The sequence below is a fragment of the Camelus dromedarius genome, chromosome 3 (assembly GCF_036321535.1).
Source record: "Camelus dromedarius isolate mCamDro1 chromosome 3, mCamDro1.pat, whole genome shotgun sequence".
NCBI lineage: Eukaryota > Metazoa > Chordata > Mammalia > Artiodactyla > Camelidae > Camelus > Camelus dromedarius.
The window spans coordinates 118974780-119046868 of record NC_087438.1 but is presented as its reverse complement, the minus strand read 5'-3'; the positions used below and the strand labels follow the sequence as shown (position 1 = coordinate 119046868).

The window sequence follows — 72089 nt, the reverse complement described above, 5'->3', positions numbered from 1 at the left end:
AGCAGAGGAACACGATTCAAAACAGTTTACCAAAGCAAAGTAATTTTTTTGAAACCATCATTTCACAGTAAACATAAAAGGCAGAGTGAGATGTACAAACACGTTCTCTGATTTCTCAGTATGTTTCTTAAACCCGGTTTCAAGTAAAAGCGGTTTGCAGTGAAAAACTGAGTTCGTGCTAGTACATCCCCATATATATGAAAGCAGCGAAGTTTACCTTGGACTGAAAATCTGGGTTTCCAACAAGCTAGGTGAAATGCGGGTTCCACACTCCTACATTCCTGAAAATTGAGCATGTGGAGAGGCGTTCCTTCAGCATAAAAGGCAGAGGGACTTCTAGACACACATTCTCTGATTTCTGACCGTGTTTTTACGCCGGTTTCAATGTAAAAGTGGTTTGATCTGGAAAACGAAGTTGGAGCGAGAGCCCCCCCTTACATATGTAAGTAGCATAGTTCCTCTATACAAGAAACTCAGGGGTTCCAACAAGTTAGGTGAAGGACTGCTCCACTAGAAATTCAGATGTCAAAAGTGAGCTTGTGGAGAGGCTTCTTTCATCAAGCCTTGAAGGTTAAGTTACATACAGAAACAAGTACTCTGATTTCTCAGCATGTTTCTCAAAGCCGTTTTCAAGTAAAAGCGGTTTGCAGTGAAAAAAATCGAGTTCGTGCTAGTACATCCCCATATATTGGAAAGCAGCGTAGTTTACCTTGGACTGAAACACTGAGTTTCCAAAAAGCTAGGTGAAGAACGGCTTTCACACTCATACAGATCTGATAATTGATTATGTTGAGACGCGTTCCTTCATGCAGCATAAAAGGCAGAGGTATTCGAGACACAAATTCTCTGATTTCTAAACATGTTTCCTAACGCCTTTTTCAATGTAAATCCAGTTTGCTGTGGAAAACCACTTAGGAGCGAGTGCCTCCCCTTAGATATGTAAGTAGCGTAGTTCCCCTATACCAGAAACTCTGGGTTTCCAACAAGTTAGCTGAAGGACGGCTCCAACACAAACTCAGATGTCAGAAGTGAGCTTGTGGGGAGGCTTTCTTTCATCCAGCATGGAAGGTTATGTGACAGAAATAATTACTCTGATTTCTCAGCATGTTCCTCAAAGTCGGTTTGAAATAAAAGTGGTTTACTGTGAAAAACCTTGTTGGTGCCAGTACGTCCCCATATATATTAAAGCAGCGTAGTTTACCTTGGACTGAAACTCTGGGTTTCCAACAAGCTAGGTGAAGTACGGCTTCCATACTCATACAGCTCTGAAATTTGAGCATGTGGAGAGACGTTCTTTCATGCAGCATAAAATGCAGAGGTATTCTTCACACACACTGTTATCTCAGCAGGTTTCCTACCTCCGTTTTCAATGTAAAACCGGTTTGCTGTGGAAAACCAAGTTGGAGCAAGTGCCTCCCCTTAGATATGTAAGCAGCTTAATTCCTCTATACCACAAACTCTGCGTTTCCAACAAGTTAGTTGAAGAATGGCTCCAAGACACATTCAGATATCCGAAGTGAGCTTGTGGAGTGGCGTTCCTTCATCCAGCATTGAAGGTTAAGGGACATACAGAAAGAAATACTCTGATTTCTATGCATGTTTCTCATAGCCGGTTTCAAGTAAAGGCGGTTTGCACTGTAAAATCGAGTTCGTACTAGTACGTCCCGATATATATGGAAGGAGCGTAGTTTACCTTGGACTGGAACTCTGGGTTTCCAACAAGCTGGGTGAAATACGGTTTCCACACTCATAAAGTTATGAAAATTGAGCATGTTAAGAGGAGTTCCTTCATGCAGCATAAAATGCAGAGGTATTATAGACACACATTCTCTAAAATTTCAGCATGTTTCCTAACACCGTTTTCAATGTAAAAGCGATTTAGTGTGGAAAACCACGTTGGAGCAAGTGCCTCCCCTTAGATATGTAAGTTGCGTAGTTCCCCTATACCAGAAAATCTGGTTTTCCAAAAAGATAGGTGTAGGACGTCTCCAAAACAAATTCAGATGTCAGAAGTAAGCCTGTGGAGAGGCGTTTTTTCATCCAGCATTGAAGGTTAAGTGATATACAGAAACACATTTTCTGAGTTGTCAGCATGTTTCTCAAAGCCGGTTTCAAATAAAAGCGGTTTGCAGTGTAAAACCGAGTCCGTGCTAGAAAGTCCTCATATATATGAAAGAAGGGTAGTTTCCATTGGACTGAAACTCCGGGTTTCCAACAAGGTAGTTGAAGGATGGCTTCAACACTCATTCAGTTCTGAATATTGAGAATGTGGAGAGACATTCATTTGTGTATAATAAAGGGAATGGTTTGCAGTAGAAACACCTACACTGGATTCTCAGTAAGCTTCCTAGTGCTGGTTTGAATTTCATACAGTTTTCATTGTAAATCCCAGTTGGAACTAGTACCTTCACATTTACACAAATGTAGTGAATTTACCCACTCATAAGAAACTGTGTTCCCAACAAGCTAGCTGATTGAAGACTTTCACACAACTTAACTCTCAGAATTGTGCAAGTGGAGAGACGTTCATTCATCTAGCATGAAATAATGGGTTGCAGTCGAAACACTTGCTCTGGTTTCTCAGTATGTTTTCCTAGTGCCGGTTGGAGATTCATGCAGTTCTCACTGAAAAACCGAGTTGGAGCTTGTACCTCCCAAAATATATTTATTTAGCTTAATTTTCCACACAAAAGAAACTGTGTGTTCCCAACAAGCTACGTGATTGACGGCTTTCATACTCATTTAAAAGTCAGAATTGAAAATGTGAATAGACGTTCGATAATCTAGCATAAAGGGAATGGGTTTGTAGAAACACGTACTCGGGTTTCTCAGTATGTATTCTACTGCCGGTTTGATGTTCATGATGTTTTCACGATAAAACCGAGTTTGAGCTAGTACATCCATATACATATATAAGAAGTGTAGTCCCCACATAAAAGAAACTGTGTGTTCCCAACAAGCAAGGAGATTGATGGCTTCACAATTAAATCTCATAAATGAGCATGTGGAGAGAAGTTCGTTCATCTAGCTTAAATGGAATGGTTTCTACTAGAAAGACTTCTACTGGGTTTTCAGTATGTTTTCCTCTTGCCAGATTGAAGTTCATGAAGTTTTCACTGTAACACCGAATTGGAGATAGTACTTCCCATTATATATGTAAGCAGTGAATTTCCCGGCTCTAACGAAACTGTGTGATCCCAACAAGCTAGGTGATTGAAGGTTTCCCACACACTTAACTTTCAGAATTGAGCAAGTGGAGAGACATTCGTTCATCTACACAAAGGTAAAGGGTTGAAATAGAAACACTTACCCTGGACTCACATTATGTTTCCTAGTGCCGCTTGGAAATTAATGCAGTTTTCACTGTAAAACGGAGTTGGAGCTATACCTCCACACATGTTTTCATGTAGTGTAGTTACCCACTGAAAACAAAATGTGTTTCAAACAAGTAAGGTTTAGGATGGCTTGCAAAATCATTTATCTCTCAGAATAGAGCATGTGGTGAGACGATGTTTCATCTAGCAAAAATGGAACTGATTGGGGTAGAAAAAATTTCACTGGTTTCTCAGAATCTTTGCCTAGTGCCCTTTAGAAATTCATGAAGTTTACTCTGTAAAGTCGAGTTGGAGCTAGTAATTCCACATATATATGTATGCAGTGTAGTTACCCACTGAAAAGAAAATGTGTTCCAAACAAGATAGAAGATAGAAGAATTCCCACACACTTAACACTCAGGATTAAACATATAGACAGACGTTCGTTCATTTAGCTTAAAGGGAGTGGTTTCTAGTAAAAGAAATATTCTGGTTTCTCAGTCTGTCTCCTAGTGCCTGTTTGAAGTTCATGCGGTTTTCAATGTAAAATCTAGTTCGGGCTAGTACCTCCCCATATATATGTATCGAGTATAGTTTGCAACTGAAAACAATCTTTGTGTTTCCAACAAGCTAGGGGAAGGACTGCTTTCATACACCATTATCTGAGAAGTGAGCATGTGGAGAGAAGTTTTTCATCTAGAAAAAAGGGGACGAATTGCAGGAGAAACACCTACTCTGGTTTCTCAGACTGTTCCTAGTGCCGGATTGAAGTTCCTGCAGATTTCACTGTAAATCCGAGTATGAGCTATTAAATACCCTTATAGAGGTATGTAGTGTAGTTTCCAACTGAAAAGAACCTTTGTGTTACCGACAAGCTAGGTGAAGAACGGCTTTCACACACACTTATCTCTCAGATCTGAGCATGTGGAGAGACGTTCGTTCATTTAGCACACAGGGAACGTTTACAAGAAAATCACTTACTCAGTTTTCGCACTCTGTTTCCTTGTGTCTGCTTGAAGTGCCTGCAGTTTTCAATCTAAAACCGAGTTGAAGATAGTACCTCCCTATATATACGTACGTACTGTAGTTTCAAACTGAACAGATTATTTGTGGTCCCAACAAACCTTGTGAAGTTCGGTTTTCACACACAATTATCTCTCAGAACTGAGCTTGTGGAGAGACGGTCGTTCAACTAGCACAAATGGAATGGCCGCAGGGAAAACACTTAATCTCGGTTCTCAGTCTGTTCCCTAGTGCCGGTTTGAAGTTCCTGCAGTTTTCACTTTAAAACCGTAATGGAGCTATTATCTCCCGAAATATATGTAAGAAGTGCAGTATACAAATGTAAAGAAACTTTATGTTCCTAACAAGCTAGGTGAAGTAAGGTTTTTACACATACTTATCTCTCCGAAAAAAGCACGTGGAGAGACGTTCGTTCATTTAGCACAAAGGGAACGGGTTGCAGGGAAATCACTTACTCTGTTTTCTCATAGTGTTTCCTAGTGCCTGATTGAAATGGCTGCAGTTTTCCCTGTAAAACCGAGTTGGAGCTTGAACCCACCAATATATATGTATGAAGAGTAGATTCCAACTGAAAAGATATTTGCGTTCCCAACATGCAATCTGAAGGACGGCTTTCACACACACTATTCTCTCATAACAGAGCATGTGGAGAGACATTCGTTCATCTAGCACAAGGGGAAGTTTTTGCAGGATAAACAATTACTCTCGTTTCTCAGTCTGTTTCCTAGTGCAGGTTTCAATATCCTGCCCTTTTCCCTGTCAAACTGCGTTGGAACTTGTGCCTCCCTGTATATATTTATGTTTGGTAGTTTCCAAAGGGAAAGAAATTTGTGTTCCCGAAAGTTTGTTGAAGGACTGATTCCACACACAATTACCTCTCAGAAATGAGCATGTGGATCTACTTTCGTTCATCTAGAACAAAGGGAACGGGTTGCTGGGAAACAATTACTGTGATTTCTCAGTCTGTTTCCTTGTGTCTGTTTGAAGTGCCTGCAGTTTTCACTGTAAAATCGAGTTGGAGCTAGTACCTCCTCATATATATGTTTGTAGTGTAGATTCCAACTGAAAAGAAACTTTGTGTTCCCATCAAGCTAGCTGCAGGACGGCATTCACACACAATTAATACTCCGAAATGAGCATGTGGATAGACGTTCGTTCATCTAGCAAAAAGGGAACGGTTTTCAGGGGAAACATTTACTCTGTTCTATCACCCTGTTTCCTAGGGCTTGTTTAAAGTTCATGCAGTTTTCCCTCTATAACAGAGTTGGAGCTAGTACCACCCCATATATATGTATGAAGTGTAGTTTCCAAATGAAAACAAACTTTGCTTTCACAAAAAGTTTGCTGAAGGACGGATTCACACACAGATAGCCCTCAGAACTGAGTAAGTGGAGAGAAGTTCGTTCAACTTGCACAAAGAGAACGGGTTGCAGGAGAAACACTTACTCTGTTTTCTCAGTCTGTTTGCTAGTGCCGATTTGAAGCTCCTGCAGTTGTCACAGTAATGAATACTTGGAACAAGTACATCTACATATACATGTATGTAGTGTAGTTTCCAAAGGAAATGAATCTTTGCGTTCCCAACAAGCTTGGTGAAGGCGGCTTCCACAAAAAATTAACTCTCAGAACTGAGCATGTGGATAGACTTTCGTTCATCCAGCACAAAGGGAACGGGTTGCAGGGAAAATACTTTCTCTTGTTTCTTAGTCTGTTTCCTTGTGCCTGTGTGAAGTTTATGAAGTTTTCAAACTTAAAACGTGTTGGAACTTCTACCTCTCCATATATATGTAGATAATGTTTTTTCATCTGAAAAAAATTTGTGTTCTCAACAAGATATATGAAAGACGGCTTTCTAAGAAACATCTCTCAGAACACAGCATGTTGACAGACGTTCGTTCATCTAGCACAAAGGAAACGGTTTGCAGTGGAAACTTTTTTCTGCTTTCTCAGTTTGTTTCCTAGTGCCCGTTTGATGTTCCAGCAGTTTTCATTGTAAAACTTTATTGGAGCTAGTACCTCAATATATATATCCATATAGTGTTCTTTCTAACTGATAAAAAATTTTATGTTCCCAGCAAGCTAGTTGAAGGACGTCTTTCACAAAAAATTTTTTCTCAACTGAGCATGTGGAGAGACGTTCCTTCATGTAGTCCAAAGGGAACTGGTTGTAGGAGAAACATTTACTTTGTTTTCTCAGTCTGTTTCCTAGTTCTGGTTAGAAATTCCTGCAGTTTTCAATGAAAAAATGAGTGGGAGTTTGTACCTCCCTTTATACATTTATGCAGTGTAATTTGAACTAAAAATAAACCTTGTGTTCCCAAACAGCTAGGTGAAAGGTGGCTTTCCCACACACGTAGCTCTCAGAACTGAGCAAGTGGAGGAATTTCATTCATCAAGCTCTAACGGAAAGTGTAATAGTAGAAACAGTTACACTGGATTTTCAGTCAGTTTCCCAGTTCCCGTTTCAAGTTCCTGCAATTTTCACTGAAAACAGAGTTGGACCTAGAACCTCCCCAAATATACATGTATGTAGTAAAATTTCTAACTGTAAAGAATCTTTGTCTTCCCAACAATTAAGGTAAAGTACGCATTTCACACATACATATTTCTCAGACTGGGCATTTTGAGAGATATTCGTTCCTCTAGCACGAAGGGAACGTGATAAAGGAGAAACATTTTGCTTTCAAAGTGTTTTTCTTTCTGTCGGTTTGAAGTTCCTACAGTTTTCAGTGTAAAACCGAGCTGGAACTTGTACCTCCCCATATATGTGTAAGTATTGTAGTTTCCAAATGAAAAGAAAATTTGTGTTGCCAACAAGATATGTGAAGGGCTGCTTTCACACGCACTTCTCTCTCCGAAAAGACCATGTGGAGAGACGTTCGTTCATCTAGCACGAAGGGAACAGTTTGCAGGAGAAACACATAGTCTGGTTTCTCATTCTGTTTCCTAGTGCCGGTTTTAAATTCCTGCCCTTTTCACTGTAAAACTGAGTTGGATTTAGTACCTAGCCATATATATGTATGAAGTGTATATACCAAATTAAAAGAAACTTTGTGTTCCCAACAAGCTAGGTGAAGGACGGCTTTCACACACACTTAACTCTCAGAAGTGAGCGTGTGGAGAGACGTTCGTTTATTTAGCACAAAAGGAACGGTTTGCAGGAGAACACTTACTCTGGTTTCTCATGCTTTTTCCTAGTACCGGTTTCATATTCCTGCCGTTTTCACTGTAAAGACGAGTTGGAGCTAGTGACTCCCCATATATATGTATGTAGTGTAGTTTCCAACTGAAAAGAATCTTGTGTTCCCAACAAGCTTGTTGAAGGACGGTTTCCACACAAAAGTATCCCTCAGTATTCAGCATGTTGAGAGTCGTTCGTTCACCTATTCGAAAGGGAACGGGTTGCAGGGAAAATATTTTTCTCTGATTTCTCAGTCTGTTTCCTAGGTTCTGTTTGAAGTCCCTGCTGTTTTCACTGAAAAACCGTATTGGCGCTTGTACCTCCCCATATATATGTATATATTGCAGTTTCCAACTTAAAAGAAACTTTGTGTACCCAGCACGCTAGGTGAAGGACGGCTTTCACACACACATATATCTCAGATCTGAGCATGTTGAGAGACGTTTGTTCATCTAGCACAAAAGTTAAGTTTTCAGGAGAAACACTTACTCTTTTTTCTCACTCTGCTTCCTAGTTCCTGTTTCAAATTCCTGCCGATTTCACTGTAAAACCAAGCGGGAGATAGTAACCCCCCAGATATATGTATATAGTGTAATTTCTAAGTGAAAAGAAACTTTATGTTCCCAACAAGCTAGGTGAAGTACGGCTTTCACACACAATTAACTCTCAGAACTGAGCATGTGGAGAGACGTTCGTTCATCCAGCACAAAAGGAACGGGTTGCAGGGGAAACTCTTATACTGGTTTCTCAGTCTGTTTCCTACTGCCGGTTTGATGTTCCTGCAATTTTCACTGTAAACCCGTGTTGGAGCTAATACCACAACACATATATGTATATTATGTTGTTTCTTCCTGAAATAAACTTTATGTTCCCAACAAGATAGTTGAAGGACGGCTTTCACACACACTTATCTCTCAGAACTGAGCATGTGGAGAGACGTTCGCTCATGTAGTAGAAAGGGAACTGTTTGAAAGATAAACAATTACTCTCTTTTCTCCGTCTGTTTCCTAGTGCTGGTAAGAAATTCCTGCAGTTTTCAATGAAAAACCGAGTTGAAGTTTGTACCTCCCCGTATATATTTATGCATTGTAGTTTCCAACTAAAAAGAAACTTTGTGTTCTCAACAAGCTAGGTGATAGTCGGCTTCCCCACACAATTATCTCTCAGAACTGAGTATGTTGAGAGACTTTCTTTCATCTAGCACAATGGGAACGGGTTGCAGGTGAAACAATTACTCTGTTTTTTCTGTCTCTTTCCTAGTGCCGATTTGATATTCCTGTATTTTTCACTGTAAAACCTATTTGGAGCTAGTACCTCCCTATATATATCCATGTTGTTTTGTTTCTAAGTGAAAGGAAACTTTGTGTTCCCAACAATCTATGTGAAGTTCGGCTTTCACACACACTTATCTCTCAGAACTGAGCTTGTTTAAAGACGTTCGTTCATCTAGCACAGAGGGAACGGCTTGAAGGTGAGACACTTACTCTGGTTAGTCAGTCTTTTTCCTATTTCAGGTTTGAACTTTAAGTTTTTCACTGTAATACCGTGTTGGAGCTAGAAACTCCCCATATATATGTATGGAGTGTAATTTCCAACATAAAAAGAGCTGTATGTTCCCTATAGTCTAGGTGAAGTTAGGCTTTCACACAAATTTATCTTTCGGAACTGAGCCTGTGGAGAGACGTTCTATAATTTAGCAGAAACGGAAGGAGTTGCCGTAGAAACACTTACTGTGGTTTCTCAGTATGTTTCCTAGTGCTGGTTTGGAATTAATTCAGTTTTCACCTTAAAAACCTGTTGGAGCTTGTACCTCCCCACATATATATATTTTCTGTTTTTTCCAACTGAAAATAACTTTTTTTCCATCCAACTATGTGAATGTCGTTTTTCACACACATTTATCTCTGAGAACTGATCATGTGGCGAGACGTTCGTTCATCTAGCACAAAGGAAATGGGTTGCTGTAAAAACACTTACTCTGGTTTCTCAGTATTTTTCCTAGTACCGTTTTGAAGTTCATGCAATTTTCAGTGTAAAACCGAGTTGGAGCTTGTACCTACCCTTATATATGTATGTCGTGTTGCTTCCAAATTAGAGAAACTTTATGTTCCCTACAAGCTAGATGATTGACGGCCACACACACACGTATACCTGAGAACTGAGCATTTGGAGAGATGTTCTTTCATGTAGCACAAACGGAATTGGATGCTGTAGGATCACTTACTCTGGTTTCTCATTCTGTTTCGAAATGCCAGGTTTTAATTCATGCAGTTTTCACTGTAAACCCGAGTTCGAGGAAGTAACAATAAATATATATTTATGTAGTGTAGAATCCAACTGAAAAAAAAATTGTTTTCCTAACGAGCTAAGTGAATGTCTTCTTTCACTCACACTTATATCTCAGACCATAGCATGTGGAGAGATATTCGTTCATCTAGCTCAAATGTAGTGAGTTTCAGTAGAATCACTTACTCTGGTTTCAGTATGTTTCCTAGTGCCTGTTGAAAGTTCATGCAGTTTTTACTGTAAAACAGATTTGGAGCTAGAACCTCCCCATATATATGTATGTAGTGTAGTTTCCCACTGAAAAGAAGCTGTGTTCCCAACAATCTACGTGATTGACTTTTTCACTCACACTTATATCTCAGAATTGATCATGTGGAAAGACATTCGTTCATCTAGCTTAAGGGAAATGGTTTGCAGTTAAAACACTTACTCTGGATTCTCAGGATGTTTCCTCTGCCGATTTTAAGTTCCTGCAGTTTTCACTTTAATTCCCAGTTGGAACTTGTTCCTCCCCATATGTATGTATGTAGTGTTGTTTCCCACTTAAATGAAACTGTGTTTTCTCAATAAGGTAGGTGACTGACGGGTTTCACACACACTTAACTCTCAGAATTGAGCATGTGGGGAGACGTTCGTTCATCTAGTATAAATGGAATTTGAAAGTGATGATCATGACCTGTGCTTGTAAAAAAACAGTTAAGGGAGCATTAATTTAGAGCCTTTATAGTTATGGCCATGAGACATTACAGAATTTCGTTTTCAGCAGTTGATTTCTTTTTTTTAAACTTCAGAAAACTTAAGTCTTTCCTGTAACTGGATATAGATAGTGAATATCTTAAAATCTTGAGCGACCGCTTCAAAGTAGATTAGTTACTTTGCTTTTGGTCTTTAACCTAAAGGAATATCCAGAAGTCCAGTGGCAGTTCGTAAGCAAGGGCATTATCCTTGCCTTTTCATTTTTTATGTGGAATAGGTATAACTGTATACTAGGTTACTGTGTTTATCTGAAGAGCTTCTTGAATATGTATATGTAAGTTATATTTTCAAAAATTATAATATTATGAAAATCAATTAACCTTGGAGATATATTTCATATATTTTATTCTTTAATAATATAGATTTAGATAGCCCTGTTTTATGTAATACTTATGAAAATAAGTTGGCTTTATATAAACCCTTTTTCGATAAATCATTTAAAAATTGGTTTTTTTATCATTTGCTTCTTAAAAATAAGATATTAATTGCACAATATGTATTTTCCTTCAAGTTCATCCTTTTTTCTCTATACTATCTTGAGTTGCTTAGATAATTTTTCCCGCAGTATTATTTATTTTAAACACTCAGTATGTGCTTCTGTCTGTTGCTTTATTAGAGAGCAAGAATTCATTATTATTTTTAATAAAATATACTTTCAGGAAACTATACTGGGATTCTTTCATTCACACAGTTAAGCAATGATACCTGTTTTGTTATATCAATTGTCTAAGCCTCTCAACTTCCAAAAGATTACATGGACAAAGTTTAAAACGTCATAAATGATTGACTAACCAAGTTTATTGTGTTCCTTGATTAAAAGTACAAATATGAGTCAGTCTTAAATTCGGATGTAAACGTCTTATAAATTACATGAGTCTTCTCCAAAATTCTTTAATTTGGGCTTTAAATCCTCCAGTAAAAAACTGGTTTGAAGAAGAAGAAAGTCGAGAATAGATTCAATCCAAATTCTATGGGAATAAACAAAGCTAAATGTTTCAGTCATTTTTTTGAAGCAGAATAGGTATGTTTTGTGCACCATATGATTTTAATAGTATTCATCTGAACATACGGTTTTGACACCATGAGACCACAAGCCAGCAAACAAGATCTCAGGCAAAGCAAGAAAAACAACTGAGGGGATTTTCTGCTGCAAAATTTCCCCTAACTAAAACTGTAATTGAGAACAAATCTGACGCCATATTGGATCTGTTCCTTCAGTTTGAAGCACTGTGCCCTGTTTTCCAGGCTTAATCTTGCTGGCTTTGCACCTTTTGTAAAACAACGTTGCCTTTAGCCTAAAACCTACAGGAAAGCCTATTCTCGGGGCTCTGACCTTTAAGGATGTTAGCACTTCTGCACTTATGCAGAGATGGCAAGTTGCAAAATAGAGAATAACCTTTGTTTTGTTGGAGGCTTACAGGGACACAATAGCCTGAGCCACATGGATGGCTGCAAGAACAAAGAATCCCGGCAGCAAGAAGTTTGCACAACCAACCACACCCCCTCCCCTTTTTAGTTCAAAAGGAGCCTTAATTCTGACTTGGGAAAGATGATTCTCCAGGACATTAGTCCCCCATCTTCTTGGTCTGCCAGCTTTCTGAATAAAGTTACTATTCCTTGCCCCAAAACCTTGTCTCCTGATTTATTTATTTATCACTGTTGTGCAGTGAGCAGAACAAGTTTGGCCTCAGTAACAGAACCAGCTTTGTCATTCCCTCTGATGTGAAATCTCTCTGGGTGTACAAGTGCTTGCCTGGTGGTGGTGGTGGCGGTGGTGGTGGTAGGCAAAAATATTTCACATCTCCTGATTTCAATAGGCTAAAATTTACTGCTATTTAAGTCAACTCTAGACTTTTACAGAATCACCTGCAGATGTGCTTCTGGGAGCTACAAAAATTCCAACAATGAAAATAATTCTATTGTCTCCAGACAAGATAATTTTCCTCAAAATTGAGCAGCTCTGAAACACACTTCAGGAGTACAGATAGATGCAGTGTTCTTCATTTCCCATGCTGTTCTGACACAATTTTCCACTTATATCAAAGTAAATTAAAATCAGTCTTCAATAGCAGATGCTCTGCCATGATACAACAATGTCAATTCCACTTATTTATTGAGCCAGAGCAGCTTTAGAATAAATGACTTTATACCAAACTCCTGCTTGATATCCTGTCTTCTCCATGGTGGCTAATTCCTTCTTCTTACTTCCTAAAAGTTCTCCTGTTATGGGAAGTTAGCCTTTACTGTACACATTCAATTGGGAAGGCACAAATTAAATATGTGAGGGGATGACATACATATTTAATTCTTACTTATACATAAATACAAGCACACAGGACCTGTGTCTTGGAAGATGTCACTTTCTAATGTGGGCAAAAGGATGGTCTATAGTTCAATCAATGATCTAAAAGCAGTTTTCTAGGATATAATAAAGCAGTGCTTGAGTTATAAGACAGAACAACTCCTGGATATGAAACAGTGGCACCAATCAGCGGGTGCACATGTGTGCATACACACGCCTATGCACACGGAGCAGCCTTGGAGACACTCCATCTGTGCTGATGGAGCAAAGCCATGCTGGGGAGATGAGGAAAAAGTGCCTAATACAATCAAACCAGGACACCTGAGTAATGGGTAATAGGAGTCAATTGAATTTTCTGGTTAGCTGAAGGCCAAACAAAAACACTTTTAGTTTCAAACGTCATTGTTAAAAACTTTCTTAAAGCACAGAAGCCTGTTTTCCTGCTTTGCTTAGTGTCACATGGCATATTAAACATGACAGATTCTTAGTTCTCTGACTGTGGAACGGGAAAGGCCTTGCTGTCATATTTCTGAACATTAGTCTATGTTTTGCAGCACAGTGGATACTAAAAATTGGGCAATTTGAGTGAATGGGAATGGAAATAACCTAGCAGTCATTGACTGTGTGTGATTTGCCAACTTTCTCCAAAAAGTAGGGGTAGCAAGCAAATCAGATAAATTGAGGGATCCTGGGGTGGGGAGTCAGGTGGGCTGACAGCTGGTGGTCCCAGGTAGCTTGTTTTACTGTGTAAAATTGTGACTATGATCCAGACAGTAACACACTGTCAAATTCTTGTGCCTGTAGCTTTGATACCTGGCCAAGTCTGTGAGCCAATTTTATCGATGGTGCATAATGAAGATAACTAACATTCCCTGAGGACCAGGTTGTGTGACTTCCATGCATTGACTCACTGAATTCCCTAAGAACCCTTTGTGGTACATAACAGTCTTAAAATCTGCAGCAGGGGATTATTCTTTTTGCAGATGATAAAATGAAACTCTGAACTGTTGAAGCCTGGCCCGAAATAATGCAGATGGGAAGACGCCGTGTTGGGAGCTAAGCTCGGGCCAGGCTACAGAACCTGAAGCTCCCAGCAAGTCCCCTCACCCAGGAACCTGGCCCACAGCCACTGCCTGGCCCTGTTCTATTTCTATGAGTGCTCATAGGAAAAAGCCAGGTACTCAGGGTCAATGCGACTTGATTAAGAAATTCAAACTGGGATAGCCTTTAGATGGGGACTGTAACCTGGGAGTGAAACTGGCAGTGAAGTAAGGGAGGAAACATCTCTGGTTGTAAGAATATTTCTAGGGAAGAAGGTTCCCTGATGGGCTGGCATGGGAATCGCTGTGGTTGTGAGCCCCGTGTTGCACTGTTGGGTTGTGGGCAGGGAAGGAGAGAGGCTGTTCATACTGGTCATAGTCAATACAGTTTGTAAACAGCTGAGTTCTGTTCCCTCACAGCTCAGACACATGCAGGACATGAGGATGCTTAGCTAATGACCAACAGTTGGTATCAAAGGCCAAGAGTGGGGTGGGGAGGAGAGATGGGGCCACCTTCTGGAAGAACCGCTGCCCCAGGGGACCAGGAAGGTAGTGAATGATTGGGGATGCACAAAGGGTTTCTATGGCCTCATCAGGTATTTCCTATTTTAAACTGATAGTCTGGAATATATGGTCAAATGCGGTGGAATGTCTGCTCTTATTTTAAGTTCTACAAACACTTAAACGGATAGATTTCTATCTCCATTATACATGCACTGCCGGGTGACCTTTATAGTCAATGTGAGGATCAAAAGAGTGAGTACTTATTAATGCTATTACCATGCTTCTACTGAATTAACACTTCAGCAACAGTATAACGGCCACGCTCCTTAACAACTGCCTCTGTAAGGGTCTTGTAAGTCACAAATAATAATTATAAAGAAAATATATTAAAAATAATAACAATTACAGTTACAACAACTATGTTGTTTATAACGATGATAGTGTTAGCATCTCCCTCTCATATTAAACATTACCCAACACTAGATTCCTTAGGAAACAACGCCAATGCATTTTTGGACTTTTCTAAGTCTTCACCCAATGAAGCCTTTTTATTCACATTGGTCCACCAAAGCCAGAATTGCTGTTCCTTGCATGGTGGGCTGCCATGCTGCGATGTTCTGGGCTTTTTCTGGCACAATGTGTCTATACTGGGTAGTCAAGGTTCCACGTACCCACTCTGATTTCCAATATATTGTTCTCCAGAGCCAACAGAGGGGCCACTGGAAAGAGGCCACATATACTGTGGTGAACCCAAACTGAATACCTGTTGAAGGAATGGACACAAAACATGGAGTGGTGGATGGATGGAAGGACAACATAAATTCTTTTACTCCTGTAAAGAGAGAGGGGAAAATGGTGAACTAAATCCCAAAGAGAAAAGACATTCATGGTAATAATAATGTACAACAGTGAAAGAATCCAAACAAAAGGCAAATATAAAATCTCTGGAAAGAAGACTCATTACAACCTGTTTCTTTCACATATATACCCTTAGTAGAAATAACATACTTAAAAATCTTCAACCAAACATAATTATTTGCTCATAATAAACTTGGGAATCTTGAAGCAAATTATTCACTCTCAGTGTTGAAATAATACAATCTTGGAAGATGATTTGTATTTGAGGATTAAAAAAAGAATATTGTGGATGTATCTAACAATTTAAATAGAAATAAGAAATGTACCTTTGGGAAAGCTATGCATAGAGAATGTTGGAGGAAATACACTGAATATAGGCAAGTGAGCAAGCTCCCTTGAGTCTGGGAAAGTGAGTGCAGCACATTCAGAGAGTCTATGAAGTTATTACAAGTCACAGAAAGGTATGCAATTAAAGTGTCTTCCTAAGCAAAATATTCTTCTTCAGGAATTTTTATCTTGATATTTCTATGGTCTGTGTGGTCACAGGAAGTCAAAGTTATGGTGGTGGCTTAGAAGTTCTTTTCTCTCTGTGTGTAATTTACAGGGCAATGCTACAAATGGGGCAGCAGAGATCTGTGGTAAGCTGTTCCATAGGGTGGGGGAGCGGTTAGAAATGATAAGGTCAGAGATCTAAAAGACTTTTAGACCCTCCCCTCCTAACTGGCAGACCTTTAAAGTAAACTAGCACAGGTATGTAACTAAGACAGTGGATGAGAGGCAAATTTATAGTCCCTTTAGTGTTACTGCTCAGTCAAGGGGTAGGGACCACTCTGGCCAGGAACGGCAAGACCGTGAATGGGGTGGATGGGTAGGAGGAGCTGACATTTGCTTCTGACCTGAGAGGCAGGCGTGTGTTGCAGAAAAGCCGACAGTGCTGGAAAGATGCAGTAGGTCCACAGCCCAAAAGGAGCTGTCATATTCAGGGAGGTCAGAGAGAAAGAACCAGAGTTAGTGACACCACAGGGTCAGCAGCGTGGCAGCATTGATGTCAGTATCTGTGTCCATAACCCACCTAACCCTACATGAGCTCATCTGCCTACGGGGGCAGGTAAGTAGCAGAAATGCTTGGAGTGGGTGCAGCCACTGGCAAATTGGCAAGTGGACATCCTAAGGAAACGCAATGCTCACCATCACCATATTGGAAATAGGGCCTCACAGTGTCAGATCTCCTTCTTATTCAAGAGAAGCCAGAAATTAAGAGTTTATTAGCAATCAACCCAGATCAAAACCCAGAAAAGATATCATTTTATAATGACAAAGCAGGCACATACTATTCAGAAATAAATTAATGAAAAATATTAAGAAGATTCTGATAAATGATTTAAAAAAAGAAAAAAAAAAGATGATTGAATGAACAGTAGAATGCACCACCCTCTTCAGTGGGCAGACTCAAATTTGGGGGACATAGAACATTTTTTCTCCAAAATAAATTTAGTATCTGAATGCAAATTTAGTTAATATTCCCAAATGGATTTAAGAAAAAAATCTGAAAAGTGATCCTAAATGTATTCCAGAAATATACCTATATATACAAATAAAGTAATGAGGAGGGATGTTTGAATTTGTAGTATTAGGGATATTCTGGAAAAGGATAAAACAGGACCAACTCTAGGAGGTATTAATCTATGTTCATGGAAACAGTATAGAAATAGTGCACTGAGAGTATGAATGAAATACATTACATTTCAAGAATAGACGTGGATATTTATGAGATTTTAGTAATATTATAAAACTGACACTTCAAATCAGTGGATTCAAGTTCTGCAGTAATTAGCTAAATCATTGGAAGGCCTGGTAGACTGTCCTCATTTATGACATTAAAATAAATTCCAGATAATTTTTTAATTAAAAAATAAAACACCAGAAATAACCCAACATGATTAAATGTGTTCAGATTTTCAAGCGAGAAGAACTTTCTAAAAAGCTTTTGGAACAAAGACCAAAAAGAGCAAAGGCCTAGCAACTCAGCAAGGCGAGAAACGCCCACTGTAAAACAAAACGAACCCTGGCCCAACCCTCTCTCACGGCCCTGTATTGCTCTCTGATATGTTCTACACTTTCTTCTTCCCTTTAAAGTCCAGTTTCTTGGAGAAGTACCTGCGCTGAAGACTCCTCAGGGCTCAGAGCCCTGCATCCCCCACGGCCCTCATCGCAGCACTGAGACAGGAGTTGTACTGCCGGTGGCTGCGTGTTTCAAACTAGTCAGCATTTTCAGCTCGTGTTTATTTGATTACCAGTTAGCTTTTGCCGTGGACAAATATTTTCCTCTCAGGGGGATGTTTTCCCCCCTTAATTTTTGTTTTATTAAATAAACTTAAAAAGCCCAGACAGAAAAGTTTGTGTGCACATATGCACACACACAGATACACACAGATCTGTTTTTTAAAGTCTACCTAAGTATAGTCCTCCTCCTCCTTTTCCCCAGGCTTGGCAATTAAAGGTGGGCTTTAGCTCTTTCTTTATTGCCCCACACACCCCCCCCCCTTTCTCACTATGCTCCTTTTAGTCAGTGTTCAAATCCCTCTTAAGCCAGGTTACAGCCTTCTCTGTGTTGCCTCAACTAGTTTCTCCCAACAGCTCTGCTATTCTTCTTTCTCTTGGTGGATTTCTCTTCTCCCATGTGCCATGTACATGGCCCTTTTCCCCAGGGCCTCGTCCTCAATCCTCCACTTGGCAGGAATGAATCGCCCCCACGGCCTCACCCACAGCTCCTCTGAGCTCCTGACTGTTGAATCCAGCTTAACAACGGGCATCACTCCTCAGATGTCTCATAGACATTTTGCAATCAAAATGCCACACACAGAACCATCTCCTCGAATGCATCTCCTCCCCTTACACTCCCACTGCAGATCCACTCTCCAGATGGGTCACTGGAAAGTCACCTCAGCAGCTCTGCAGCCCGCCGCCCCGGCCCTGTAGTCCCCTCTGCAGCAGTCACCACTTCTGCCACCCACGACTCTCTCCCTCTGCCCAGGGCCTCTCTGCAGGGGTGTGCCACTTGTCTGGATTACCTGGGGTGGCCCCCGAAATATCCTTTCCCCCCAAAATATGGGCCTCCCCCCAAAAATGTTATTATCCATTCTGCTGCCAGTATAACCAGATCTACTTTAACATAATCATTATACAATTCTCTTGCTTACATATATTCCAATATAGCCCTGTTTCTTTAAGGATACATTCAAGTCTAATCACACAAGACCCATCGTGACAGTGGCCTTGTGCACCTGATATTCCCACCTGTGGATACTTTGTTCTAACCCTACTTGTTGTTCTTCAGTCTGGCCAAGCCGCTTCATGCCGTGTACCCTTATATGTCTCTACCTCTCTGCATGAAGTGTCCACTCCCTCTACCACACATTAGAGAGCTAACTTCCTTTCACCTTTCAAAATTCAGTTCAAATATTCCCAGCTCTATGAAGTCCAATGTGTGTTCACCTGCTTAGGAATCCATCAACTACTCGCCAAGTCTCGCCTGCCCTGCGGAGTGCAGACACCAAGTCTTACCTGTCTTGGTCTCCTCAGCAGTTGATACAGTGTTTGGCATAGCAGGTGCTCAGTGTTTGTTGGATAGATAAATGAATGAATCAGTAAAGAGAGGAGAGGTCTACAATCCCCCCCAGTTACTCAGCTGCCATTTTGGAAAGTTCATTCTGTGGAGTTAAGGAAATGTCAGTGCAGGTGGTGGGCAGACAGAACAGAGGTGAGGGTGTGGGGGAGAAAGGCCTGGTCCTGGAGAGCGCAGGAGAGGCGTGGGTGGGAGAGCACTGGAGAGAGAGGGAATGGAGGGGGCGGGTGCAAGGAGATGTTGAAGAACAACTGATATTAACTGCAGTAAATTAAATGGAGAACATAATATATGAAGGGAAGATCAAGTTAACACAGCAAGGGTGGAAAAGGCAGTACCAGAGACGAAGAGCTCTCACTTCATCACTCACTGCATTTCACTTACGGCACCCGCCCTCTGGGAAGGCAGCGCCAAGTTCTTGAGAGACTGGTGTTTGTGCTGTGGGTGCTCTAAGTACAAAACGGTATCTTATGGCTTCCAGATTTTAAGACTGATAGATTATTTCTCTTATGTCCCGTGTCTGAGTTCTCAAACAGCAGGATCTTTTGCTTCTGGGGGTGAGCTATTGTGGTTAATAACTCAGGGTTACTCCAATAATCTCAAAGGACAGTGGGGAAATCACTAGAACAAATAAAAGAGAAATTTCACTCAGAAAAAAACATATGCCCTATAGAAACTTGTGGGGGCCTTGGGGACAATGTTACCGCCAACTCATCTAACAGTTGTATGTGAGTGCCTTGAAACTCCAAGCTCAAGTCACTTAAACACGTATGAGAACCAGGGTCCAGGCTGTGGTGCTTCAGACATGCACGGGAAGATGAAAAGCCTGACTATTGCCTCCGACAGGATCAGTCCAGCCGGGGAGCGCAATGGACACAGACATGATCACGCACCATCAAGACAAGAATCAACTGCAATTCATGCTTAGAGAGGAGAGCAGAAAATCTCTAAAAAGTTGAGGGTTTGCTGCCAAGGCTTGGCAAGAGCCCTTCCAGGCAGAAAAGCAGAGAAAGATACTTCTGGCGAAGGAGACTAGGGATGGTGGCAGGGTGCGAGGCCTAAAGAAGCAAGGGTGGAGGGCTCCAGGGTCATCTGTCAGAAGCTGTTCCCCTTCAGCGGCTAAGAGGCCTAACTAAAAAGGCAGGTGTGGTGTCATTAATGATCATGGGGAAAACTGGGAGGAGGAAACTGAGGTCAGGAGATCACCACCAAAGGCACTTTATTTGAGAGGAACAAAAATAATTCAAAAAGCACTTGGAAATCCTATCTCCCATGAACGAAAAGAACACAAAATAAGTTTCACTCCAGCGTTGAATACAGAATAACAGACTGCCTACTCTCAGAAATGGATTGAATTTTCTAATTCGTTAGGGATTATTTAGAGAATAGGAAAACGAATAAATCTGAACAATCTCTCTACAATAGCTGTTACTCCATCCTGTTATGTAGGGTAGAGTTAGGCTGAATTATTTAATTAGTATTTTAATGAGACTATAAATTTCTAAAAGTCCTATCAATTTCTCCCAAAAGCGTACAACTTTTCCTTTCAATGACCTTTATTTGACTTATCTAGAACAATAACTATTTTCCAAGGCTTTTTTCGTGTGTGTTAAAATACCAAATGATATGCTGCCCTCAGAATGTTGTTGTTATTATTAATGCTGATAATAGCCCCAATAAGAAATATTTACAATTATGACTCATTTTGGAATAACAGGTCATTGGATTAAAGTCCTTTTGAAAATAAGCAGAAAAAACGAACATAATTTCTACACCAGGGACAGGAGCTGCACCCTTAATCGAACCTGGTCACTAAGCACAACAAAAGCAAAGATGAAACTCAAATCAGACACCAGGCCACAAAGCATAGCTAACTGAAGATGACACAAAATGACCTTTCATTCACCGAGGGAATCAGATGCGTTTCTATGTATATTATATATTTTAAAAGCAATTATTATATATATAGCATGTAATTTAGGAAAAAGAAAACTCCCTCTTTCTGTAGACTTATAAACAAGAAGCCCAATGGGGTGTCTTGCAGACATGAACCGGCATGCATAAATGCAAAGCCTATTGACAAAAATACTTTCCTGTCTCCTAAGCTTAAAAAGAAAAAAGTAATTCAAGGCAGTGGTGAGCTCAAAGTTCTCAGATACAAAACGTGCACATCATCAGCCTTCTAGTAGATAAAAGTGCGCCATGCATAATAGAAAAGATGAAGTTTCCTATGGAAATCTATTTTGAGATGCAACAATTTAAAGGCAACCGAGAGCTCAAAACCAAGTTCAAACAAAGAGAAACAAAGGCCAAGCAAATTTACAGAAATGGACAAAGACATTGGAGAAGGAGGGGATCTGTGTTCTACCAATACTCCAGATCAGCAAATTCATCCTGATTTCAAGCCAGTGATGTGCCATGAGGTGACTCAAGGAACCAGGCTGAAACCATCGGCCAGAAGAAATAGGAAAAATGTCAAAGGCAGGTGTGAGGTGTGGAAGGCGTGACCCTGTGACCCTTGCTGCCATGAGGCAGGATGCTCTTGCGGGCTTTCTGCACAGGCTGGCGGGCTCACATGACTCTGTTTAGAAGGATATCAGCCAACAGCTGTGCCACACGGGCTGCAGCCCGTGCTGAGTCACATCTAGTAACGGTTCTGAGTTCATCCTTAGACGACATGACCAGAAGGATCTGAGAATCAATGATGGAGAATTACCTGAATGAGTATTCCATTTCATTCCTTGGCAGTAAACCTTCAGCTTTGTACAACATAAATATTGACAAAGATATACACAGGCAACCTATTTGAAATCCTGACTGCATAATTGCATCTAATTGAGAAAAGCGGGATCCGTTTCGGTATGCTAGGTCTTTGTTTGGCTCGGTAACCGATGCTTCTGAGACCCAAAGCATATTCTAGTATAACCGACAGCACAGAAATCCCCACTGATGACTTACTCATTTCAGGGTATTCATAAAATAACCCCAGTTTGCCCGTTGGATACAGATGGTTGTCCCATTCCCATCATGGGGTGGTCTGTTCTGCTCCCAAAACTGTGGCATCATTAGATTCATGACCCATCTGTCAAACAGATCAAATTATAAAGCAAGATATTATCAGACCAAGGTCATAAAAGTATTACTGACATTTCAAGCTGAACACATCATCTTCCCAAGAATTTAATTTCTTGTTTTCAGGATAAATTTCTTTTTATTGCTGCCTACCTACACTCAAGTATTGTGAAAACTAGTCCTGACTACGTACCTTGTGTTTACCAAAATTGTAACGACTACTACTACTTTATCTCCTACCTCCTTTTCAGGTGGGCACTTTAGCTTTTAGAAGATACCTACCCTCATTTGTTTTTTCCCCCATTTCTCTGCTATTATCCACCATGGCATTTCCAGTTTGTAAATTGTCAGAGAAAATAAGTAAAAGAAAGAAATACAGGGTCGGTGAGCTGGTGATAAGTGCTGCAGAGGAAAATAAAGGAGGTTGAGGAATGTGTGGTAGGGAGGAGTGTGGATGGGGCAAGTGACCTTTGAATAAGGCAAAGACGGAGGCAAAGGTGTGGGCAGAGGGAACAGTGATCACAGGCCTTGAGGTCCCTCACGCTGGACAGACAGCATGGAGGCTGGTGTGGGCCAGAGTGAATAGGAAATAAGTGGTGGTTTTGGGGGGTGGAGCCTTAGAGGCTGCCGTGAGGATGTTCATTTTTCCCTCTGAAGGAATTGTGGAACCATGGAGGATCACTGAGCAGAAAAGTGATACTCTACCATTGGATCGAACAGGTCCAAGACCCTAATTTCAGCTGAACAAATCAAGGGCCAAAGAAGTGACATGCCACCTCAAATTCAGTGCAGAGCTTGAAAGAAACAGCCTCGACTCGCAGCCCAGTGCTCTGCACCCTTCTGGATGTTGTCCCACAGAGCTGTCTCTAAGGTTAAATTTTTTCCTCACTCAGAGGCTTGTGGGACAACTGAATGCTTCCCCCTTTTTCAAATGGCAATTTGTCCTGAAAGGAATTCGGAGTTGGCAGTGAAACAAGGCATGGACCTGTAGACTACAGAGCTGTTGTTCCTGAAAGCAACAGCTGGCGCGTGGTTTACTCGTGGAGTTCAGCAGAAGAGACAGAGCAACAACAGACAACTTAGCATCTGGCGGAGCTTCGGCTGACTGCACTGCACGTTTGGATGGATTTCAAATTTGGACAGTGAGGCGTCTTCACACGTAAGGCAGGTGTATACATCATACATGCCCACACCTCTGTATGCACACACACGTGGACACACACAGAGTATATGATGTGACTTGTAAAGAGCTTCCCCTGCTAGGTTTCCCACTGCCTCTGATCTCAGCGTTAACCTTTCCCTGGCCATGCTCCCAGGGTTGCTACGAGATTTCTTTGCAATGGAACATGCCCTTCGCTTCACAAACTTTCCCCAATTCTTTCAATGACATTAGGGGAAGAGCAGGGAGCTCTGTGAAGTGGTGGGGATATGGACTCGAGATACCCCTGAATCTGAATCCACACTTCATGGCTTATTTGTTATTTAACTTTATTTACATTCAAAATGCAATTGTTGCAGATCTCAGAAGTTGATTTACACTCACTGCTGTGGCAGAATGTTGCGGTCAGTAGACCCACCACTGGATCCTCTTATTCAACACGTCCTTCCAATAATTCAGATATTACTGTATCACAAAATGCCCATTTCTATATTTTGATACCTGCTTTTCAGTATAATTATCTTCCTTCTTTATTCTCTAAATCTTATGATTTTTAAACATTTTTCTGAGAAGTGTTCTACAGGCACTTTACATATGATAAGTTGATAAAGAGATCCTGGAGCTCAAAACCACATTTAAATCCTGAGATAAACTCAACTGTGCCGTATACATGGATAGGTTTAGTCTGCTTCCTTTGTTACTTTGTTTAGTAATTTTTGTTTCAAACAAGATCCTACTGTATAGCACAGGGAACTACATTCAATAACTTTTAATAGCCTATAGTGGAAAAGTATATGACAAGGAATATATATATATATATATATGTATGTATATGTGAATCACTATGCTGTATACCAAGAATTAACACAATATTTTACACCAACTATACTTTCAACAAAAAATGTTGAAATAAAATTGGGAGGTGAAACTTCGACTGCCCAGGCTGCTGTCAAGATGAAACGATTCAAAGCAGGCCAGGTATTAGCAAACCCCCTAACACATCAAAACCCCATATGGGATCTTCTTTTTGAGCAACACAGGCTAACCAGCTGCGGTCACCTGTAAATAAGGTTGAAGTCACTTAGACCCTTGGCTTGGGAACGCCGTGGCCACCGGGGTGGCGGTCACTGCAGCACCTACGAGAATGACGGGGACAGCCTGCTCCTGACGCCGCTCCCCAGGCCGCAGCCCGGAGCACTGCAGTCAGGTCTGAGGTCTGGCCGGGAGCGCACAGCTCCACAGCCACTCGGAGCCCTGCGGTGCGGGTGGAGCTGGGACCGCGCTCGTCCATCACCTTTCCAGGCACCCAGACTCGGGATTCCCCTGGGGGAATTTTTCTCTGCCTCATAATTCCTGTCTCAGCCTCTTGTGGAATGCGGTCCATGCCCAACGGAAGCAGGGCTTTAACCCTCCGGGACCCAAATCCATCACGGTTTGGATCCAGGGTGTAACTTCCATGTTAACTCACCTGGTGCTCCCTTCTTGTGCTGAACTGCCCTCCCCCGTCGATGACATTAGGTCATATTAGAAGTCCCGACTTGCTTGTCCTTAGCTAAGACTCTGAGCCTCTTGCTCAGTCTTCCTGACTGGAACCACTCTTCTGTGGCAGAAAAGCTTGGGCTGTCGGCAACCTATCATTGTCCTCGGTCTTTTGGGTTTTCTGTTGGTTTATGGTTCTCATGCAGGGATACCAATTTGCACATGAGAAACACCTGTAGACATTTTAAAAAATACAGACACTGGATCCTCCCCACTCTCCAGCCAAGGCTGGAAGCTTTCTCCCTCTAGCAGGGGTTACACAATAATTTGCTTGGGAATTGACCACACATATTGGCATAATCATGGTAAATTGCCCTTTACTCAGTGCTTCCCACGTGGCATTTTCTACTTCATGTTGTCTTTGTACGTTCATTATCACATTTAATCCCTGAATTATAGATAATCACCTTTTCTTTTGAGGACACTCCTACTTGCTAATCTTGAATACAAGTATCTTTGATTCTCTTAATCTATTTCATTCCTGAGTTTCCTGTTCCTGGATTTAAAGAGTGAATTATGGACACATGTATTTAAGATTCTCTTAATATATCTATCTGACTCATCCTCTAACCAAATCATATCTGGAGAAGAGAGATTTTCTCTTTTAAATATTTGCATTGTCTTACTATATAGTAGTGCGTACACACGGTGGAAAATGTAGAAAGCATATAAAGTAAGAAAATTACAGCCATATATTATCTAAACACCAAAGGACAGTGCTATGTCATGTTGGGCATTTAAACATTTTTCTTAATATTTTATCATAAAATTTCCCTAGGGCAAGTTACTTAACCCTGGAATTGTACTAGACTTTTGTCAAGTACAGAATAACATTCCCAGAAATGACCCCAACATCAAAATAGTACGTGAGGCTGGGAAGGCCATAGGGCACTCAGCTTATTCTCTGAGTCCTACAAAGAATGCTGTTAATTCACTGATGTTACTCATTCGATGCCTGTGAGTCACTCACTCACTCAGCTGGCTCGGACTGAGACCTACTTTATACCAAGTGCCGATCCAAGTGCTGGGGAGACCCCAGAGAGAGCCTGGATCACGGCATCACTGTCCTTCTTCATTTGCTCCCAGAATCCTACTCAACAAACCCACATGGGATTGGGGGGTGGAGGCAGGTGAGATATGGTAAAATTCATTTCATTATGTTCCTTTAGACATATTTAAATAGCATGAAAATAGTCACTAACTTTGATAAGTTTTCTTTTCCCTTCCTATGTATTTTTGAGGATGGGTATAGTTTTGGGGCAGCAAGAGTAATTGATAGATCTTTAGTATGTTAGGATTTTATATGAAAAATTAAGAAGGAAACTGGCACCTTATACAAAGAGAAGAGGCAGTGAGGAAAACACAAGCCACCCTCAAACTTGGCTACAATTCAGAATTTCTGGTATTCAAAAAAGGGAAACATAATTCAAAATATTTTCCCTAAATATTTTAGCCCAGAGTAGAAATACATGTAGGCAAAGTTCAGCTCACTGGAACCTACAACAATGTGCTTACTTAAGCGAAGGTATAAACAGACCACAGATACTATAATGCATCCTTTACTTTAAACTAGTTAATGTGAGCAAGTTTCATTTCACATGAATTGCTCAGTACCAATTTAGGAAATATATCCTTCTTGATTGGTAAAAATAGCTCACTGATAACCAGATTCAACAAAATTTAGTGTTAAATAATTAACCTATTTCCTTCAGGAAATGCTTTTGAGTAATCTGAGTTAAGTATTTCCTCTATCTGATCTATTTCTTTTCACAGAGAAAAGTAGTATTATTTGCACATGAGCTACTTTTACTCCTCTGGAGAAATCTGACTGTGAGCTCAGGGTAAGAGTTGTCTACTGCACAGTAGGGAAAAAAAAGATTCATTTCACAGCAAAGATCAGAATCTTTTTTTTGAGGGGCATGGTGAGCTGGGGGACAAGGGAAATGCCTTTGTTTAGAGACAGACCACAGTAATCCATCCTGAAGCTGAAAGATGAAGACCTTGTGAAGAAATGTGGAAGGACACACTGACACACAAATGTGTTCACTCTGCAAAAACAGAAAGAAGGAAAGAAAAAATAATTTAACTGCCCTATAAAGAGAATGGACAGAAAATTGGTAATAAGGGAGAGTGAAGGAAAGTTAGGGAAGGGAGGAGAAACAGTGAAAGGGAACTTGGATGCGGTGGGCAGAGTAGCAGGTTTCTGGAGCTTACAATGAAGGATGATAAGAAAAAAAGTAAAGTTTTAAAAAAGTTACAAAGTTTAAAATAGTTTAAAATTAAAAAATGAAGTTAAAAAATAAGTTTTTTATAGTGACATGGAAGATTGTAAAATGATGGAGGTTTTTATTTCAAAATTCAAGTTGTTTGAGTTTCTCCTCCATGCTCCAAACAACAGTAAGAATTGCTTGTGTAATTGGTTTTGGGGGACACCACAGAGAGTGGTGAGCAATGCAGTTAGGTTGGCCAGGAGCAGAATGATTTTGTGGAAGGCAAGACAGAAGAGAGATCAACAGTTTCATGAGGACAGAAACTCAAAGCCAGAAATTATCTTAAAAAGCTTAGTGTGGTGGGCAGAAAAATGTTCCCCCCCAATATGTCTATGTCCTTATCACCAGAAAATAGGAAGAGGTCAGTTTCCCTTGCAAAGGGGGTCTATGATTTCAGATGCGGTTAACGTTGCTAACCAGCCTTCTCTAAGAGAGACGAGCTGGATTATAGAGGTGAGCCCATTGTAATCACCAGGGTCATTAAAGTAGGAAGAGGGAGACAGAAGAGGGGAGAGAGGAGAGGAGATTTGACCACAGGATCAGAGTCAGAGGCAAACAACCATGCTGACCTTGAGAGAAGGAAAAGAGGTCACAGGCCAAGAGACGTAGGTGGCCTCTGGAAGCCAGAAAAGTCAAAGATACAGTTTCCCCTGAGGCCTTCAGAAACAGCCGTGCCAATATTTTGACTTCAGCAGGCTCCTGCGTTCAAGAACCCTACAAGGTTAAATTTGTATTATTTAGTGGAGACTATTTCTTTTTTCTTCCTACTACCATGTCATTTGGGGATACTTGTTACAACAGAAAGTGAATACACTAAGCTCCTTGAAATGTTCAGAAATTGCAGATAACACTGGAATGTCCACTTTGATATGGGATAGGGCTTATGTGAAAATCCAAAGGACAGTGTGACCTTTGCTAACATCTGCTTTTCTCATTTTTAGGAAGAGAACAGTAAGTCAAAACCTCTGTAGTTATTATTTTAGACAAGTGTCTCTTAAAACATTATGTAGCCCTGTGCCTTAGGACACCAAGAGAGTCTCTGTTCTTAGAAGAACATGAATTCCATGAGATAGGGTCTTACATCTGAGTCCCACAGTGGTCTCTTATTGGCAATGAGAACTTGGGCAAATCATTTACCTTCTTTAAGCCACAGGATCTTCATTTGAAAAGGAAGATAAGAATAAGGATTTTTTGGGTGATTAAATTGTACACACACACACACATATATGTACAACATTTAATACAGTGACTAACACATACTAGGCACTCAACAAATTCCTGTTATGGATTTTTAAATGCATGTATAAAAGGAGGAGAAAGTTGCGGGAAGTTGTGGGAAAACTTAGTTCATGGCCCCAAAAAGGGCCATCTCTCAACGGGCTCTGATCAGTCAGTCCCCAGTGATGGGCTAATAAGCAGAAACTATAGCACTTGAGGATTTAATTTAAACATAAAAAGGAAGGAATTTAAACATAATTATTAAACAGGAGGTATGTTTACACTGTTGGCTGGATCATCTTATCTGGAGAGCTTTAATAAGCAGAGAGTCTCCCCTGTTTTAGAGATGTTCATGCAGGAAAATTACTTGGATGGGTGGGCCGTTCTCACCCCAAGATCACATGACTTAGTACTCACGGAAGTAACACCTCTGTATGTTATTCCAGATGGACTGTCCTCCCATGATTATTGTCAGCTGCATCATCAGTTCAAGGAGACAGCCACCTGGGTCACACTGGAATATTAGAAAGAAAATCTCATTTAAATTTTAGATAGCTCTAACATGAAATAAAGTCATTATTTTATGCCTAAAAAAATCTAAGGAACAGAGAGTAAAGACACTCTTCATTGGGCAACTAAGAGAAAACATGAAACAGGTTAGACTGTCCGAACACAAAGCTGTATTCACACGTCTTCATTTCTGTATTTTCACAGCCAATACACCAGATCTCCAGGATAAGTCACAAATCTGCCCTTAAAGAATGTGATGTAGAAACACGAGGAGTAGTATTTGACAAACTGGAAGAAGAACACCTTCATGGCTAGGTTGTTCCCACAGTCAGTCTGGTCCTTGGGATCTCTGCAGCTAGAATAAAGAAAAGTTAAGTCTGTAAAACTGTGAACAGCTTTGAGACCATAATCAAAGCCACGGACACATGAGTTAACAAGCTAAATATGTATATATATATATATACACAATTCACACTTTTTTCATATAAGCTGTTTTGAATTCCTTAAAATAGCTACTATGTTAATTCCAACTGTACACACTGTTGTAAGAGTTTCTCCCACTATGAATGCAATATCACACAAGGCAAAAAAAAAACAAAATCACCCGTTCCTTAAAATTTATAAGCACAACAGTTTCCAATGGGCAAGAACTGTCCTCTGTCAGGTGTAAGTTGAAAGAAAGCTACTTCTAAACATCCTGCTAAGAGAAATTCTCTTGTCTCCCTGAACGGCAGGAAGGTAGGACTATTGAAGAAAACAAACAAAACACGGGGCAACTTGCTAGAAGCATTTGGGGAACATAAAACATCCTCCTAGTTCAAAATTTGAATTGGTCTTAGTGTTTTCAGAAGATGACCACTGAGCAGACAACTGGGAGAACGACCCAGGCACATGCAGTGTGTGGGAAGCAGTTAACTAGGGCCCCTAAGCCGCTGGCTGGGATACAAGCCAGAGAGAAGAAACATTTGTTATAGAAGCCACAGCTGATGAGAATGGAGCTACACTAACAGGAACAGCATGGGGGGAGGACACATGACAGTGTGATTACTTGTCCTCTCCGTAACGCACAAGCAAATCTGCCACTGGAACCACGACCATCTTCCACTTATTTGCAATAGAGAGACTATTTACTTTCAACAATAGGGTACATGATCTAATGTAATTGAAATTATTATTAAGCACTGACATATTTACACAGAGCTTGGACATTCTAAAGCTTTCTTTGTCCCTTTTACTAATGCATAGCTGCAGCTAATTCACTTCTCATAAAAGCTAGAGAAAATACGTTTACACTTGAAGTTTTCTAAAGACTGTAATGTACTGGAATTGAAGTGCCTAAAAGATAAAGTCTCTGTTTTGACCTGGTTCTAAAACTGGTGTAGAAATGACCTCAGCTGCAGAAGGAGCTTAACAGACTCAGTCATCTTGATTGCCACTTTCTCATATATGGCGTTCAGGGTCACGATGATGTTAAAACTGATGAGGGAAGCAGTGATGGGCGTGGCCCACCTGCAGTCAGGTACTTCTGGATTGGGTCTCTTCCATTCAGGTTCTTGGGAAGTTCTGCTGAAAATACAATGAACACTGAAAGTCCGTAGACAATGATCCCAATAACTGAAGCAATGGTCAACAGGACCTGACAACCCAAAAGCCCAGCAGCATAAGGCTCACTAATGATCATATTTTTACACAGAAAACTTGCCCCCAATCTACGCTTAAACAGACAACATGCACGTGCTGTAAACCTCACATAAACCTGAGAAGTGATGTAAATCGCATGTAAATGCCACAAGAGACGTGAATATCCGGCATGTTAAAATTTAGGGGAGGAGGAATGAAGGATGTCAAAAAGAATGAGTGCATCCACTAATGTAACATGCTGACAGCAGGAGCAGCTGTGTGCAGGGCATAAGGAATATATGGGAACTCCACTTTCTGTGAATTTTTCTGTAAACCTAAAACTGCACTAAAGAAGGAAGCCTGTTAAGTATATCTTTAAATGGCTGAAAATGGAGTAACTGGTGGCATGTTCTTTTGGAGACAAGTCTGTGATAGCAGAACCAATGAAAGTATCCCTTCTACATCTATAGAATTATTTAGGTTATGAACTAGTTGTAACCCATGAAGGGGATATGCTTCCTTTCAAGGGAGAACCTATCACTGATTCAGGGGTCAGCAGGTGCTAGCTGTCATCTTCATTCTTAATAGGACAAGTGAAGCTGTGGACATGCCCTGAGGGAAATAGTGGAAGTGACTGCAGGTCTCTGCTGATGAAAGCTTCACATGCTTTTCATACTCCTTGAGATCTTAAAATGGCAGGTACTCCTACTCCCTGCATTTGCACAAGATTCATGTCCCTGATCCATTGTAGTTCTGACTGTGTGGACTCAAGGGCAACGGGAGTGTCTGAAGCATAATTTGCACGTGGCTGGTAAGGCTTCAGTTCCTCACTAGGCAGGTATTTTTCTGCCCACTGAAGAATGCACATTAAAGGTACCATTTTTAAACTGTTTTCCTTCCATCTACCTTCTTGGTCATAGTCCAGAAGCATGTACTCAGGGTCCCTGGCTGCTCCTGATGGCTGCCCCAGAGAGAAAGCTACAAAGAATGTGAATTTCAAGACTAGGTGAACCACATCATGTTATTTACAGTAACAGCGGGAGGCTGGCTTGCACCTGCAGGGGAGAGCAGATGGAGTGTTTACAAGCCCCTCCTGGAGCCACACTCCTGCATCTGGATCCCAGCTCCGATGCTACCTGTGGGGCCTTGTGCAAATTTCTTAACTTCTAGGGGCTTCAATCTCCTCACCCATATAATGGGGGGATAATAATAGCAATTTATAGGACTATTGTGATGAGTCAATGATTTACTAATTGTGAAAACAATTAGAACATTAACCACAGGCATGTGAAAAACTATACCTAAGTATTAGCTATGAATATGGTGACCAAAGTCTTAAAAAGGTGTTTTTCTTAGTTTTTAAGCCATCACTTTGTAGAGAAAGCATTTTATTTTCTCCTCTACTCTCTTTCATCATCCTTTTCTTCACAGTAAGTCTTCATGATTGTGAAAGGAATAACTTTTTGGTGTGTGTGTGATTAAATGTGAAAATTAGTTAAGGCTGTGAAAAATGTATTATACAAGGTATATTAAGCCTTCCTCTCTTGTACAGCACATATAGGCTATTTAAATACTATGCATTTTTAAAAAGTCTGCATAATAATTTTTTAATTATGTATTAAGTAAACTTAATAGTTAAGATTCTTTAAATGCTTACTATTGCTTCAGCACACATCTATTTTTCTAAATCCTCACAATCACCCTGTTGGGAAGGTAATATTATATCTCTTTTACAGATGAGGAAATAGAGCCACATGGAGATGATGCAATTTGCCCCAAATGAAGCAACTATTAAGTGAAAGAACTGAAATACTCAAAGAGCCCAAAGACACACTAACTGTAGAGCACTGTCTACTACATGGTCTGTGAAATTAATTGTAATTCATTTCAGAACTTTTACAAACTTGACACATTTCCATTTTTCTTCCAAGCACTTAATGGGTTCAATATTTCTTATGAAACAGGAAAGCTTTCCATTCTCCTTCCTCAAGTTTCTTCTTATTTATCATCTTTTCTGATCATAATTTTAACATTTGCTCATTAAAGATAATTTGAAAGTACTCAGTACTGGACAGAACTGTTGTCCTGGATCTGTCCCCAGTCTTAGAAGAGGGCCCAGAATTTGCTTTAGGATAAATAACCTCCCTTTTGTTTTTAGTCCTGTGATTTAAGCTCGATTAACCAACTCTTTCTGAAGCACCAGAGGTAGATCTCAGTTGGTTTAAGACAAATAATACCCCTCATTGTATTGGCCTCACACATGATTGGAGAATTGGCAAATAACCCAGTAAGAGCCACTATTATGTGAGGAGATACGTGCTTGTGCCCATGTGAATGATAAGCTTCCTCTATCAAGAGAGGAAGCTGCCAAAGAGACCTCTCTTGGTTTGGATGGATGATCTGGGATGCTGAGTGCCTAGAAGCAGCATGCTGAGACATCATTGGACACAGAATGAAGACAGGACAAGACCAGCCCTTGACATCATCTGGGCTAGAGTATCTCTCCTTGACTGAAGCCAGACCTCAGATCTGAGGTTTTCATTTACAGGAACCAATAAATCCCATGCATCCCCAATTTTGGGTGTTGTTTAAACACATTGGAAATTGATTTTGTCACCTACAATGAAAGGACTCCAACTCTGAAAATGAATAAAAAATAAAATAAGGAAAATGCTTCTACCTATAGACATAATTCCTTCAGAAGTGTACATTGTTTGTATATTACAAATCATTTTATATATTAATTTTATTCTCAAGCCTATCGTAAGTGTAACACTTTGACATGTCATAAAATATTTTCATGGACACACTTTTTCATGGCTGCAAACTATTCTACTTTGTGAACGTTTGGAAGAATATTTTGGCTGAGATTTTATATATATATATATATATATATATATACATATAAAAATATGTCTGTGACTTGCATCCGTACTTACTTTTCCCTGCCATTTTGAAATACTTCCTGATTAAAAGTTTTTCGAAGCTGAATTAGTTGATTAAAACATAGGAATATTTTTGACTCTTGATATCAACTGCCAGACTGCTTTCTAAGAAAGCTTTAGGAGTACACCAGAAATTAACACAGCATTGTAAATCAACCATACTTCACAAAAAATATCCAGTAACCTAGGCATGGGATTGGTGATCACTGGCATTTCATCCTCATAAACAGAGCTGTGTCACTTGAGAGGTGGAAAACTACTTCATTTTGATGTGCACTGAGTGAATTACCATTGGAGTGTGACATCTATTTTTCTTTGTGAATGTGTGTTCCTTTTCTCTGCCTTCTATGCTCCTGAGATTTTTTGATGTTACCTTTGAAGTGATCTGAACTCTCTATGTATTGAAGGAATTAGCCCCTTGTTGGATTTGTAAACAAATAACATCCTCTGGTGATTTGTTTAAAATTAGGATGCTTCTGATGCATGGAAATCTTTGTATACTTTCCTCAGAAACTTACTGTTCATCTAGAGTTTGTGTAAACATCCATATTTATTTCTAGTTTTTTTCTAATTGTGTTACTTTTTAAATGTTTCTGGAATTTATCACAATATATGGTTCACTGTATGATTTCAATCTTTTCTTTTCCCCCCAAGTAGCTAACGAGTGTTCCATTCACTGAATAACCTTTATTTATCTCCCTGATTTGTAATGCCTTCCATCTCTTATATTAAATTATTATTGATATCAGAGCCCATATCTGGACTTCCTGTCCTATTTTCTAATCTGGCTATTCTTGAACTACTAAAAGTCTCATTATCTTATTAATTATTATATTACTAATATGATTTTATTCACAATAAACCCCAAATCAATTTTATAACTTCTGATATTTTGGAGATATGATCTTTTAATCTAGAATCATGTGATTAAAGCATCTTTTATATCTTTCAGTAGTTTTTACTTTTATTTTTTGATAGTTCCTTCTATCCTTTTCTTAGGTTATTCTTAGACATTTTACCTTGGTTGTTACTCTTGGAAAATTTTAGAAATCTTAATGCCTCCATCTGGTCTCTTAATCAGACCCTGGAGAATCCTAAACCACTGATCTGATTTGAACAAAAGAGGTGAAAAGAATAGGGGGAAGCACTGTGAGCAGAAGAGACTGTGGAACCTCCAGAGTGGCGCCCTGCATTGGCTCAGATGTTCTCTGGAAAAAGTTTTCTCTATGAGACTTCATAGTTCCCAGCTTGATTTTCAGTTTTCTCAGGATTTCACATTAGATTTTAAAAAGTCTGTGGCAGGTTCTTACCCAGAAAAAGAGCACTTGCACAAAGGGTTATATGTATAAACTTTCCCCAGGTGGTAAATGGAAAACTCTCTTCTTCCTAATTAAAAAAACAAGTCAATCAAGGGATTACACCAATGAAATGACTTTTCTCCTAATTGGTCAATAAATCCTAAACATAATTTAAAAAAAATAATTTTCAGACATAGCCTCATTATTTGTAATTGCATGGGTTTTTTCCTTTTTTTTGTTCTTTTCTTTTCCGTTAACGATGTCAAACAAACAACAAAATACGTACAGTGTTAATTTTAATACTATTTTTTGAAAATGCATATGTGAACAGTAAACTATTTCCCTGCCATGGTCTGAGCTTGGGGGTCTGGGTACCTGACGAGGCCTGAGCTTGCCTTAGATTTCAGAAGTGACGGTAGTGACAGCATAGAGTCCGTGCAGGACAGAATGTTTCACAGGTGTCGGCAGCTAACTGGTCTCCACTGTGTGTTTCTTGGTTGAGCTTTATGTGTTAATTAGCTACAACTATGAAGTTTTAGAGTTTACATTTTAGAGTTTATATTTTGAATATTTTTAAGAGATGAAATCAGTAAGAATCAAGGTTTACCTGGATTATAAAAACAGATATAGTATAATAATAGCTGTCCCTAAGTACATGGCCCTTCCTCTGTGCCAGGAAGTCTTCCAAGTAGATTCTGTACATTACTTCGACCCGTCATTGCCACAGTCATGAAGAAGCAACCCTCTTATTCTTATTTTATAGGAAACTATGGCACAGAGAAGTTAAGTTGTCCAAGATCACTCAGGAAGCAAGCTGCTGTGTTCAAATATGAATTTAGGCAACTTCATTTCCAAGCTCTCACTACCACAACGCTGGCCTCTCTAAACAATGGAGCATACTTTCGCAAGTAAAGTAAAATGCTTCAATTAAAAAACTAAACAAAAAATATTAGGCAATTTTTTAAAAAAGGAAGTACGATAAAGTGAAATGAGTTTTCATCTTCAATTTTTCAACAAGCACGTTCTAATGAAAATTTAAACTTATTAGCTGGCAATTTTAAATTTAAAATTGGCAGTTTAAATGACCAAAAAACTTTTATTCAGTATTTTTTGTATGCTGCCAATATGATACGTTTTTGTTTTTCAGGACTCAAAAGCATTATGAACATCTAATTTTGTCTAAGTTTCAGCTTTCAACTCTGAATGTACAGTCTTTTACCAACATATGCTTTGACCCCCATCTTCAGTTGTAAACAATGGGAAATATTCATAATGGGGATTATTAGAAGCTTATTACATTGTAAAAGACAAATGTCACTTTCTATTGGTAGCTGAACCTCATTTTTTTCCATTTATAAAAAGAGGAGTTTTACCTGCTCCCTCCAGAACTTTTCAGTGCCAACATTCTGTAGATCTGTGATTCAATTTATTAAATCTATAGTTGGAGACATTTTCAGATGCTCCTAGTAAAAGCATTTTCTTTCCAAGAGTTATTCATGTTCACAACATACTGTCCTGCTGCTGCTGACTGCAAGTACCATCAGCTCTAAATTATCTCAGCTGATGGAAAGAAGCAATAATACAGATGACTCAAAAAATCATCTTTTCATAGCTCTGGAACGTTGATACAAAGATATATAGTTTTATTTTTTTAATTTTGCAGCAGGAGTGGCAGCAATAAATTTACATTTCCAATTATATAAAATGCCTAGCTCAAACACTGCTCAAACACTGATGGCATCTCAACAAATGTTTCCCTGCTTCTCCTAACCTTTCTCTGACTTTAGGATGAGAGTCATGCTGCTTTGTGCACATCCCAACCGGAAGTGGGAGCAGTGACCGGGACTTAGTTAAAGACAAAGGGGCACCTAGTCTACGATGAAAAGGAGGCGGCAATAATGAAGGCACATGTGAAAAAATGGGAGTCAACAATAAAAACCAATGTGTCTTTCCTCCTACATCTATGTCATAGCAGCTAATTTATATTTTGCATTTATTTATTGGTGTTATGAAAGGATAAAATTCAATGCCTCTTTTCTTATACACTTATACAAGACTTTTTCTTTTCCCCCTTTTTACTGTTACTATGAATGAAGGACCACACTTCTCTTCTGTGTACACCATTCCAGTCAGTGCTCCTTCAACTTGGCTGCACATTAGAATAACCAGAGGAGCTTTAAAAACTTCCCTATGCCAGAATGCACCAAAGGCCACTAAGTACCATCAGAGTTAGCAGTGATGGAATCCAGGCACCAACATTTTTTAAGGTCCCCTGGTGATTCCAACATGCAGCCAAGGCTGACAAGCCCAGAAGTAAACAGACTAAAGTGCATCTAAACAGCGCCCGCTTTTCCTGGGTAATCTCATCTGTCTCCACGTGGGGACACCGCGCCTCCTATTCTGGCTGGACTTGTTCTTCCTGTTCAAACGTGTCCCATTTTTACTCAAGTTCTGCCTGGCGCCGCTTCCAGAACTCCAGAAGTAAGGTGACTAACAGAGAGAGAGAACAGCAGAATGTGGATCTTCAGTGATGACTGATGCTTCAGAAACCAGTACTTAATATTTATTACCGTTAACACTTTGGTAAACGGTTAATAAAATCACATTTATTTATAGGCGATACTAAAGAGAAACATGAGTTAATGCCTTTTTTTAAGAAAAAAGAAAATGTCGATTATTTATTGAACTTTTGGAAACAGACTAGCTCTCTAGCTCAAGAAAAAGTTATTAACGTGATGGTCAGACACAGGTGACTGTGTCTGATGCTAAAGTACCTGCTACCAGCACATTATGCCCACTAAAAACACAAATATCAGGGGGATGGGTATAGCTCAGTGGTAGAGCACGTGCTAAGCATGTACAAGGTCCTGGGTTCAACCCCAGTACCTCCATTAAAAAAGAAAATTAAAAAAAAGTAAAATTAACTGTCACAATTTAAAAGCAGTGCACGGTCCACCCTCCAAGCCTTCTCCTCACATCCCTGTCTCTTCTGTCCAAAGGACCTGAGGGTGGGGAAGGGGATAACAATGCTTTAGTAACCCTTGCATTTCTATTTTCCACCACCCCAGTCACACAAAATTAAAATAATATTCTTAAATATGGAAAACTGCCATTTTCCTCAATCTTCGGTAAAGTAATTTTTAGAAATCGTCAATCAGTTTTAAGACTCGTAGCTTCAAATAGTAGACAAAAACAACATGAAATGTTTATTGAAAAATGTGGCTTCAGGGAAATCCCCTAAGCCCTTCTTCCAACCAGACTGTTACCCCTAGGCCCTAACTCTAGAGAAATTCCAGAATAACCACTGTTCCCTCCACCATTATACCTGAGTCTCTACCATGCTCTGAGAATAAAGAGAAAAAAGACACAGTCCCTGCTTCCGGGAGCTCCTAGGTGCACAGGACTCATCATGAAATGATGGCTGAGGAGGCTTGTTAAGACGGCTTGGATAACAGTCAGCAGTGGGTGCTCGGGGCAGAGAGCCGGAACTGTAGCCAACGCTCTCCCAGAGGAGGGAACCACTGTGGTGAGTTCTGAGATGCCCTAGAAGTGATCAGGTGAAGTTATAATGTTAAGGCCATTTCTCCCTGGGGAGCTGCACATGCAAAGGAGGGAGGCCAAAGAGAGCCAGGTCACTTCCAGGAACTGCAAATAGTCTAGAAGTGAGAACAGGGTGTGGGAGGCAGGTGAGGCAACCAGGTGGAGAGATCACAGGTGCACATCACACAGGACTCTGTGTGCCTCCAAGGTAAAGGAGACATGCAAAGTGATCTAGAAAGAAAAAAGATAGAGGCAGGGAGACCTATTGGCAGGTTCATGTGAAGGCCTGCTGAGGCCCCGCTAGGAGGAGAGAGAAGAAAACATTTCAGCAGGTGGACGGATTGGCCACAGATGTGATGGAAGGGCAGGAAGAGGTCAAAGATGCCGGCCAGCTTTCTGGCTTTGGCAGTGTCCGAAATTATAGTGCCATTTCCTAAAACAAGAAGGGCAGGAAGAGGAGCAAGTCGTGAGAGGAGACAACTGATTCAGTTCTGGCTGGGTGCCTGTGGGCTCCAGGAGAGATGTCCAATAGGCAAATAAAAGTCTAGAAATCGGGAGAAAGTTCTAGGCTGAGCCAAGTAGTTTTCCTGCTTCAAGAGGCTAATGGTTGTGAGTGGACAAGCTCACGAGAAGAGATGTAGAGGGGTAGCTCTCACCGTCCTGCACATGGGAAGCATCTGGGAGCCTTTAAAACATAGTGCGCCCCAGCCTGGTGTGGGGCCTTTGTACTGTTTATTGTTTTTTAAATACTTTCCTTTTTTGGGGGGGTAGTTAGATTTATTTATTATAATGGAGGTACTTGGAATTGAACCCAGGACCTCTTGCATGCTAAGCAAGTGCTCAGCCACTGAGCCATACCCTCCCCACCATTTTTTTGTTTTTAGACATTAGCTCTACTGAGCAGTCAGGGTTGAGAATCAACCTGTAGAGAGCAGAGAGCCTTGGGGTAGAGATCAAGGAGAAGCTTCCCAGAGCCCTGCAGACCCCAGCAAGGGCAGCCGGAGATGCAGGGAGCCTCGGATGGGCTGTGAGGAACGTGAACTCAACACTCTCCAATGACAAACATGTTTCAAGCACCCACTTCCCAGCAGTGTTTCTTCTGAGTTTACTACTTCTCCAGTAATACTGGGTGAGAATAGAAATAATCTGGACAAAGGGATCAAATTCAAATGCTCGTTCTGACCATTCTTAGCTGCGTGATTACTGATTAAAAGGTTACCGGTCTGCCATGTGTAAACTGGGGGACCTAGAACCGTGCTCGTGGGCTGCTGTGAGCGTAATGAAATGACAACTATAAAGGCACTCCTGACTCTCAGAGGTAATTGCTACTATTGTCCCCATTTGGGACACCAAGAAACAGAGTCACAGAAAGCTTCAAACATTTGCCCAAGATGAAGGTTAGTGTCTGGAATCAAGCCAATGACTTCGTGGATCCAGAGCCCAGGATCTTCTTACGAATAACACGGCACTGCCCAGGTTCCCTGCTCCAAAACCCGCCTCCCTTTGGCTCAGTTCCATGGGCCCTGCGCTGCACAGATGTCGTCACTGCCTGCCTGCCCGCCCGGTGTCTGACCCCGGCACTGCTCCCTCCATCTCACACACCGCTTCCTTGGGCACACCAACCCTCACGAGGCCATTGCTGTGGGTACTCGGATGTTTACACGGAAACGCAGGTGGCAGCCCAGCTTTTTGCTATAGATGCTGCTGTCAGTGGAGGCAAAGAGCTCACAGTTGGTGGCGGAAGCCACTTCTGGTATCCTCCTTGGCTGGAGAGCTGGATGGAATCCAGTTTCCCTCTGCAACTTAGACATCCAGCATGAGAGTTATGTAAGGCCATCTGGCCTCTCAACATAGAAATGATGCCCCCGCAGTCGTACTTAATATTGTAATCTCCTGGCTCCACCAGGGAGCAGAGGCCATGGCCTGTTGTCCAACAATTTTGTTTCCTTACACGACAGCTACAATGGGGTGAGTAAACACCGGACCATAAAATCTACAAAGCCCTCGTGTACTATTTCCTGACACTTGCAGGTCACCCAAATACCCCAGATCCTCCAAGTAAACAACTAGTAAGAGGAACTGAGCTGGCTCGTCTGTCAGATCCCTGATGGCAGGACGGATTTGTCCTCTCCTGCTCTCGGGATCATCCGTTCTCCTTCTGTGTGCCCTTCCCCGATTGAAGGAGACTGTTCTTTGTTTATGGGCTATGGAGTATTTGTTGCTGTCTGACGAGAACCTTCGAAACTAGAGCTCTTGGTGAGAATGGAAGCATGGCACCCACGTCTCATGAGCTCAGCTACCGAACAGCCTCATCTAGCCAAGACTGTGGCCAACACCAGGGGTCCACGCTGTTGAGTGTTGGGTCTGGAGAGCAATGCCTCCACCACTGAGAAGCTGCCCCACCACTTGTGCCCTTGTCCCCATCCAGGGGGAGGTGACGCATCCATGGGGTGAAAGCCTTGAGGGCACTAGGTGACTGTGGACCAAGCTGTGACTGGCTGGTCCTGCCCCCCAAGTGACCCATGTTACCCTCACATGCAGAAAATCCCCAAAGAGACCCCTGCTTGAGGGAATGGGTCACCTATAAGCCAACTGTCCTCGGGCCACCTAAGAAGCAACACAGTATACACAGTGAGCCACCCACTCACTACAGTATCCAAGGCTCACAGTTCCCTCATGTGACACCATGTACCCCCAGCAAAAAGAAGACCGTTACTTTGTAATTGACTTGAGAATTCTACTGAAAACACTGCCTTCCACCTTCCACTTATGAAGTTCTTTCCACTGTGTCCCCTGCTCTGCAATTGTGCAATCAGTCCAGAGCTCCCTCATGAGAAAGGAAGGAAGGGGCCGGGCAAATCCAATAAAGGAATGGCACAGCCTTTAGCACCAAGATGGTGGAAAAGTCAACTCCCAGTAGATCTTGAGCTTCAATACACACTCACCGAAATACAGCAGGATGTTAAATGGCACTCCCACAGGTCCCAGGACAGGTTCAAGGCTGACCATAAAATGTCAAAGGGTGAGTGGTGGCCCAATTTCTGGGAATCCCAACACCTTTCCCAAATCAGTTGGAATATTCCTCACACTTATTAGCATATGAAGATACTGAGTGCATAAAATCTAACAATCCCACACCTCGTGGTTGCTCTCTCTGCTGAGATAGACAGCACACACACTGTCTGTGGAGTGTGTATCTACTTTTACTTTAAACTGGAGCACCCAACCCCCATGCCTCATGGCCTTTCTGTTGCCTTCTGAAACAGCCCACTCTGTCTATGGTGTATATATCTCTCTGAATAAATCTACTTTTCCTGAACTGTGGCTCTCGAATTCGTTGCTGGGCAAACCAAGGACCCACACTTGGTGAGGTGAATCCCAGGGACCCAAATATGACCTGGGATATGGCCATCCTCTCCCCCACATTTTCCTGTATCATACAATCCTTCCCAAAGGATCTCACCTTGTGCACTCCAAAATAGACAGCACTCATGTGTCCTGACCAGGATCTGCTCCTGTGTGTATCATTTCTTATTTCCACTAGAACATCAACTTCAGGAGGACAAGGATTTGGTTCTGTTCACAAAGGAAGCACCAGCACATCACAGGTGCTGGAGAAGTATTAGCTGAATGAATGAGCTGTGGGAAGTCCTGGGATTTCCACCTGGAACTCCTAGCCTCTTGGGTCCCAGCTGACTACAGGTGCTCCCTGCTACTCATGGCTGACCTCTTGCCACCACTCTCTGCTCTGCCATCACCTGAGCTGGGATGAGCTGAGATTTGCACACACCCCAGAGAGCATGGCGCATGGTTCATGCCGTTACAACACACTCGCCCCTTGACTGTTAGAGGTTACTTAGGGTGGACAAACTGAAGGCAGCACCATGTGCACCGCCCTACCCCACAACTCACTTGAAGCACCAGGACTGCACACAGGGGAAACGCTGGCCCTTTGCAACCTAAGGAGAGGGACTATGGGTGAGAAGAGGGTCTCCGTCAACTAACAGTCTCTTTACAAGCCTAGTCTTAGGAAAGCTCTTTAAAGATACTTTTTGTATCATCCTTGTGTTTCTGTAATCCCTCTAGATTTTGTCATTTTAATCTACACATCAGAAATACAGATATTCTTGAAATCTCTATTGATTTTCAATGAAGAAAATCCTCAATTTCCTACACTGCTAAGAAAATTACTGCACTTTATTTAAAAAAAGCAGCTTCTTTCATGACTTCCTATCTTCAAACACCTAATTTCACAAGAATCAGTGAAGCAGGACATGAAAATCATGCTATGCTTTATCACCTACAGGTGGGCAGGGATGAAATGAATGAGTACTGATCTCATGAGATGGGAAGGCTGGGTCTGTATTATTCCAGCTACAGATGGAAGGGTCCGTATCTGTGAGGGTGAGGAAGGACCAAGGATGAGAAACCAACATTTTCTAACCCATTTCTCTTTTTCAGAGTCCCAGACAAAACAGTGTGATTGTATCAACTAAAACAAGAACATCTGCACCCTTCTAAATGCACGCTACAACTTTACTACTACACACGGCACTCTGTCACTGACCTAAAGGCTGATGACAGCCAAGAAATTTGCAGGGATCTTATTCTGTGCTCATCCCTTTTTGTCTTTGGAACCTCAGGATATTTGCCTCCTCTCCCTGATTGTCATTTTCCTCATCCTTCAAATGGGAGTGTAACAGTCATTCATTTGCTCAGGGTCTATTCGACAACTGGAGACGGCTTATGAAAACAACAACAACAAAAAAAGCAAAACAGCAATTCTGATCTGTGCTGTCTTCCTCTTCCTCCCTGAACATGAATGGCATCTTTCACTGAATCCCGAACTTAAGGAGTAGTTCTGATGAGGAAGTCACAGGACTGCTGTGTAACAGAGAAATGACCTGGTGAAAAAGAATGAGTTGCCAGCAAATCCTCAAAACCCATAAGGGTGCAAACCCTGGGAGCTACAGGCATGGGTGGGAGTTCCTTGGTTCCCCATTTCACAAATGGGGAGAACTTTGCAGGGTCCATGAAAGACACAGATAGCCCAGTAAAACCACACCATGTTTTGGAGTACACCAGGGCCACGTCGCTGCTGACCTGTACTTCTTTGTGTCCCAGAGCAAGAGCCCTGGGCAGGGGTGACTGTGTTTGAGAATGGACAAGAACTTTCTGTTCTGTCTCTATTGCTTTATCTCTTCCTGCAATAAAACAACTGGTAGGACTCTGGTGGGGAGCAATATACCCACATTCTCTGGCAAACCACACACCAGGCAGCTCTAGCTGATCTGAGAGAGGACTCTTCAATGAACATATATACACCAAAGTCAGGCAGAAGGCTGCCTGTGACCTTGGGAATCCAAACCAGCTTGTCCTCTTAATCAGGATATTCGACATCTAAAGAAAGTGTGCACCAGATGAAGACAATGACTTAGACAGCGTTGGTGGTTATGGCCAGCAGTATCTAAGGACAAGTCATGCTCTGGCAGATGGGAGCATTTTGGTTGCTTTAAGAGTTTGCTACTGAAGGGCTGGGACATTTCATTGGGCCTTGAAACTCCAGACCTCTTTACTCACAAAGGCAGACAATTTAGGTGAGCCAGCTCAGCCTTTATTCCAACTTCCTAACCAAAATGCTATGAGGTTGAAAATATATTTCTCAGACTCTTCTGCAGCAAGGGTTCCAGATGTGGCTTTAAAAATGCCCATCAGAGATTGAAATTTGCAAATATTAACTACTATATATAAAAATAGCTAAAAAAACTAAATTTCTTCTGTATAGCACAGGGAACTATATTTAATATCTTGTAATATCTTTTAATGAAAAATAATATGGAAAGGAATTCATACATATATATGTGTATATGAATGACCGGAACATTGTGCTGTACATCAGAAATTGACACATTGTAACTGACTATACTTCAATTAAAATATATATATATATAATGCCCATCAGCAGCATCTGAGTGTCACTGAAAGCAGAAACCCAGATGAGTAGAGGCAGAGGTGGTTGGAGGAGCTACGTTATTTTGCTGGGATGGATGCAGCTGGCATGGCAGAGATCTAGAAGGAATGCTCACAACAGCCACTTACTGATCTGCAAGTGTGTTAGGGTAATAGCTTCCTGAAATCCTCCCCACCCCTCCTGATGAGCCAGGTGTCTGGCGTTTCTCTGGAAATCACTAGGCACAGCCTGGGACTCAAAGGTAAAAATTAAAAACTGCAGTCAGGCAGTGAAGAGACTGGCAGGACGTGTTGGACAAAAGTAGGTCAGAATCAACAAAGAATGAGGAGGGGATACAACGTGTGCTGAGGACCCTGACTACAGTGGTGGATTGTCTGTGTTAAGGACTCTTAGTCAGTATGAGTTGATGGATTGTTGTGGACTAAAATGGTGGCCATTGTTCAGATAAATATGTGATTTGGACTATATTTATTAGAGGAGGGCTTTTTTTCCCCCTTCAACGTTGATCATTTCTAGGGAGCAGAAAAATACTCTGCCACACAACATCTAAGTGCAAAAGAGATGCTACGGGATGGTGGTGGTGTGAAAAATTTCAGTTCTGCAGTTCCATGGTTTCCTTAATGAGGTTCACAGCAGTTGGTACTTAAAATAAAATAAGGTACTTATAATAAAGACATCATCATATGTACATATCCTTAAAGATACACATACGGTGCTATACGTGGGCCTGAAATGTGTTCTGCATTCTAAAATCCGATGAAATAAAATCAGTAGCTCAATATGCCTGTTGGCTCTATAAACATGATGTAGCTAATGATCACAGAAAACAGGATCAGCTAGTAAATTTGAAATTTGTCTTTTCCAGTGTCAAAGATAATATTTTTTGCTTTACTTAAAAAGCATTTTTTAATTAGGACTGTCAGTGTCCATTGGTATATGGGGTTCACTAGATGTTGTCAGATATTCTAGACAGTGAATCAGAGCAAAGACTGAGGTTTAGACAGTAGTTAAATGCCTCACCCTTGTAATCAGCATCCACATATTGCTATACTGAATATCCTTAAAACTGAGAACTTCATTAAAGCAACTAAAAGAAAGGGAAAAATTAGCCACAGACTATTGGAAGATTTGTAACGTGTAAAAATGACAAAGGGATATTCATGAGCATATTCTTAAAAACCCCTACAATTTAATAAGTAAAACAACAAACGGACAACAGGTTGCACACTGATCCCTTTAGGAGAAGCCATGCAGATGAACTCTTGTGTGAATGGGGCTGGAGCTGTAGAATTAGTTACTCTTGCAAGTAACTCAGTTAAAAACAAATGCAAATGGGATACACTTCTACAATATCTGAGTAAAAATCTTGGAAAACTTACTCCTCTGTTAAGCAATGACAATGGCAAAATTTGTCAAAATTAACCTCTGCAGAACTCTGGAAATTTAACCAAGGCTTCCAGCAATCCGGGGAGTGTTTATTTGAGAAAAAATAACAGCTAAATCTCCATAAAGATAATCAGTTTTGTCATATTGTAACTTGATCTACCACATCTGAGAATCCTCACCTAAATGGTGGCCTTTAAAAGCAACAGTCTCACAATCAAGGAAGGGGCAGAAGTGATTTGAAGTTACCCAAAAAATCCGCCCCCAGAGAACTGTCACTATTTCACCTATCTCAAACTCATGCTGTGCAAACAGCCTGTCCCCAGAGTGTTTGTGGAAAACAATCAGCAGTGAGTAACATTACAACTGCCTGAGGCACTGGTACCAGTACAGGCTAACTAGATGCTGACTAGGAAACTTAGAAGGCAAAATTGAGTATTGAGACTTTCTGGGGGTGGAGGTAGGGTTAAATAGCTCCAAAAAATTCTGAGAATTGTAGAAGTGCGTACACATGTGTGGCATATGGCAAGGAAAGATCTGAGAAAATCTTAAGCCTTCAACTCTGGCTGAACTTGAGGTTCTGCATAAGCAAGAACTAAAGGCTACAAAATAGCTGCAGACTGCCTGCCGGTGCTGAGGGCATCCGTCAGCATGCAGGCACACAGCCACCTGGCAACAGCTCAAACGATTGGCTCCAGGCATTGAAAGAAATCACTGTCCAATCATTATTACACTGACGACAACTAGGCTTTCTGCACACATACAGATCTCATGGCCATGCATGATAAAGAATACAGACTTTACAGAATTTGTTCAGGAAAGTAACTACATAAATAGCTGCAGCAGCAATGACAATGGAAGCAACGATAAACCCTGGAGATGAGGAAAATCTGGCTTTCAGTTCTGCCATATTGTAATATTTTAAATGTCCAATTTTCAACAGAAAATTACAAGATGTACAAAGAAACAGAAAAGTTTGGCCATAACACAGGGGAGAAAGTAGTCAATAGAAACTCCCTGAGGAAACCCAGACACTGGACTTACTAGACAAAGACTGAAATAAGGAATTACACATATGATCAAAGAGCTAAACGAAACCATGCCTAAAGAATTTAAGTATGTGAACATCTCATTGTACAGAGAATAACAATAGATAAAATTTATATTAAAAACCAACTGGACATTCTAGAGATACAAACATAATGACTACAATTAAAAATTCAATAAGAGATTTCTCTGTAGATATGAAATTGTTGAAGAAAAAGTCAGTTAACTTAAAACTACTGAGATTATCCAGTCTGTGGAACAGAAAGAAAAAGGAATGAAAAAAAATGAACACTGTGTCAGAGATAGGTTGGACACCATCAACAATACCAGTACACACATAATTTGAGAGCCAGAAAGGAGAGAAAAGAAGGGGTAGAAAAAATATATAAAGAAATAATGGCTGAAAACTTCCCAAATTTGATGAAAACATTAATTTGTACATCCCAGCAGCTCAACAAACTCCACGTGGTATAAATGTAGAGACATCGAAAATAGGCACATCAGACTCAGTGTGTCAAAAGAGAAGAACAAAGAATCTTGACAGCAGAAAGAGAAAAGAGGCTCAACATATTCAAAGGCTCCTCAGTAAGACAGTTGATTTCTCATCAAAAACCATGGAGACCAGAAGGCAGTGGGAAGGTATCGTCAAAGTGATAAAAGGAAAATACTGTCACCAAGTATTTTATAGCCAGCAAAATGATTCTTCAAAAAAATTAAAGGAGAAATTAAGACACTCCTATAAAAACAAAATCTGAAAGAATCCATTGCTAGCAGGCCTGTTTTACAAGAAATATTAAGGATAGTCCAGCAGCTGTAAATGAAAGGACACTCAAGTGAAAAATAAAGAGCACTGGTAGAGGTAACTACATGAGTAAAAAAATAAAACAGTATAAATACAGTATTACATGTAAGTGTTTTCTTCTAATTGATGTAAAGGACAACTGCATAAAACAATAATTATGAAACTGTGTAGATGCACTTATAAATGCATAAAGGTGTAATTTGTATGACAGTGACAGCATGAGGAGGGGGAGGGAAAAGATTCATACCAAAGCAAAGTTTTTGTGTACTATTGAAATTAAGTTGGCATTCATGTGAACTAGATTGCTTTAAAACAAGATGTTAATAGTAATCTCCGGGGCAATGGAGGAGAATGAGTAGGAGGAAGAGGAGGAGGAGAAGAAAAAGATAAAATAAAAAACAAATTAAAATGCCACACTTGAAAATGCCTACTTTGTACAAAAAAGTGTAGTAATAGAGCATTGGGGAAATAAAAAGACATATAGAAAGCAGATAGCAGATGTAACTCCAACCTGATAAGAAATTACATTAATGTAAATGAATTAAATATTCTAATCAAAATAGTAAAGGCAGAAATAAATGGAATAGAGAATAGATGAAGAACAGAGAATAATCAACAAAAAGAAAAGTTGGTTCTTTGAAAAGATCAAGAAAACTGACAAATTTTTAGCTAGTACTGAAGAAAAAAAGAGAGAAGATTCAAATTACTAAGATGAGAAATGAAAGGAAGGATGTCACAACTGCCCTTACAAAAATAACAAGGAATATAAGGGAATACCATGAATACTTGTATAGCCAATAAATGAGATAATCTAGATGAAATGGATAAATTCCTTGAAGGATATAAGTGACTAAATCTAATTCAAGGAGAGATAGAAAACTCAAATAATCCTACAATAAGTAGTGACTGAAACAGTAATCCAAAACATTCCCACAAGGAAATGCTAGGCCAGTATGGCTTTGCTGGTGAATTCCATCAACTACTTAAAGAAAAAACAAAACCAAAAAACAAACAAACAAAAAAATGCTTCACAAACTCGTCTAAAAATAAAGAGGTGGGCACACTTCCCAATTCATTCAATGACACAAGTATCACACTGATACCAAAACCAGACAAAGGCATCACAAGAAAACTAAAGACTATCTCTTATGGATATAAGTGTAAAAGTCCTCAACAGAATACAAGCAAATCCAATCCAGTAACATATAAAATAGACCACAATTCAGTGGAATGTATCCAGGTATGCAAAGGCATTTCAACATACAAAAGTCAATTCATGTAATATGCCATATTAATAGAATAATGGATAAAAACTAGGAATAGAAGAGAACTTCCTCAACTTGACAGAGAACATCTATGAAAAACCTGGAGCAAAGATCATACATAATGGTGAAAGACTGAATTATTTCCTCCCAAAATCAACATTGTACTAGAGGTTCTAGTCAAAGCAAACAGACAAAGAAAATAAAGCCTCTAGATTAGAAAGAAAGAAATAAAACTATTTCAATTCCAGATGACATGATATTATACATTGAATTCACAAGGAATCCACAAAGAAAAAAAAGAGAGAGAGAGAAAAAAAAAACTATTAGAATTAACAACATAGTTTGACCAAAATTGTAAGACACAAATCAATATATAAAAAAGTAATTATATTTCTATACAACAGCAGTGAATAATCTAAAAATAAAATGAAGGAAACATTTTCATTTACAATAGCATCAAAAAGAATAAAATACTTAGGAATATTAAGAAAAATATGTGGAATACTGAGGAAAATGTCTGAAACTTGTATATTGAAAACTAAAATACTACTGATAGAAGTTAAAAATGACCTAAAATAAATGGAAAGCTCTTCTGTGTTCATGGATCAGAAGCCTTATTATTGTTAGGAAGGCATTTGTCCTCAAAATGACATATAGATTCAGTGCAACTCTGGCTTTTTGGGAGAAATGAACAAGCTGATCCTAAAACTAATATGGAAATGCAAGATACCCAGAATAGTCAAAACAATCTTGAAAAAGAACAAAGTTTTGAAGTTTCCAAATTCAAAACTCAGTAACAAAATGGTAATCCATACAGTGTGGTACTTGCATAAAGGACAGACAAATAGATTGAGAGAAAAGAACTGAGAGTCCATAAACAAACTCTTACACGTAGCCAGTTAATTTTTCATAAAGGTTCCATGACAATCCAATGGGGAAAAATTAATCTTTACAAAAATGATGCTGGGACACCTGAACATACACCTGGAAAGAAAGAAAACTGAACTTTTACCTTAACACCATTTATAAAATTTAACTCAAAATAAATCACAGACCTGAAACTATAAATCTTTTAGATAATGAACAATGAGAAAATCTTCAGGATTTTGAAGTACAAATACTTCTAAGATATGACAGCAAAAGCACAAACAACAAAAGAAAAAAAATCAAGTAAACTGGACTTCAGTAAAATTAAACACTTCTGTGCTTCAAAGGGCTTCATCAAGAAAGTAAGAAGACAATCCACAGAATGGGTGAAAATATTTCCAATATTTTCCCTGATAAGGGACTTTTTATCCAGAATAGACAAAGGAGACTTAAAACATGACAATACAAAGACAAATACAATTAAAATTGGCAAAGAATTTGAATAGATGTTTCTCCAAAGAAGACATACGAATGGGAAATAAGCACATAAAAAGATGTTCAACATCAGTAGGCATTAGGGAAACAGAAATCAAAAGCACAATGACATGCCACTTCATACCAAATAGGATGACAAATATATATGATATATGATATATAAATATGTATCTATAAACTCGGTAATAAAAAGTGTTGATGAGGATGTGGAGAAACTGGACTCCTCATACATTACTACTGGAAATATAAAATGGTGCAGTCACTTTAAAAACTACTTTAGCAATTCCTCAAAATGTTAAAAGTAGAATACATCCCAGCAATTCCATTTTTTGATATATCCTGAGGAGAACTGAAAATATGTGTTCACACAAAAACTTGTCCATGAGCATTTCAGCAGAATTATTCATCATCAACTGATGGATGGATAAGCAAAGTGGTGTATTTATAACAATGGCATATTATTTGAACACAAAAATGACTTTGGGTACTGATATATGCTACACCATGGATGAGCATTGAAAACGTCACACTAAATGAAAGACGACAATCAAAAAAGGCAGCATACTGTATGGTTCTACTTATATGAAATGCCCAGAACAGGCAAATCCGTAGAGACAGAAAGTAGAGTGGTGGCTGCTGGGGTCTAAGGGAAAGGAAGTTTAGGGAGTGACTTACTAAAGAGTACTGGTTCCTTTTGGGAGTGATGGCTACAAAACCCTGAAATGTACTTAAAAATCTAATGCACAATTTCAAAGGCTGCATTTTATGGTATGTGAATTATATCTCCATAAAGCTGTTACTCTTGAAGCTGAGCCCACATATGGAGCAACTGGCCCAGCACTGACTGCAGCATCTTGAGGGGGAGTGACCCACCCACCCACCACAAAGGAAAGGATCACCTGACCCAGTGTTGGAGGGGTGCAATCTTCTTGCTGACAGACACTGTGAGCAGCACAGACAAGGGGGCCAACAGAGCAAGGTGAGTTCGTGAAACAGGGCGAAGACACAAAGGCCTCTCAATAAAACCATTAAGAGCACACAGTCTCTAGGAGAACACATCTTTATTTTTAAAATCTTTTTATATCTGTTTTATTCCTATTACATTTTTAATCTTTATTTTTAAACAGTCCTATATGTTTACAATTCTCATTTCATTTATATTCTCTTGGTTTTGATCTGTTATTTATTAGTCACAGGTTTCAAATATTGTATTTTGAATTTTCTCTTCTTTTTATTAAGATTCTTAAAAGATATCTCAACTCGATTGCTATTCTGCTTCAACTTGCTCTTCTATTATTGATTATACACTCTTTTCAAACCTTCTTTTCCTCCATTCTTTTAAAATTCTCTCTCTCTCTCTTTTAAGTTTTATTCCCACATAGGCTTTAGATAGATAAATAAATAAACTCCTTTAAGGACCACAATAGATAACTGATACTCCAAAAGCCACAGGGCCAGAGAGATATGAGCAGAATGAAGAAGCAGAGGAAGTCCTGCCAATTAAAATAGCAAGAGAAATCCCCTCAAAGAACGATCAATAAAATAGACATTGATGGCCTACTAGATCAAGATTTCAAAAAAGAAGTGATCAAATTACTGAAGGAACTAAAAGAGATAGTCTTTAGAGACATAAAATATATCAAAAACAAAATAGAAGCTATAAAGAAGAGCCAAGTAGAATTGGTAAATTCATTGGCTGAAATGAGATCTGACCTAAAGGCTGTACAAAGCAGGCTAGATAATGCAGCAGAACGAATAAGTGACCTAGAAGACAGGACAACAGAAAGCACCCAATCAGAACAGCTGAGAGAAAAACAAATATAAAACAATGAAAACAATATGAGGAACCTATGGGATAATATAAAGCATGCCAATCTATGCATAATAGGGGTACCAGAAGGGGAAGAAAGAACAAAGGGGATGGAAAAGGTAATTAAAGAAATCATGACTGAAAACTTCCCAAACTTAAAGAAGGAATCAGACACCCAAGCACAGGAGGATCAGAGGGTCCCAAACAGGAAGAGCCCAAAGAGAAACACGCCAAGATATATCATAAATCAAGATGGCCAGACTGAAGTATAAAGAAATGTTCCTAAAGGCAGCAAGAGAAAAACAAAGAGTGAGTTACAAGAGAAGGCTCTCAGCTGATTTCTCTACAGAAACACTACAGGCCAGAAGGGAGTGGCAAGATATATTCAAAGTCCTGAATGAAAAAAAAAGATGCAGCCTAGGATACTTGCTCCAGCAAGGCTATCCTTTAGAATAGAAGGAGAGATAAAGAATTTCACAGAGAAGCAAATACTAAAAGAATTTAGCAACACTAAACCCATGCTAAAAGAAATATTGAAAGGTCTACTCTAAATAGAAAAGAAGCAGGATGCTACAGAAATGAGAATTCATGACTGTGAGAGTATTTTTCCTTTCTTCTTTTTTTTTTTTTTAAATCTTGTTCTCAGTAGGATGGGTTTGAGATTACATTAATATCTGTTTAGTACACACAGTTACAGTAATTGGTTAACAGACTTACAAAAAAGTGTAATCACAAGCCAAAAACTTACAAGTGAGTCACAAAAACTAAATACAATACAAAGGAAAATTACCATACCACAAAAGGAAGAAGAAAGGAACCAAGAAGAAATACCAAATCAACTGGAAACATAAGTTGAAAATAGCAATAAACTCTCATCTATCATTAATTACTGTAAATGTTAATGGTCTAAATGCTCCAGTCAAAAGACATAGTAGCAGACTGGATAATAAAGCAAGAACCTTCAATACACTGCATACAAGAGACACACTTTAGGGAGAAGGACACATATAGATTGAGAGTGAATGGACGGAAAAGGATATTCCATGCAAATGGAAATGCCATAAAAGCAGGTGTAGCAGTATTGATTTCAGACAAAATAGACTTTAAAACAAGGGCCATAAAGAAAGATAAATAAAGACATTTTATAATGATTAAAGGATCAATACAAGATGAAGATATTACAATCATTAATATATATGCACCCAACATGAGCACCTAAGTACATTAAACAACTACTAACAGAGATAAAGGGGGAAATTGATGGGAATACAATCATTGTCAGAAATTTTAACACCACATTAACATCACTAGACAGATCTTCCAGACAGAAAATAAAAAAGGCAACAGAGAAATTAAATGATACAAGAGAATAATTGGATTTAGTGGATATTTTCAGAGCATTACAATCCTCCATAATAGAATACATATTCTTTTCAAATGTGTGTGGAACACTTTCTAGGATTGATCATGTACTTAGTCACAAAAGAAGCCTCAACAATTTTAAGAAGATAGAAATTATCTCAAGCATCTTTACTGACCACAATGCCATTGAAACTAGAAATCAACTTCAGAGAAACAAAGGAGAAAGAAAGGAAAGCATTGAGATTAAACAACATGCTATTAGAAAACAAATGGGTCGATGATGTAATCAAAGTTGAAATTAAAGAATACCTTGAGACAAATGAAAATGAAAACACAACCACACAAAACATACGGTACACAGCAAAAGCAGTACTAAGAGGAAAGTTTAGGGTAATGCAGGCCTTCCTCAAAAAAGAAGAACAATACCAAATAAACAATCTAACCCACCAGCTGAAAGAACTAGAAACAGAAGAGCAAAAACACACAAAAGTCAGCAGAAGGAAGGAAATAATAAAGATCATGGAGGAAATAAATAAAATAAAGATTAAAAAAATAGAGAAAATAATCAATCAAACCAAAAGCTAGTTTTTTGAAAGAGTAAATAAAATCGACAAACCTCTGGCCAAACTCACAAAGAAGAAGAAAGAGAGAGCACAAATTTGCAAAATAAGAAAGGAAAATGGAGAAATTACAACAAATAACATAGAAATACAGAATATCATATGAGAATATCATGAAAAACTACATGGAAAAGTGGATAACCTAGAGGAGATGGACAAGTTTCTGGAAACATACAGTCCACTAAGACTGAATCAAGAAGAAACTATCCACTTGAACAAATGGATCACTAGGAATGAAATTGAATTAACAATAAAAAACTTCCCTACAAATAAAAGTCCAGGACTGGACAGCTTCACCAGGGAGTTCTACCACACATACAAAGAAGAACTCATACCAGTCCTTCTCAAACTCTTCCAGAAGATTGAAAAGAAGGAATATTCCCAAACTCATTCTATGAAGCCACCATTACCCTGATACCAAAACCAGGCAAAGACACCACCAAAAAAGAGAATTACAGACCAATATCACTGATGAACACAGATGAAAAAATCCTTACCAAAATACTAGTAAATAAAATCCAACAGCACATAAAAAAATAATACATCATGCTCAAGTGGGGTTCATCTCAGGGACACAAGGGTGGTTCAACATATGAAAATCAATCAATGTAATACTTCACATCAACAAGAGAAAGGACAAAAACCACATGATCATCTCAATAGATGCAGAAAACTTTTGATAAAATTCAACACCCATTTATGATAAAAATTCTCACCAAAGTGGGTATTGAGGGAACATATCTCAACATCATAAAAGCTATATATGACAAACCTACAGCCAGCATAGCACTCAACGGTGAAAACCTCAAAAGATTCCCACTAAAATCTGGGACAAGTCAAAGATGCCCACTATCACCACTCCTATTCAACATAGACTTGGAAGTCCTGGCCACAGCAATCAGGCAAGTAACAGAAGTAAAAGGGGTCTAAATTGGAAAAGAAGAGGTAAAAGTGTCACTATATGCAGATGACATGACAATATATATAGAAAACCCTAAAAGGTCCACACAAAAACTACCAGAGCTGATCGAAGAATATAGCAAAGTAGCAGGTTACAAGATTAATGTTCAAAAATCAGTTGCATTTCTTTACACAAATGATGAATCAACAGAAAAAGAAAGTAAAGAAACAATCCCCTTTAAAATAGCACCCAAAGTAATAAAATATCTAGGAATAAATCTAACCACAGACGTGACAGAATTATACACAGAAAACTATAAAGCATTGGTGAAGGAAATTAAAGAAGACTTTAAAAAATGGAAAGGTATCCCATGCTCTTTGATTGCAAGAAGCAATATTGTTAAAATGGTCACACTGCCCAAGGCAATCTACAGATTTAATGCAATCCCTACCAAATTAACCTGGACATATTCCATAGAACTAGAACAAATCACAATAAAATTTATATGGAACCATCAAAGACATAGAATTTCCAGGGCATTACTGAAGAAAAAAAGAAAGAGGCTGGAAGAGTAACTCTCCCAGACTTGAGACAATACTATAGACTTACAGTCGTCAAGACAGCATGGTATTAGTACAAAAACAGACATATAGCCAAATGGAACAGAATAGAGAGCCCAGAAATGAACCCAAATATTAAGGTCATCTAATCTTCAACAAAGGAGGCAAGAATATACAATGGAATAAAGACAGTCTCTTCAGCAAGATAAACATAAGACAAGATACAATAAAATTCCTAGGAGAAAATACAGGCAAAATATCTGACATACATCTCAGAAATCTTCCCCTAGGGAAGTCTACCCAAGCAATAGAAATAAAAGCAAGAATAAACAAATGGGACCTAATGAAACTTACAAGCTTCTGCACAGCAAAGGACACCTTAAGTAAAACAAAAAGACAACCTACAGAATGGGAGAACATTTTTGCAAATGAAACTAACAAAGGCTTGATCTCCAGAATATATAAGCAGCTCATATGACTTACTGAGAAACAACCAAATAACCCAATCCAAACATGGGCAGAAGACCAAAACAAGCAATTCTCCAAGGAAGATATACAAATGATCAATGGGCACATGAAAAATGCTCAATATCACTAATTATCAGAGAAATGCAAATCAAAAGTACAATGAGGTATCACCTCAAACCAGTCAGAATGGCCATCATTCAAAAATCCACAAATGACATATGCTAGAGAGGCTGTGGACAAAGGGAAACCTCCGACACTTCTGGTGGGAATGCAGTTTGGTGCAGCCACTGTGGAATAGGTATTGAGTTTCCTCAAAAGACTAGGAATAGAATTGCCATATGACACAGGAATCCCACTCCTGTGCATATATCCTGAAGGAACCCTACTTCAGGATGACAGCTGCACCCCAATATACATAGCAGCACTATTTACAATAGCCAAGACATGGAGATAGCCTAAATGTCCATCAACGGATGACTGGCTAAAGAAGTGGTATATTTATACAATGGAAAACTACTCGGCTATAAAAACTGACAATATAGGGCCATTTGCAGCAACGTGGATGCTCCTGGAGAATGTCATTCTAAGTTAAGTAAGCACCGTAACAAGGAATAAAGAGAAGTTACCTCTAAGTACAGTTATTTTGATTAAAATATACATACAGAAAGCAAGTCACCCCCACGACTGCTGCCAGGAGGAGCATCTGAATGTAATAGCCTAGCCCAAGCAAAGTAGATTCCGACCTTCTCTCCGTAGAATTTCCTGCAGAAAGACAGAAGGTAGTTTCAGAAGAAACACATATTCACTCTGTAGCTTCATCCTCATGTTAATTTCTTTTTTCTTTGTTTTTTGGTAGGGCATAATTAGGTTTATTTATTTGCTTTTTAAATGGAGGCATTGGGGATTGAACCCAGTACCTCATGCATGCTAGGCATTCACTCTACCACTGAGTTATACCCTCCTTCCATCATACTAATTTCTGATTCTAAATCAAGGGGGCTTTAAGTTTAAACCTCTGACTCAATTCACACTTAAAACATATGCGTTTTCACAGCAGCCCCCAAATTCTACCGTGAAATAAGAAGTATTTTACGTATCATAGAAATACAGATCACTGGTTCACCTGCTGAAGAGAGATAAATGAGAACAGAGCAAAGGAGGGGACGAGGCCGACTCCGGAGCAGATGCAGGGGATCATCACCACTCACTGGACAGTCTGGCACATTCAACAAATCCCACCAAAGATCATTCTTAACAGGCTTGACACAAGTGGACTTCAACTACTGGCTCAGTCATCTGCGTCTGCCTTATCTCGGGAACTTCCCTGGAGCAAATGCAACGTAAACCACAGATAATAAGGAAATGGCTGATAATGATAACAACTGGGAGTGCAATGTCTCTCTGACAAAATATTTATAAAACTCATGTGGGAATGGGAGAGGGCAGGAGGGATGTGGCTGAGTAAGGAACTGCCCTGTATTCTTTGTATCTAGCACGTCGGCTGTTCCTAGGTTTCAAAAACCCTTCAATGTTACTCAGTTAATCTGGAGTAGACGGAACAGGCCAGGGAGGCAAGATTAGAAGAAAGGAGGCAGGGCACGAAGCGGTGCCAGGCTGGTCCTGAAAGGGAGACAGACACAGACAGGCAGACACAGAGGGCTTAGGGATGAGGCGGAACAATGAGGCGGCGGCTCAGGTGTGTTTCCTGCTGCTGCTACTTCCCTCAGCTGGAGCACTGCTGACGCGGCAGTGCTGGGTAAAACCTGTGACTTTCCTCAGCTCTGAGTTCTCTCGGAAGCTTCCGGCTCAGTCTGGAGCTGAGATGAGCTCCGAGGGCCTAGCCTAGGGGGGACTCAGCTCTGAGAACAGCCTGGAGTCCTGAGAAACTTCACGCAGGAACCCCTAGGGCTGGACCAGCGCTCACAGGGCTGCTGTGAGCCCAGCTCCATCGTCAGAGACCTGGGCGTGGACCATTCCATGGGGAAAATGGCTGAGCCCGATGCCAAATCAGATAGGAGGGACAAAGTGTGTTCATTCTCATGTGACTGGTCTTTGTGGCCTGGCTCACAGATGGCAGGCTCAGGATGGTGTCTGGCAGAGAAAACCCTGGCAATGGGTTTGAGATGTCTTGGACTCTTTCTTGTTAAGCTTTTTGTAATACATTCTTATCAACTGTCCATCCTGAAAATGCCACATTCAAAACTGAAAGAATGTTAGAAGTTGCTTGCTCCAACTGGCCAATGGTAAACACACCCTGCTACAGTTAGAGAGCTGGTCAGGCAGCCTCTGCCTGCATATTTACAATGACGGAGAGTTCATTACTTCCAAAGGTTACATGTCGGCAAGAATGTCAGAAAGAATTTTTGAACCTTAAACAGATGTCTGCCCCCTAGTCCTTGCTGAAAGGCTAGAAATAATGAGGATCCCTTCAAATGTAGTTTTGTCTGATTGTTATCTCTCTCTGTCAAAAACACCCCAATTCTTAACATCAATTTTTCAAAATTCAGCTTTGATTTCTTTTTATCAAACTTATACCATACATTCATTAAAGAGTCAAACAGTTCTCGAACACCGATTGTAAAAAGGAGCAGTTCCCAACAACCACCCCATTTCCTGGTCAGAAGCAACAATGTTCAGCTCCTACTGCTGACTCTTGGAATAAAAACTCCCTATTTCTGACTAATATCCTTGTAACACAGCCTACTGGCTTTTTCAGCTTTATGTATCACCTATTTAACTTTCTATTTTGGAAAATGAATATTAAGCTCTCTTTCAAACCACATCTCCTCTACACACCCAAACCTTCATTCTTCCAACCTTTTGATACAAATACATTATAATTTTGATCAGCTCAGTATCCTTGCTTTACATTATTAGGACTCTGTACAGACTGTTCACAGCTGTAGCAAGTTGTCTGCTAGGCTTACTTTTTTATTCCCTACTTTGTTTTTCCTGGAGTTAATAATTGTCTTGGTGGTTCATAGCTTAGATTTCTCTGCGCTTAACAATTCAACCCCATACCTTCTCCTAATGAATAACTTTCTCAATACTTTCCAATTCATTGTCTACAAATTTCATCTCCTTGAATAAATCTCTTCAGATCTCCTTCAACCTGGATTAACGACATGCTAGTCTTGTCACAGAGCTCAAGGGGCCACTAGTGGGAAGCAACAAGGGAATACATGGACCAGGAGAAGGGAACAGATCAACATAATTTCCTTCACAAAACATACGTAAAATAGTGGGAAAATTGTTTTCTTTACAAACACAAACACACACACCAACCCCAAAATCCCATAAAGAATGATTAAATAGCCATCAAACCCATTGCCCTGCCATCAAATTCTGTATAACATAAAACAAAAATAACAGAAGGAATATATCATATAAATATGAATCTCAAGGGGGATGGGGTACACTCAGTGGCAGAGTGTGTGCTCAGCAAGCATAAGGTCCTAGATTCAATCTTCAGTACCTCCATTAGAAAAAAACATTAGAAACAATAGAAAAATGTATCAACTTTAAATATTTACAAATATATAAACTTCCTCTTTTAAAACTGTTCTACAGGATAATCCGGGTTAATGAGAAAGTGCCTCTTCATGACTGTGATCCTGCTGATAATTGTGGGAGGAAATTAGAGTATGACCACATGAAATAAAATCCCTTATGAAATAATGATCCCGGGTGACAATCATTATTGGCTGCTGTCATCACAAAAAAGAGAGTCAACTGGACATTATGTACCTTATGACAGGAGTACAAAACTTCATATAACAAATATTCTTGCACAAATTTGAACCTCGTTCAGATCAAGCTTTTAGGGGAGGATCAAATCACTTAGCTAAAGTCAATACATAGGATGGAGAAATAAGTCTAACCACAGGGGAGAATGAAATCAACCAAACAGGAAATAGAGAAATCCCTCAGCAATTTCAAGGAAAATGAGAAACAGGAAAATTATAGATTAGAACCCACTTGAGAGATATGCTAGCTGCAATGTGTGAACTTAGTCTGGATCCTGATTTCAACCCCAAAACTGCTTAAAAGTGTATTTTTGTGACAATCAGGGAATTATTTTGTAACCCTAAAAAAAATGAATATTCCAATTGTATTTGAAAGAGACCTTGTCATTTCACTAATGAAAGGTTAAGCTACGTAGGATTGCCTTCAAAATGATCCCGAAGTGGGGGAGGGGAAGAGGTGGAGATGAAAGTTGCAACAACAGTGACTCTGAGTTGATAATTCTGGAGATGGGTGACTGATACAGACAGGCTGGCTGTGCTGTTCTCTCTACTTCTGTACGTGTTTGAATCTTTCCATAAAATGTGAAACAAACAAAAAGACTTCAGTGATTTAAAACCCTCACTTGGAAGGTTAAGAGGTTTGCCCAAGTAGGTGGGCATCTGAATGGGGCACTGAGATTAGGAAGATCAGGCACCTGGCTCCAGGCCGACCTGGGGCTACCTTGACCCTTCTCTTCTCCTCACCATCCACAGCCAGCCCATAACTGCATCCTGTCAGCTCCACTCCCCAAACGCATTCTCCCTGGCTCCCACCATCTCTCATCTGGCCCACTCCAAGAGCCTCCGACCAGGCCTCCCTGCTTCCTGGGTCCCTGCAATTCATTCTCCACATTATCTTTGCAAATTGTGAGAGAAAATTACCTTAGTGCTTAAACTATCATGACTGCTTCTCACTGCACTTAGAGTCTACACTACTTTCCGTGCTCCTGATGCCCTTCTAAACCTCGCGTCTCATCACTCTCACCAGCGTTGGCTCCAGTATCTCCTCAAACCTGCTGAGCACATTTGTGCCTCGGGGCAATGGACAAGCTGCCTCTATTCCTGGGGTGACTTATCCCAGATCCTCAAAGACCAGCCTCCTTATCACCATCTCAGCTCACATGTAACCTTCTCAAAGATAGCTTTCTTGACTCCATTTCCCCCAAGTCTCCCATCTCAACACTGTATTATTTCCTTCATTTCAATCTGAAATTGTTTCCTTATTAGCCCGATTATTTTTGTTTGCTCAGTTGTCCTTGGCCTCCCTCCTCCCAGCAGCCTTGCACAAACAGCATAAGCTCCCGGGGAGCAGCCGGCGCTGATGCTCTGAGAATACACATGCTGAGCGCGACATTACAGTCACGTGGTGTAGTGAAACGGTGTCGAACAGCAGATAGAGCTAAGCAGTGAGAATACTTCTCTTATTTTATAATTTAAGTGAAACCTAACATTTACTCCTGTTTAATGAAGAATTTGGTAGGTCTTTGTTCCCAGTTCCTGGACGGCAACCCCTAAAGCCTTGAAATTTCCCAAGATAGGAGTGTCTTTACTATTCATGGTGGACCCTTGGATGGCTTGTGTTCATGAGATAACTCAGGATGGGGACTGGCCAGCCAGAGACACCAACCATGTGATTAGAGGAGTGGGGCTTTGAGCTTTGTGACAAGTGACTGACCATCAGGAGAGGTAGGGGCTCAAATGTTAGGGCTTTGACTTACAGTTAGTGTTTGGGGTAGCCATGTCAGTAGTGACCCAATAAATCATGTCTTTGTAATAAAGTCTCCAGTAAAAACTTGGGGCAACAAAGCTCAGAGCTCCTGTGAGCTTCCTGGTTGGTAACACTCTTGGAGGACTGTCACACTCAGAAGCCATGAGGGCAACCCTGAGCCCTTCCCACTGGAGTGCCCTCCACAACAGCTCACCTGATGAGATCTAAGGGCTGCTTCTTGTCTATGCTTCGAGGAGGAGCACATTCCCTGTACAGAAGGCCCTGTTCGCTGGGGCAGCTGAGGTCCTCTGATGGAGGCTGAAGTTGCACTGGGAAGCAGAAGCAAACAGGTGAGCGTCACTGTCACCACGTGTTCACATGTTCTGCTAATAAAATGTGGTGCTAACACTTTGTGGTCATTTGTAAATAAGGGGCCCTCCTTTGCCAGAAGGGATGGAGGTACCATATAATTTTTCATAATTCTCACCGAGGATTAATACTAACCCCTTGAGGGTCATTTGCAAACGTGGCTGGAAAGGAACACTTGGATGTTACAGTCCTGGGACCACCGTGGGTACCTGGTGAGGGCCTTGCAGATGCTTAATGTCCTACAACCGGGCCAGTCTTCCACAGCAAAAAAAACTACGCCACCCAAGTGCCCAAACTGCTTCAGTGGAGGCAGCAGCCCCCTCCTTGGACACCCAGAGGAACCTGGACTCTGGCTGTTTAGGGGCAGGGTCAATTCTAAAACCCAGGCTTTTTTGTCCCCACAATTCAGTAGTTATTCGGTGACAGCACATGGAATATAAACAATAAAGAAACTTGACATGATGTTATATATTTAGCTTACTCAAGAAACAAAATTTAAATCCAGTCATTCTCCTTCCCACCTGATCTACTTTCCTTTCTCCTGTACTAGAACCAGATTATTACCCACCCAGCCTTAGCATGGGTCCTGACTCCACTTACCTCCCTCCCAAACACCACATGAGATGATTCCTCAGCCTGGATGTGGAACCAGCAATTACAACAGGCTTTAGTGGAAAAGAAATGGTTGTGTGCAGATGCCAACTAAACACTGTAGAATCCTGGTGTCCCACATTAGTAATCATGACAGCTGTTTGCAAGTGTCCCCAAAGTTCATTTCAGACTCTCACTGCTAATTTTGCTGGGATATAAATATGAAACATGTGGACTGCTGGGCTGGACTGCTATGCTGAGTCTCTGATCCAGGAAGCTCAGTGTCTGCTCCCTGCAACCAGCTCCCTGTTCTGTTCATGCATGTGCATCAAGCAGCTGTTTAGTGTCCATTTTAGTATCTTAGACAGTGCATTTCAGTATGGTCTTCATCCACAAATACGTGTACCACACAGTAGTAATGATCAATCTCAGTCTTTGCTTTCTTTTGTCTTAGAGAGTCAGATAAACGGATAGCAAGGTAACAAAATCATAGAGCGCTATAATATAGTATTTCCTTTATTTCAATGACAGGATTTATTTAAAGAGCTTAGATATAACATCTTTGCATTTATGGCATCATTTAGCGTCTGAAGCTCTTACATTTTACAAACTTCATTTCATGCGAGATGTTGTCAGTTAGAGAAGTGCTTCTGAATTTGAGGGGTTGCTGTCATCTCAGATGGAGTCCCTAAAAAATGTCAAAACTCTGCAGTATTGTCATCATGACAAGAACTCAGACAGATGAAATTTGGAAAGCCCTGTGATTTACTAGTGCACAGACAGAAAATGGTATTTCAGAGGGAAAAAGCCTGAATTACAGAAAATGATAAATGAAATGGTCTAACATGCATTTCCCTTACAAAGAACTAATACTTCTTTGGTTGATAATAACATCTGTCAGTAATTATGAAAAGAGCTGGCAAATGCATAGTACTTACTATTAGCCAGGGCTGTTCTAAAATTCAAGCAGATTCATTAATCCCCATAGCATCTCTACGAGGTGGGTACTATTATTATCCCCATTTTATTGATGAGGAACTTGATAAACACAGAGGCTAAATGACTTTTACAAGGTAGACAGCGAGAAACCAGCACAAGTGTTCCAGCCTGAGTCTATGCTCTTGGCCACTTCTACCTTTTTTTTTTTTTTTTTTTTGGTGGCAGGGAGATAATAAGGTAATTCTGGTGGGGAGGTAATTAGGGTTATTTGTCTATTTTAGAGGAGGTGTTGGGGGCTGAACCCAGGACTTTATGCGTGCTAAGCATGCGCCCCATCACTTGAGCTGTACCCTCACCTCTCGAGTCTATGCTCTTAGATGCTAATCCACACTGCCCCACATGGTAACTCTGGGGGAACTACAGTTCATTCATTCACCCACTTGTTAAACTCAGCCTTCCTGGTGCCTGGGATTCAGCAGTGAACAAGACAACATGGTTCCTGCCCTAAATGGGCTTGTCGACTCCTGACATATTATCTTCATTTTACCCAGGAAGTAACAAGGTCAAGAAGACTCACCTTTTCCTGTTAACACCGGAGGATACATGAAGTGCTTTATTTCATTTCTGCCATTTGACTTACACCATGGGAAGGGAAAGCTGCCTTGCAGATCCCGGAGCTCACAAGCCAGTTAATCCTGAATTTTTTTTTAAAACTGTCCCTTACTTGATACTTGATCTGAGAAAGGATGAAGTAAACCTAAATAGATTCTAAGAAATCGTGTGGTTTATACAGGGTAAATAACCAGCCACTGTTTATTATCCTAACAGGAATCTGTAGGCATATTTCTTTTCTTTCTCTTTTTTCATTTTTATGGGCAGCTTTTAAAAACCAAACCAAACCAACAAAACCAAATCACTTATAATTCAACAGCAGGTTCTAAATCACCCCCAAGACAGCAGCTAAACTCGGTTTAGACTTACAGTGAGGCTCCTGGTGGTTGGATTGATGAATGTATCTCTATCCTGAATATAAAAGTCGTTCACGCAGCTCTTCTCAAATAGGGCAATGAAAAACTCTTGTTCCGGTTGTTGATACTTTCATCCACTTGGAGGACTTTCATAAAACAGCTGAAGGTATCAAAGGCTGAGGACACGGTTTTCAGATGATTGGGATTCAGAGGCAATTTTATGTACAGTATCTCAGCGTATGTACAGAGCACCTCTCACAGGGTGTGTACATTTGCAAATACAAGCTTGTCATCCAAAACCTATATTGGGAGAATGAAAACAAAAACCAGGAAACTATTTTCACATTTTTAGTACACAGATTTTTCTTACATTGCTGGTAGTTAAAGCACTTGTGCAAACACACACAGATATGACACTGGTAAAAGTGAAGATATAATGAAAATAGATTTGCAAACCATCATACATTTTTGCCTTAAAGTTAATTTCTTTGTTGAAATTACTGAAAAGTTATTTAAAATCCTTACAATTCATTCATAAAATAACCAATGTTTTAGATGAAGAAAAGTAAACTTGTTAACTTTTAGTCCAAATTAGTAACTAAAAATAGAAACACGAAAAAATTCTTTGCAGGGGCATTGTAATGACAATTTTTTAAATTTCTTAAACCTAGGACTATTTACATATCTGTTCAATATAATGTTAAACAGCCATTAAAAGGGATTTAAAAGAATTATATTTATTAATATGGAATATATAATAAAAGGAAAAAGAAAAAAATGTGAAATAATAATTTTCATTTTTGGAAGGGAAAAATATCTACATTTGAACAAAAAAATGTTTAGAAGGATTTTAAGATTCTTTATGTATAACTAAGGTACAGATGATTTTTAATTCCACTGTTTTTAATTCCATTGGATTTTAATTCCAATGTTCTTTCATTTTCAATTTTGGGGGAAATTTTTATAATAAAAAAACTTTAAAATTGTTCTTGCATAAATACATTAATAGATATATTTATGACTACATTCTCTGGCTATTAAAAAAGATCTCCTAGCTTTGGATCTGAAACATACATTCCATAATGCAGATTCTGACTGACTCGCCTCCCAGTCCAGAGCGAAGGCACGGCTAGGGTGACATGTTTCAAATATCATTCCAGGGAACATGCAGGCTCCCAGCCAACGGCTGCAAAGGGACTGACACTGATCTGCTTGCTCCCAGCTGCAGACCATCACAGATTAGTTTAGATTCATAGGCTCAAGTTTTCTCTGTCAAAAGAAATCAGAAAATGTTAGGCTTTTACTTTCACCAAGGGAACAAGAAGTTGTTTGATTTTCTTTTATTAAAAAAAAAACAACAAACCAATTTGAACCTGAAGAAAAGACATTTGCTCAAAATACCACAGTAGCAATGAAGGTGCTCTGGCTGGCAGGGACTTGTTGGATTCCTGTGAGTGCTGGACTCCTCACATGGAATTCCCTTGGCACTCCAGAAGGCCTGTGGTTGTCCCCATGGGTTTGTGGCCATATGTGGTGCACAAAAGTCTCTGGCTTTGCCACAATTTCAAAGCCTTTTTTGGCTTATGAAAGGCTTTGCACTCAAATGGAGTTTTCTTGAGTCCACTCACTGATGTCATTCACCAGAGTTATAGTCCAGATCTGACATTCTAGACTCTTAAAATCTTGCAGACATTCAAATGGTTCAGGTTTGGATGTGTATTCACCTCTGCAGGCCTGGACCAAATTCCATAAAGCCACCCGGACAAGTTCAGCAAAATGCAAAGACATTTTTCTTTCTGCAAGACTGAAATGTCTGTGAAGCTATAAAAACTTCTGCATCTACAAAAATAGGGAACCAACTCATCAATAACATATCTATCCATAATGCATGGACATTTGAAAAAATACTGTATTTACTCCTATTAAATTCTATCTGGCTTTTGCCAAATTGTGTCCTAAACTGTAAGGAAAGTATATAAATGTAGAGAATTTTTGACCTTTTAAGAGAAAAAGGAACCCTCCTACTCGGTTGGTGGGAATGTAAATGTTGCAGCCACCATGGAGGACAGTATAGAGTTTCCTTAAAAAACTGGAAATATACTTCCGTGTGATCCAGCAATCCCATTCATGGGTATATGTCTGGAGAAAAATATAATTCAAAAAGACACATGCACCCCAGTGTTCACAGCAGCACTATTTACAATAGCCAACACACTGAAACAACCCAAATGTTCACTGGCAGATGATTGGATAAAGAAGTTGTGGTATATTATATATATATGTATATTTACATATATACACGCATATATACACACATATATACACATGAACACACACACACAATGGAATACTGCTCAGCCATTAAAAAATTAAATAATGTCTTTTGCAATAACATGGATGGACCTACAGGGTATTATGCTAAGTGAAATATGTCAGAGAAAGAAAAACAAATATTCTATTTATTAACTTATATGTATTTCTAAAAAATAAAACAAATTAATTACTATAATAAAACAGAAATAGACTCACAGGTACACAGAACAGACTGGTGGTTACCAATGGGGAGAAGGAGGAGAGGGAGGCAGGAAGGGGTTAAGGGATTGAGAGGTAAAAAGTACTATGTATAAAATGGATAGGTTATAGGGCTGTATAGGAAAATATACACAGGGAAATATAGCCATTATTTTATGGTGACATTAAATGGAATATAATATATAAAGATATATATATTAATATATAAAGATGTTGAGCCTCTGTGTTGTACACCTGAAAATATTATGATGGAAATCAACTACTCAATTATAAAATACTTAATCAAAGTTTTTTTCATATTATTTGCAATAAGTTAGAAGCCAGCACTGTCAATAGAAACATAGTGCAAGTCACAATTTTCCAGTAATCCCATTTAGACAATAAAAAGGAACAAGTGTACTTAATTCCAGGAATAATTATATTTATCCCAAAATATCCAATATACTATCATTTCAAAAGTGTGATTAACAATTTTAAAACTTATTAATAAATATTTTACATTATTTTTGTTGTACAAAGTCTTGAAAATCTATTATGTATTTTCCACTTATAGAACATCTCAATTCACAATAGCCACATGTGGCTGGTGGCTACCACACTAGACAGAGCAGATTACACCATTCACACTTCTGATAAATTACCTGCTCTTATTTATTTAAAAAACTTCCAGAAGAGGCTTTAGATATTCCCTATATCTAACAAAGCAACCTTGACGGGTGAGGAATATCTTCATTATAAAGTGAAAAATAAAGGTAAGAGAGCCATGGTTACATGTAAGTTAATGTAACAATTCCTTCTTAATTCATTCAGGACTTTACAATCTTTCTTCATATTCCAAGGATTCACTGTCATTGTGCAATGTTTTTCACTATAATCATCTTTGGAATTGAGAGGCTTCTGATAACCCTGCTTTGTGCATCTGTACATAAAAGAAAATAACAAAACAGAGAAAAAGACCTTATTAAAGATAATTTAGGGGGGTATAGCTCAAGTGAAAGATCATAGTCTTAGCATGCACAAGGGCCTGGGTTCAATCCCCAGAACTTCTTATAAAAATAAAATAAATAAAAACCTAATTACCACCCCCTGCAAAAAATTAATTAATTATTTTAATTAAAATTTAAAAAAAGATAATTTAGAGAAGCCTTATCAGGCTACAAGAGCTACAATGAATGCCCCTCCCCCATTAATTTAGAAGAAGTTTCACAATATTTCCCAACATAAAGGCTAAAATATAATTCGGAACACTTCCTGATGGTCAGCATCATTTTAACTAAAATGTAGATAATTACTTCCCTGGTGTCAAAGCTCTGTCAGAGGTGGGCACAGAAAATTTAGTAAAAATTATTTTGCAACTACCTTTGAAAGAAATGCTGAGAAATGATCTTTTCTGTTGGAAATTAGCCTGCTTTTATATTCTGCAGTAGGCATATGTGTTTACAAACCAGGCAGGAACTGGATCATATTTTACACATACTTTAGAAACTGATTTGAATTTTGCTCTCTACCTGCAAGGCTATTTCTTAGGTAATAACATAAGCTGGCCACAATACTAAATTTTGTTTCCCTGTTTGCTTAATCCTCACAACAATTCTGTAAGCTGCTATTATTACCCCCATATAACAGATAAAGAGCTTGAGGCAGAAAATAATTTGGGTAACTTGGTAAATGGTGGAGCTGGGTAATATCGCAGCCAGTCTGACACTCAAGTCCATTCTTCTCACCGATGTCTGATACTGCTGCCTACATTCAGCAATGACTCCTGATTTCATATTTAAGTGTGTCATTTCTAAAAGTGCAAAGCTATATTAGTACTGCTGTGTAAATTATTCTTTTAAGATGTGATTGCCAAAGAAAACAAAAACAAATAAAATCAGGGTGCCACTGAGGGGAGGGCGAACTGCATATGGACAGACACAAGGGGACTTTTTGAGGACAAAGTTGCACAACTCTAGAAATAGCTAAAATGGCTGACTTGTACAATTATAATATGTGAATTGTATGGCCTGTAAATTACACCTTAATACAGCTATTAAATTAAGAAACTGAGATACCAAATTAAGATTAAAACACATATATATATATCACACATAGTACAACAGGCAAATATCATTATTTACTGCACCATTTTCCTTCATGCAGCTTCCTTTCCTCACCTGTTCCTGAAAGGATGATTCATTTTTAAAATAGCCTTTAATTTATTCAGCAAATAATTTTTGACAGCCTGCAATGTACCCAGGACTACTCTAGGCACTAGGAAAAGATCAATAAACAAAACAAAAGTCCTGTCCTCACGGAGCTTGGTTGGAGTCTAGCTGGGTTGGGGGGTGGAGATGACAATTCACACAACAGAGCAGCAGAGGAGGTGGCATGCTAGGAAAGAGGAACCATGGAAAAAAGTAAAAAGGGCAAAGTAAAGAGAGTTGAGGGTATAGGATGAGGGTGATGTTGTATTAAATACCAGAGCAGGGCACACTGTGAACTGAGGTTAGAATTAAGACTAGGAGGTGAGAAGTCCCAGGTGGACAGAATAACCATCACCAAAGCCAGCGTGACATCTCATGTTCCAGAATGGGGGCACAGCTGGAGCTGCGGAGAAGGGTCAATGCAGATCCTGTATGGCCTTGGAGGACATTGTAAGGACTGTGGCTTTTACCCGGAGTGAAATGGGGAGGCACTGCAGAAGGACGACACAATCTAACTTAGGTTTTCAAGGCTCACTTGACTGCCGGGTGAGAATAGTGCAAACGGGTCAGAGATGAAAGGTGGGAAGCTACTGAGAAGGGCTTTGGAGGAGGAGAGGACAGTGGCTCAGGGAAGGGAAGCAGCAGTGGAGGCAGGAGCCATGGTGAGAAGTGGCTTGGTTCTGGATATGTTTTAAAGGCAGTGTTAAACCAGATCTATTGACAGAATTCATGTGGTATGTCAGTGAAAGTCAGAATAACTCCAAGTTTTTTGACCCAAGCAGCTGGAAGGATTAAGTTTCCACTAACTGAATGGGGGAGGCTGCATAAAGAACCAGTTTGGGGGGTAGGAGGACCAAAAGCTCAGTTTTTACACACGTTGGTTTTAAGATATTAGAGTTCCAAGTGAAGATGTCAAATCAGCAGAATATTATAAGAGTCCAGAGTTGGAGAGAAAAAGTCTAACGGGAGACAGAACTGTGCGAATCATGGGTCACACAGGTGGTACAGGAAGCCATGAAACCCAGGTACTCAAACATTAAGATAACCTTGCATTAACCATAGGAGTTATCCTTGAGGGCCTGCCTACTAGGTGAGGATATCAGTCCTATTTCCCGACCATTCGAGTTTTAAAAAGGAACTTACAAATGAATTCGTGCAAGACACTGTCTCCAGTGGGTGGGATCAGAGCTGGAGTCGGAGAATGGGATGGTGCACGCTACTCCCTACGGCAGATTGTGTGTGTGTGTGTGTACGCATGTTTGTGTGAGAAGGGGGAAGAGTTACACCTGTCTTAAGAAAAAGAGCTAGAAATTCTAGAAGCCGAAAGATGAAAGAACATCCAGATCTGGTAGAGGGAACAGGGGAAACACTATACTGTAAGACATATCCCCATAATGCCATTTCCCACCATCCTTTCATCAGGAACACAGTTGGAAACTGGGGAATTATGTAGATACGTGTGATGTACACAAACTTTCTGACTATGTAACACTAAATATCTACATATGTAGCAAGTTAATGATATTTATATCTGCATCAAGTTTAATAACAAGTTCACAACAGAGGGAAAATAAAATATTGAGGACTGGTAGAATTATCCTTGAAGGCCTTTCAATGCTCAGAATGGAAGCAAAAGCGGCTTCACCCCACAAAGAATGTCATTGTGAGTCAAGAATGTTTATATTTGCTTAAGAAATTGAGAGTTACAACTTCCTGCTTTAAAGAGTTAACTTTAAGGCAGATACCATACTATAAGCAACATCTATACTGGTGCTTTCTTAAAGCTATTTTTAGTTCCTGCTTGTTCTGATGTACTCCAGAAACTCTGCAAAGGAAACCTTCTATTCAAAGGCTTAAAGAATAAAAAAAGAAATAACACTGCATTCTTTTAAGTGTTCTCTGTACTGAAAGTCATTTGCAAATGCAGCACCCTGCCACATATCTACATTTTTAACAATAAAGACTTTTGTGCAATTTTTCAATTGCTATGTGACTTTGCGTCAGTCTCTCACTCAGAAGCAGAATAGAGTACCAGAAAATGACACATCATGTCTAAAACTACAGATGTGGAATATGAACTTACACCAGGAAACAGCTAAGTGGGAGGGTAAGGTTTACCTTTTAAGTTACCGTAAGTGCAGTTACATCTTCTCCCTGCTTCCCCTGTGAAGTGAAGAACTAGTCTTTTCCAGGAAAGCTCTCAATCTGAGTACTGTTTTCTTTAAAATATTTGGAGATACTTTTTTAAGGTTCTTTCACTTTTAAGTCTTTCCCCAACTCTACATCCCATAACAAGTGTTAAAATTATCCAATAGCCTATTGTTACAGAACATACTGTACAAAAGCTGAGGTTTCCCAGTGCTTGGACCCCACAACTCTGCTACCAGATAATCCTAAAGCCTTCCTTCCATAACTGACTCTTCTGCCAATTCCCAGCTGAGGGCAAATTTGGCTTCTCAGCACAGTTAAATTTCTAACTCTGCCTACAAACACTCTACTGCCAGTAAGGGAACTCTAAGGGAGCCAACAAAGCCCCTAGTGAGTGTTGCCTCCTTCAAACAATCAAGATGCCATCACCAAGCAAATATTTAAACCTACTGCAAAACTTCTGAAGACATCTTACAAACAATATAGTTTATATAGATTCATACTATTTGCTCTGGAATAGTGATTTCCAATGGAGGGAACAAAGGACCACATGACCCAAGCAATTATTTAAAATTTCACATAACTATCCCTATTCACCTGAGGATTCAGGCAAGCCCGTCTTATAGGTCTAGGTGTAACAGAATGGCAGCACCTCTTCAGTAGGGTGAAAAACAGCGAGGTAGACTTTTAGTGAAAGGGAGTGATGTAATAGGACCCACCGCCCACTTACCTCCCACCACAGGACAATCATCTCAGATCGAGAACAAACACTTTGGGAAACAGAGGTTGTTTATGTTTTTATGGTTTTCTGGTGGAAATAATGCCCTGAGTCACGTGAAGTTGTGGCTGCAAAATTGAACAGGAGACCAGACATTTTCACATTCAGGACACAAATAATCAGCCCCCGAGTGGTCACAATAACTGTTCTCCCCTTTGCCTGTTCACCCCAAAAGCTGCAGGACTCTCCTGCTTGCAGTGACACCCACCATTTCTCACAAATTCCTGCCAAGTTCACGTCAGCAGCTGGTGGTGTCAAAGTCAACATTTGTACTGCTCTGAAGTCTCTCCATTACTTTATATCCTTCTATTTTCTCTGTTGTCTTCCTAGCTACCCTTGCATTCAGAAGCTGGTTAACGCACTAACATTGACTCTGTAATCAGTCCAGGATATAGGAAGCAGAGATTCAACTGTAACCAGTCCCAGAATACTTGTCATGCCACTCTAGTGTCCCAACAAAATACTCTGGCATCC

At 39.8% G+C, this 72089-nt stretch overlaps 1 protein-coding gene across 1 annotated transcript; it reads right to left on the bottom strand.

Moving 5' to 3' along the window:
* Positions 1–14101: 14101 nt before the first annotated feature.
* On the bottom strand, positions 14102–63207 carry LOC135321036 (anoctamin-6-like). Its single transcript, XM_064484597.1, has 6 exons — positions 62665–63207; positions 61319–61433; positions 56274–56373; positions 28565–28661; positions 21848–21971; positions 14102–15238 (listed from the first exon to the last, which is right to left on the bottom strand). The coding sequence occupies exons 1-5, from the start codon at positions 62678–62680 to the stop codon at positions 21961–21963; spliced, it is 339 nt and encodes a 112-aa protein (XP_064340667.1). The 5' UTR covers positions 62681–63207; the 3' UTR covers positions 14102–15238; positions 21848–21960.
* Positions 63208–72089: the final 8882 nt, after the last annotated feature.

What these genes read in the sequence shown, in the direction of transcription:
- LOC135321036 (XM_064484597.1), bottom strand. An exon ending in CAGCCCTTAGATCTCATCAG is followed by an intron (nt 56,374 to 61,318) that starts GTGAGCTGTTGT and finishes GTCTTTCTGCAG; the next exon opens with GAAATTCTACGGAGAGAAGG. An exon ending in GTGGGGGTGACTTGCTTTCT is followed by an intron (nt 28,662 to 56,273) that starts GTATGTATATTT and finishes CTAATATTCCAG; the next exon opens with TGTGACCCAGGTGGCTGTCT.